Here is a 72,089-nt window from a genome sequence, read left to right as displayed (position 1 = left end):
TGAGAAGAACTTTATTGCTTTTTACTGTTTTATTGAGTCTGTTTTATGCAGTTTCCTTTTTCATGTAGTGGTTATGTTTATTGTAGAGGCTACCATTAATTTGGAGATATGTGATTCCCTCTTTTTTCCCCTGTTGTTTTGAAACTATTCAACTTAGAAACAAATACTGCATCTACCTATTCTTATTCTTATTGGACTAGATGTGGTTTGGTTAGGCTGAATAATTATTGAACATGCTAATCCATTTGAATTGTCTGAATGCTTGCCTTTATTTCCTTGGGAAGGTTTCATTAATGCATTTGGTGCTTGTTTGATTCTGATGTTGATACTTAAATATACCCGGGCTGCTGTGCTTGAAATAGAGTTTGGGCCTCTCCACCTTTTGTAGTAGATATGTATATGCTCAACTTATTTTCATACAGGAATAGTGTTGAGACTTTGCATAGTGCACAAACTGAACATGCTAAGTCAATTCTGAAGCTAATACTTCGATGTACCATGACCTCTTCGACTTCATTTGTTTGGTCTCAATCTCATATGTTTGGTAATTATGTCTACAGGTGAGAAGGTCAGAGGCACCAACGATCCTCACAGAAGATGAAGAATTAAAGACAGAAGCTTCTGATTGTCTCCATCTTGATATTGAAGGTATTGTTTGGATCTGAATACAGCATTGAACTGTGTACATCAGATATTTTAACTCATCATCAAGTTTTAACGAAGTTGGACTATAAGTAAATATAATTGTTTTCTCTTAGTCCTCTCGAGGCTGAGATGCTGTTAGTGATGAAAAGAGCAGGATTATTGGTTTATTATCTTTACACTTCTAGGCACATCAATTTGAAACTACAAAATTTTGTTTCTATCAGAAAGTGGAACTAGAAAATGATAGTGTACACTGTCTTTACAGACTTGCTAGGATAAAATCTAATAAGTTGGACTTTTTTTTCCCACTTTGCTGGCATTTTTTATTGATATATCAGTCATGCAAAATCAGTAATATATGCCGCTGGTTGTGGTCTTGTGGTGAGTTGTGGGTGCATAGGACCTTGATCATTGAACCTCATGGTATAAATTAAATCTTACCTAAGCGTTAGGCGCAATATTTTTCCTGCAATTAGCTGCTGCTGATATTTGATTGAGTAGCCTACTAGCATCTGATATTTTGCGCAAAACATTTGATGAGTGAAAGATGAAACAGATCTGATATGTAAATTGGTCAGAGTGCAAAATGGACCATTTTCTGACTAACGTGAAGGTTTGTTCTGTGGCTTATATCTGCTTGTGGTTGTAGTATAAGCTAGGCCAAAGGTAGGGATTTGCAAGTATTATTAAGGGTTCTGGATCTAATTATATTGATAGACATGTATAGTACATTTGCAGGACATTATGTACAATTGCAAGCTGTAAAAGCTTAAGATAGTGGCTGTGAGCAGATACTGTCAAAAGTGTCTTTTGAGATTTCCAGGGGATGAGGACAGAAATGCCTAAACATGTGCTTGGTAGTGAATAGGCTGAAAGCCTGGGACAATCAAGGGTTGTTATTTTTATCAAAATATTTGGGAGGATTGGACTCACGCCTTGATACTGCTTGTCTGAATTGGCTAAGAAATTGATGCTTGCTTTCTGAAAGTCTATCAAGGCTTCCTTGGTGGGCTTGAGCGGTTTGATGGAGTCTTCCTTGAAGGAAAGAGAAATTAAAGGATCTGGGATGATTTACGTTTGTTCTTTCATGATTTCCTATTCCTTCCTTAAGGAATGACATTCATCTGCCATCCAACCCTTCTCAAAGGCAATATCCATGCATCTCCAACCTAGTATGCAACCAATTTCTACAGATGTATTTTCAATAATTGGTGTGACTAGAGTGTAGGAAAGAGAAGGAAGGAACCACCTGGAATACATTGACCAACTTTTTAATTTGGGTTCCTTTATTAGAGAGAAGTGAGGTCAAATACTTGTGAAGAAAGAAATACTTGTGAAGAAATTCGCAATTGGAATTTCCCTCAAAGTTCATGGCATGATGCGTCTTTTTCATGACATGCAGAAACTTCATTCCACCGGATGTGTTTCATAATTGCTCAGAATTTAAGTCAAATGAGAAGATATTCGATTCAGTTGAAGTTTTCAATATATATATATGGTAGATGAGCAATAAAACAGGATATCAAAAGTTTCAGACAAGATGCAATTTTATGGAGCATGTGAGGGAAGTAACAAACTGAACCTTAAAAGTGAGGGTAGTTAATTTAATGATGGAGAAAACAGTAGAAGTAATCAAATGGGGCTAGTTTGTTTGTACTTCTGCAAGAGAAAATGACGGGCTAGAAAAATGCTTCTGCCGTTCCATTATGATTGCATCAAATAAGGGTGAGGCACAAATTATGAAGTCCATGTGATGAGGAGAGACAAAGAGAGAGATAAAGAGAGCGACTCATGTGAGAATGCATTACCAAATAAGGTATTGTTGCAATTAATATGAAACTTCGTAGAATGGGAAATGATGCAGTTGTAATGGAATGGACGAAGTATTGATTAATGCCTGCCAGTATCATGTATGTGCTTCATTAGTTTGAGGGTAAGGCACTAGCTGAATAAGTTAGTGTTCATTTGTTTTAAATTTCAGAACCCTAAACCACAATCTTTTACTGCTGATTATATAATAGATTTGGTTATCTTGGTATACTTGATCATTTGTGTGGACATTGTGAGGACATGTAGCCATGTGGACATGTAAAATTATTTAATTTAATCACGCAAGGTGAAACCATCTATTTAGCGAGATCAATGCACTTTAGTTTTGGGTGCCTTCTTCTCTTTTTTAAAAATAGAATTATAGGACTTTCATAGAAGCATAAATTCATAATATCAGTAGTTCATAATATTTGCGGCAATTTATGGAAGGCCAATCTTGATACTAGAAATTTTACTAATCACACTTGAATGAGGATGAATTTTAATAGTGCGCTTCCTGACGTTTATTCATTAATTGTGTCATTGTGTGCTAGTGACTAGTGAGTGAGGCCTTGGGCCTTGCCCTTGAGTAGTTGATTGATGGTCTTGAGTTGAGGACAAAGCTCCCCACCCATCCACAATTCCATCTTATTGAGTAGATGTATACTTTTGACGATGATTTACCCAAAGGAATTATGCAGATGTACACTTTTGCAGAGATCTTTAGCTTTTAGGATATAACATGTATTCTCTTACTTGCATGTAATCTCTTGAAACTTAAAAAAGGTTTAATGGCAAACATCATTTTCCAATGCAGATTTCTCCACCTTCCCCCCCCCCCCTCAAATTACTATTGTGAATGCTCTGACTGTACTTTACTTGTCTGTGCCAAGTTATTTTTTACTGTTGCAATCTCTGAGCGTAACCTGTTGGTGTTGCATGTCTTTACACTACAAATACAAAGATTGAGATAGAGAAGTCAACATATGAATTTATTCTTCCCGACTTGATGCTTTTATCTCTGACTTAATGCTCCATATTATATATGTATCTACAGTAAAAGCTAATGTACAATATCCACCGGAGTGGTGGGGTTACAAGCTTGGCTTTGTCTGCGGGGGCTATCTTGGGGCCAAGTCGAAAAAGAGGAAAGCTGCTGTTGATGAGGTTCCAATTGGTAAAAAAAAGATCGGTTTTGCTGAAGAAGATCAAGAGAATCTGTACAATCTCGTCCAAGTGAGTAATTTTGGCCTCTTAACCCTTCTTATGAAGGCATGGCCAGGTTTTATCTGTGAGAATGTAGCCTACTCCCTTTGAACAAAGGAAAGCAAGAAGAGTAAATAATGACAATCAGCTTATTTCTTTTGCAATGCTAAATTTAACCTTGACGGTTCGTTTGGTAGTTGTTAATAAATTGCGGTAATGGGAGGCATTTTTTCTCCATGCGAAAGCAATCTCACCCCTAAACTTGTGTTTTTGTCTCCAAGGGGAAGCAATTTTGATTATCACTCATTACTACCTACAAGGTGGTATTGGATGGGAATGAAAATTCAAGAAGGAAAGTGGACACTTTAGGATAAATTAGCATTACCATGGGAATGGACAATGCTATTCTTCACAAATTTGCACACAAATTTATTCCCATTACCACCATTTATAACCTACTACCAAACGGGCCGTGAAAGTATTCAGTCACTACCTTGAAGAAAGATTATATGTTGTCAATGTTGTTGCTTGTCCTGTTGCTATTACGATTCCATCTAAAGCCGAGTCACTCACATTTTTACAACACTTGCGTATTAGATATTTAGGGACCGTTTGGTTTAGAGTCCCTAAGAAAGGGAAAGAGAATAGGTCTAGCTCCTTATACTTGACCACCTTAATCACCATCATAACTTCATCCCATCTCCCATCCCACCACTTGCACCATTAATTCAAAACACCAGACACATATCTGCTAGCTACCAGTCTCCTGCTGCCTCTTAACACTACATTCTATTTATCATTATCTCCCCCACCCCATGTGCATGTCAACCCACAAACGATAATCACCGGAATGGTGCCTACCCCACCACTGCCATCATACATTTCCCCACACCACATCCAACTTAGACCACCATAACTATCCACCAGATTTAGATGTTAGATGTTAATTCACCCCACATTTTCTATAAATCACCCCTCCTGTTATCCCAACATTCATTGCTGGAAAACTGCTGATTGTAATATTAGAGAAGACACATAATTGTCAGAAGTAATGGCTGAATTATCATATTAAAGTGGAGAAAGGCTACAGCTGGGTGGAGGGGGGTGGTGAGGAGAAACACAACAGTTTAGGTGGGGAGAAACACAACATTTGAGGTGGGTGATGAGAGACAATGAAGCTCCAAAGCTGAGGAAAAAGAAAGAATAAGTTGGAGGGGTTTTGACATTCTGTATATAGCAAACATGGAAAAAGGATTTAAAAACCCTCTCTTGTCTAACCTAGCAAAATGAGGAATTGAGGGGATTCAAATATCTTTTGTATGAAGCCTATCCTTGTTTTTCTTTATTCCATACCTTTCCCATGTTTAGGATTGTGCACAGATTAGGAAATTGGGTATCAAATTGGCAAGAAGTAATGCTTGTAATGACCTCGAATCTTTTGGCTTCTGAGGTACCCGCATTTCAGGTTCTGTAAGCTGTACATTTCTCACCTTCATATACTTGAAGTTTCTTCTTGCTTTCAGCAGAGGAAATAGGAAAGGAAGTTTCTACAACTTGAGCATTATAGAGTATAAACACAACATGATTCTTATTTGGTAACTCGCCACGTCAGTTGTGTTTAGTATCAATTTTTTTGCGGAATCTATTGTGTGAAAGGGGGGGTGGGGTGATATCATTGCATTTCATAGTGTCTATGATTTAGTCTCAGATTTGCAAATTTTTGTTGTGAATCTAATACTTGCTCTTGTACCCATATAGTGGAATAAATACTCAATCCAATGTGAAGATATTGGTTAGATATTGTAATCAGATTGAAGTTAGGAATGGGCTTTCGGGGATGTTGTTATAGAACAATAGGAATGCACTTCCCAAAAGCTAGCTCAAGAGGAGGAGAGCCCATTGTCCTATATAAACCACACACCAACCTCCCATACGAATGTTATGGACAGGATGTCTTTGCACTAGAGAGAAATATATGTAGTCTTCGCACAGGAGAGGTCCCCTTTGGCAGTCCAAATCGATAGGGAGAAAGTAATCCAGAATTTCCTCAAAAAATAAAAAGCCATATATGCATCTTATTGAATTCTAGTGTGATTCTAAAGAGCATAGTCTGGGTGATTTTTTGTATTACTTTCTAGTCAGATCAAGTTACATTGCATCTTGAATTCCTTAGTGTCCTGCGTATGACAGGATCAAGGATGGGTGTTGTTTTGCTTCATGATGTGATAATGTGGCATTTTAGAAGTGTCGAGTCTGAACTAATGAACTGAAATGTTGTGGATTGGTTTTAAGTAAGATGTGTTGTGTCTCCAGGATAAAAAAACAACTGGGAAACAAGGTCTTGGTATCAAAGACAGGCCTTTGAAAGTTGCTGGGTGTCGTTTCGGGGGTAAAAAGACAACTTTTGATGATAGTGATGATGAAGATTCTCTGAGTGCTGGTTCTCCAGAGAGACAAGAAGATGATGAGATGCCTGAAACCGACAGTGATCAAGAGCCGAAATTGAAGTTGAAAAAGCTGTGTCGCCGGTTGCTCCGTCAGGTTGGTTTTCTGATTATTAGAAAGCGAAAGAAATATGTTTGTCTAGAAGCTAATTAGTTGGTTCTTGCAGGTACCTGGTAAAGCTTTAAAGCTCAAGGAGCTGAAAGCTCTGATAGATCAACACTCTGGTACAGTTTTCTCGAGTTTCTCTTCTAAAGCAGACGCTCTGTCTTTTCTAAGACAAAAGGTATATTTTGGAAGTCTATATATGAAGTACTATTAAGTTTTAACTGTGTCTATGGAGAAATGGAATGTAATTAAATTCAGAATAGAACTTAAAACTACAACACTCTTTAAGCTTCCCCCTCTTCTCAAGATAAGAGAAAATCAAGTTCATTTATTTCACAGTTTGTGGGTCTAATATAATCTTGCTGTTTGGCGCAGCTTGAAGGAAGCTCAAAATTTTCTTTCGAGGGAAAGAGAGTGTTCTTATCTTAGAAGAGAAGGTAAATTCTTGAAGATGTGTGATAAATATAATCATACGTACATTGCAGATCATATGCAAAACCCCTACCATCATTCAAATCTCAGAATTCTGAAAGTCTGCAAAGCTGTGGTGGGTTTAAAGTTTTTCTATATATATTTCTTTTCTTTTTTTGTTATTGAGTTTAGGCCTATTGTTTTCTCACGATGAGAATATATATTTTTTTTGGCGGGAAAGTACGAGTAGTGGGTGTAGTCTGTGAGTTGTTAATTCGCCGTTCTCAAATCATAGAATATTTTCACTATGATAAATTAGGATATTTTCATTGTATTCCTGTGGGAGCTGGACATGTTTAGCTGTTTGTTTCACCATGTACTACATTAAAGCATGTCTAATTTACCTATTATATTCACTTTAGTTCTTGCAACTATAAAGAAGCATATACGTGGATGTAATTGTAATAATAGTTTGTGCTAAGAACATTTTGTAATGCCGAACCCTTGTGATGAAGATGATAATTATTTCCAAGCCCGACCTGACTTGATCGATCTGTCATACGATGTAATTGTTGTTCTACATATTTATTATTTACGATGTATTTTGAGAAGATTCTGCGAGTCACGGGAATTGATGGAAAACCAGGACTTGAGAATGGTTAGTTGGGGAATATTTGGTCATCTTATTGTGCAGAATTCTGCCTCAAAAGAGCAGTGGTAGTGTCTAAATCTTGACTAGTTGATAAAGCACAGTTTGTAGCTGAACTTGAACTTAGTATTCTGTGGCTGTGGAGTATTTGACTTGATTGAAGAAGGAATATTTTACCAATCATTGGAAATTGGAATATTGCATGGAGGAGAGAGAGGGGATCAAAGAAAATCAAGGGAAGGTTAAAGGGAATGGGAACAGACGCCATTTTTTCTTTTTAATTTGGTAGGATGACGTGGTTTCTTGTTTGTTTAATAAGGTAAAAAGAACTACGAAAATGGTTGGGGACTTTGGATTGTTTTTGCTTGGAATTGCTTTTATACTGGTTTTAGGTTTGTCAATCATGTTGAACGACATGCTCAGTCAAATGTTTTTTTAAGAAAAAATAATTATGGCAACCAATTGCGACTAAGATATTTTGGCAAGTGATATCAACTCTTTTTTCTCCAATTTTTTTATGGAACCCTTCTCCCACATTTTGATAGTAGTAAGTAGTAACTAGTATTTGATTTCGGACATATTTTTTCAGAACTTGATATGCACTTTTTGTATTTGTATTAAAATATATAAAGAAAATATAACATTTAATGGTATAAAGATAATAATGTAGGCATTTAAAGAATGATTAAAAGTTGGTTAGATGGTAATTGTGCTATGTATAATAGAAATATGTTATGAGTTTAGATCTTGTTGCAAGTCAATGTATTTTCGTTAGTTGACATGATATATGTATGCATCAGACTATTCTAGTAGAGTAAGAGAGGTATCACGTGGAAGGCATACGTTGTCAGACATGCCTTTTAATATATTAATTAGTATCTGGGTTCGGGCATTGTCCCGAGTTGGTATTGTGTTTTCGAATTTGATATACATTTTTTCAATTCTCACTAAATTATGTTAAGGAAAAATTCAACATTCAAAAGATATAAATATAATAATGTGTACTTAAAGCATGATTAAAAGTTGGTTGAGATGGTAATTGTATGATGTTATAATAGCAAGAGGTCACGTGTTCAAATCTTGTTTTTACTTTTGTTAATCGACATAGCTTAAACTATTCACTGTATCAAAAAAAGTGGTATGTTCTCTTCATAATATTGAACTTGAATAGTTGCCTAATTAAGGTTGAGGTGGTGGAGTAGTGGTATCGCTTTCCATCCTGTTATCCCTGAGGTATAGGGATCAAACCTCATAGGACTCATTTGAGTAATTTCCCATATCCCCCTCAAGCGAATCCCCTTCATCTTATAAAAAAAAACCTAATATTAAATTAAAATTCGATGGTCTTTTATAAGACCGACTCTTCATGCACATAGGTCACAATCACTAGTAGAAGTCCGAAAAATTCCTAGAAGTGCCGACGTGACTTGTAACATTGCGCGGGTGCTTAGCACTATTTGCATTGCCTCGTAAAGCCTCTAAACACCCTATTTGTTAATTTCTCGTGAAACCCAAAATTGTCTCGAAATGAACGTAAATGCATCCACATATTCGTTCCAAGCCACATGACTCTTTTCCAATGGCCTCCGAGTTCTCTAGGAGACATCTCGTGGCATTCGAAGCTTAGCCTAGGGTAAATCCGAAAACGTGTAATATAACATTCAATTTTGGCTGTTTTTGGAACATTTTTGGACATTTTGGGTCTGGTCAAATTTCTCCCGAAACATTGCTAGAAGTGCCGACGTGACTTGTAACAATGCGTGGGTGCTTGGCACCATTGGTGTTGCATCAAAAAGCCACTAACACACAATTTGTTCATTTCTCGTGAAACCTAAAATTATGTCGAAATGAACGTAAAGACATCCATATATTGTTTCCAAGCCACATGAATCCTTTCCAATGACCTCCCATGACCCTAGGTGGCATCCCGTGGCGTTCGAAGCTCGGTCCCTGAGAAAGTCTGAAAACGTGTATTATAACATTCAATTTTGGCTGTTTTTGGGACATTTTTGGACTTTTCTGGGCCTGTTCATATTTTCTCCCGAAATGTTCCTAGGAAGGTCGACGTGACTTGTAAAGTTGCGCGGGTGCTTGGCACCATTTGTGTTGCCTCGAAAAACCTCTAAAACCCCCATTTGTTAATTTCTCGTGAAACGTAAAACTGCCTCGAAATGAACATAATGACATCCATATATTCGTTCCAAGCCATATGACTCATTTCCAATGACCTCCCATTTCTCTAGGAGTCATCCCGTGGTGTTCGGAGCTCAGGCCCCGGAAAATTCCGAAATCATGTATTATAACCTTCAATTTTGCCTGTTTTTGGGACAATTTTTGACTTCTCCGGGCATTGTCATATTTTCTCTTCAAAACATCACTGGAAGGCTGACGTGACTTGTAACATTGCGCGGGTGCTTGGAACCAGTTGTCTTGCCTCAAAAAGCCTTTAAACACCGAATTTGTTCATTTCTTGTGAAACCCAAAATTGTCTCGAAATGAACGTAAATGGATCCACATATTCATTCAAAGCGATATGACCCCTTTCCAATGACCTACCATGTCCCTATGAGTAATCCTGTGGCTTTCGAAGCTCGGACCTCGGGAAAGTCCGAAAGCATGTATTATAACCTTCATTTTTAGCTGTTTTTAGGACATTTTTGGACTTTTTCGGGATTGGTCATATTTTCTCCAGAAACGTTCCTAGGAAGGCCGACGTAACTTGCAACGTTGCGCAGGTGCTTGGTGCCATTTGTGTTCTCTCGAAAAGCCTTTAAACACCCCCCCTTTTGTTCATTTCTCGTGAAACGTAAAACTACATTGAAATGAACGTAATTGCATCCACATATTCGTTCCAAGCCACATGACTCCTTCCCAATGACCTCCCATGTCCCTAGGAGTCATCCCATGATGTTCGGAGGTTGGTCCCCGGGAAAGTCCGAGAGCATTTATTATAACCTTCAATTTTGGCTGTTTTTGGGACATTTTTGGACCTTTTCGGGCTTAGTCATATTTTCACCCGAAACATTGCTAGTAAGGCTAACGTAACTTGTTACGTTGCTCGGGTGCTTGGAACCAGTTGTCTTTCCTCGAAAAGCCTCTAAACACTCCATTTGTTTATTTCTCGTGAAACCCAAAATAGCCTCAAAATGAACGTAAAAGCATCCATATATTTGTTCCAAGCCACATGACTCCTTTCCAATGACCTCCCATGTCGCTAGGAGACATCCTGTAGAGTTCGGAGCTCGATCCCCGAGAAAGACCGAAAGCATGTATTAGAACCCTCAATTTTGGCTTTTTTGGGACATTGTTTGATTTCTCCAGCCTGGACATATATATTTTCTCTCGAAACGACCCTAGGAGTACCGACGTGACTTGTAATGTTGCGCGCTTGGCACTATTTGGATTTCCTCGAAAAGCCTAAGAACACCCCATTTGTTCATTTCTTGTGAAACCCGAAATTGCCTCGAAATGAACGTAAATGCATCCACATATTCATTCCAAGCGATATGACTCCTTTCCAATGACCTACCATGTCCCTAGTAATAATCCCATTTGGTTGTTTTTGGGACATTTTAGGACTTTTTCGGGCCTAGTCATATTTTCTCCGTAAACTACCCTAGGAAGGCCGACGTGACTTGTAACATTGCCCGGGTGCTTGGCACCATTTGTGTTCCCTCGAAAAGCCTTTAAACACCCCATTTGTTCATTTCTCGTGAAACGTAAAACTACATTGAAATGAACGCAAAGGCATCAACATATTCGTTCCAAGCCACATGACTCCTTTCCAATGACCTTTCATGTCCTTAGGATTCATCTCGTAGCGTTAGGAGCTCCGGACCCGGGAAAGTCCGAAAGCGTTTATATGACCTTCAATTTTGGTTGTTTTTGGGACATTTTTGGGCCTAGTCATATTTTCTCCTGAAACGTTCCTAGGAAGGTCGACGTGACTTGTTACGCTGCGCGGGTGCTTTGAACCAGTTGTCTTGCGTCGAAAAGTCTCTAAACACCCCATTTGTTCATTTCTCGTGAAATCCAAAATTGCCTCAAAATCAACGTAAAAGCATCCATACATTCGTTCCAAACCACATGACTCTTTTCTAATGACCTCCCATGTCGCTAGGAGGCATCCCGTGGCATTCGGAGCTCGATCTGAGAAATTCCGAAAGCGTGTATTATAACCCTCAATTTTGGTTGTTTTTGGGACATTTTTTGATATCTTCGGCCTGGATAATTTTCTTCCGAAACGTACCTAGGAGTGCCGACGTGACTTTTAATGTTGCGCGGGTCCTTGGCACTATTTGGATTGCCTCAAAAAGCCTAAGAACATCCCATTTGTTCATTTCTTGTGAAATCCAAAATTGCCTCGAAATAAACGTAAATGCATCCACATATTCGTTCCAACCGATATGACTCCTTTCGAATGACCTATCATGTCCTTAGGAGTAATCACGTGGCTCTCGGAGCTCGGACCCCGAAAAAGTCCGAAAGCGTGTATTATAACCTTCATTTTTGGCTGTTTTTGGGACATTTTTGGACTTTTTCGAGCCTAGTCATATTATCTCCGAAAACGTTTCTAGGAAGGCCGACATGACTTGTAACATTGCGCGGGTGCTTGGAACCATTTGTGTTCCCTCGAAAAGTTTTTAAACACCCTATTTCGTTCATTTCTCGTGAAACGTACGTAAAACTACATCGAAATGAATGTAAAGGCATCCAGATATTCGTTCCAAGCCACATGACTCCTTTACAATGACCTCCCATGTCCGCAGGAGTCATCCCATGGCGTTCAGAGTTCGGGCCCCGGGAAAGTTCGAAAGCGTTTATTAACCTTCAATTTTGGCTGTTTTTGGGACATTTTTGGACTTTTTCGGGCCTAGTCATATTTTCTCTCAGAACGTTCCTAGGAAGGATGACGTGACTTGTTATGTTGCGCTGGTGCTTGGAACCAGTTGTCTTGCCTCGAAAAGCCTCTAAACACCCCATTTGTTTATTTCTCTTGAAACCCAAAATTGCCTCAAAATGAACGTAAAAGCATTTATATATTCGTTCCAAGCCACATGACTCCTTTCCAATGATCTCCCATGTCTCTAGGAGGCATCCCGTGGCATTTGGAGCTCGGTCCCCGAGAAAGACCGAAAGCGTGTATTCTAACCCTCAATTTTGGCTGTTTTTGGGTCATTTTTTGACTTCTCCGACCTGGACATATTATCTCCCAAAACGATATCCTAAGAGTGCCGATGGGACTTGTAACGTTGCGCGCTTGACACTATTTGGATTGCCTCGAAAAGCCTCAGAACAACCCATTTGTTCATTTCTTGTGAAACCCAAAATTGCCTCGAAATGAACGTAAATGCATCGAAATATTCATTCCAAGCGATATGACTCCTTTCCAATGACCTACCATGTCCCTAGGAGTAATCCCGTGGCTTTCGGAGTCCAGACCCTGGGAAAGTCCGAAAGCGTGTATTATAACCTTCAATTTTGGCTGTTTTTGGGACCTTTTTTTTACTTCTCAGGGTTTGGGTAATATTTTCTCCCGAAACATTTCTAGGAGTGCCGACGTGATTTTTCACGTTGCGTGGGTGCTTGGCACTATTTGCATTGCCTCGAAAAGCCTCATAACACCCCATTTGTTCATTTATTGTGAAACTCAAAATTTCCTCGAAATGAACGTAAATGCATCCACATATTCGTTCCAAGCGATATGACTCTTTTCAAATGACCTCCCAGGTCTCTAGGAGGCATCCTGTGGCGTTCGGATATCTGGCCCCGGAAGAGTCCGAAAGCGTGTATTATAACCTTCAATTTTGGCTATTTTTGGGACATATTTGGACTTTTCCGGGCATGATCATATTTTCTCCCGAAAAGTTCCTAGGAAAGCCGACGTGATTTGTAATGTTGCACGGGTATTTCGCATCATTTTCATTACCTCGAAATGCCTTTGAACACCACATTTGTTCATTTCTAGTGAAACCCGAAATTGTCTCAAAATGAACGTAAATGCATCCATATATTCGTTCCAAGCCACTTGACTCCTTTCCAATGACATCCCATGTCCCTAGTAGGCTCCCTGTGCCATCCGGATCTCGGGCCACGGGAAAGTACGAAAGCATGTATTATAACCTTCCATTTTGGCTGTTTTTGGGACATTTTTGGACTTCTCCACACCTGGTCATATTTTCTCCCGAAACATTTTTAGGAAAGCTTTTGTGACTAGTAACATTGCACGGGAGCTTGACACATTTGTGTTGCCTCGAAAAAAACCTCTGAACACCCCACTTGTTCATTCTCGTGAAACCCAAAATTTAGTATTAGATAACTATTGTTACACAGAAAGTTGTTGTAGTTTTGTTTATTATCGACAAAAGAAGTATATAATCTGACATAGACTATAGAGTTAGCTAAGAGATTTTTAGTTGGGAAAATATCATAATGTGACTGAAGATCATTAAGGCAGGAAATTCGCTGGTCTTTCAAAGATATTTTGTCCTCTTGAGTTTCTGAAATGGGAAACATGATCTTCATGAGAGTTTCCATACTAAAGAGATTTTTAGATTATTTTTTTTAATATTTATTGATTTACACATCCTTACTTCCACTTCTGTAGTTCTGTAAGTGAGGTTTTCTTTTTTCATAATGCAAAGAGATGGCCTCCGGGTTTATTTTTACCAAGAGGGTTGATTCTCTTGTGGCTTCTTATTGTATTATGTCTTTTCCTAGATGATAATTTAAATTTTTATTATGGACACTTAAAGCATGATTAAAAGTTGGTTGAGGTGGTAATTGTGTCATGTTATAGTGATAAACTAGTTATTAGGCTTAAGAAAAAATTTCATATATTAATAGAATACTTTATGATAATAACACTAAATACAACTTAGCCTAGTGGTTAGAACTTTAATATATGTACTTGAGGTCTCAAGATCAAACCCTATACAATGCAATTTCTTAATATATTTGTATAGATGCTTGGTGAAACTGAAAAATTGCCTGTACATTACAGCAACCAGGAATACATTGTCGACTGTTATTAGATAAATATCATGCTGTAAAAAGTCCAAGTTTGTGAAGTAAGTGAAGTATGCAGGGATTGCTACTTCATTTGGCAAGCAAGGAAATCAAGTTATTGGAATAACAATCTGACCTGTGTGGACCCGGTTCACGTTAACATTAGTGTGCACCAGACAAAGCAACATATCATTACTGAACAATGCACTATATTATGCGAAAACCCACTATATTATGCAGAAATCCATTATATCATTCAGATCCATACTATATCATGCAGAAACACACTATATTATTCAGACACACTTACTATATCATTCAAACACACACACACTATATCATACAAAAACTCACTATATCATTCAGACACACACTATATCATACATAAACTCACTATATCATTCAGAAACACACTATATCATGCAAAAACTCACTATATCATTCAAACGCACACTATATCAAGCAGAAACTCACTATATCATCCAGACACTCATTATATCATGGAGAAACTAAATCATTCCATATGTTAGAACACGTATCATGATATATACTACGCAACTTAGATATTCCTGTTTGTTAAAACATTTTAATTAATTCCTCTATTATATTGCATATAATTTCACATTATGTTTTTCGTTAATAAAATATACTATATTGTATATAAGTTCACTATATCTCTATAGAATTCACTATATGAAGTTAATATCTTATCAACCCGGTGTACACTAAGTTAGTGTGCACCGGGTCTATTTGAGTTTTTTTATTGGAATAAATGTGTTCCCAGTGTAGATCATCTAGTTAAGCAAGCTCAAGCTATTTTTAAATTGAGAATTCGAACTATTATGCCACAAAAATCAGTATAAAAGATCAGACTTGGTTTCATGCTCTGTAGTTGTTTTCTTGATGTAACACATGAATGTACTCTTGGATTAGTTTTGCCTCATTGGAGTTAAAGGGTCCAATCTAGTTGGCTCGTTTGCTCCTTGGTTGGCTTAGGTGTAACTTGACTCAAGAAATGAAAATCTTACTTATTTAGCAAAAAAAAAAACCCATAAAGTCTTACAGAATAGGATTGTTTCTCTGTACGCCTCATTCTATATCATCTTTAACGAAAGCACCTTTAATTTTGTAGTCCAATGTGACCATATTACAACATAAGCATGACGTTTTCATGGACATTATTGTTTGTTATCATTTCAAAAAGAAAAATACGAAATCCAGAAAAAGTAAGTATTTCTTGTTGTCAGTTTTCATAACTGACATGTTTAATATAAATAAGACTAATTTTAACTTCATTATAACCTTTATATCATGACTTTTACATCCACAAAATCAAAATTTCAACACTAAGTAATTTCAAAAGAACCTTATAATTTTAAATCGAGTTCCATTTTCATCAACAACTATGAAAATCATAAATAGGCTACATACAACTTGTATTAGCTAGAAATAACTTGTTCACTTCTAGAAGAGGTAGTGAGTCAATCAGTATTTTCCCATGAATCAGACATTATTAATGATTGAGCATGGTTCAGAACTTCATTATCCAATAGATAGATAATAGGTAGCTAGGCTTTTGATAGGTTATGGAAGTTAAAGATAAAAAAGAGAGATCAATGAACGAGAATAAAGATGTTGTACATGTCAGTCACATAGTCGTGACAATTGGGTTGGTCCTTGATTCCTTTTGAACCTCACTTGTTATTTTTTCGCCTTTCCATTTTTGTCTCGTCTCTAGCATTATTGGTTTATTGGCCAATTTTGGTTTTTGGCATCATTTTTTTCAACACGGTTACCGACTAAACATGTACCACTCTATGTGCAACTTGCACCATCAAGTTCGAGACATCGCCAACATTAGCTGACCCCCTGACTATAGATGAGGGAGAAAATACTGAAAAGCTATTGCGTGATAGCATAAAATAAGCTCCAACTTGTTTGACAAGCAAAAATGAGATATTTACACCAAACTTTACCATTACAATACAATTAAATTGACGAATGAGCAAGGTCACATATTGATTTCGTATCAAGTTTACTAAAAATTTGTTGATTTTGTGTGACACTAATCTGACTTATCTCGAGTTAGAAAATTTCAATTCTGTCAAGACTTGTTTATTAAACTCATTTATCATGATTGAATACACCTACATATATAAAGTAACTTCATTTTTCATATATCCCGATCGATCGAATTTTTCTTCATGAAATTAACTTTTTTGTGAACTAAAATAACAATAAAAGATCAAAACTAAAGTGAAAATGTAATAAAACTAGCTAGCAAATGAGTGATACTAATAATGGTTTGGCAAGTACATGAGCTCTTGTGTAGGATCTTAGTCGGAGTTGGTAGGGACCTGACTTTCGATTTTTTTTGGCATATTAGATATGATAGATATTTAAAAAATTCAACTTTCAATTTAGAGGTTGGGTATTTGAAACTTGTCCCTCTTAATTTTTTGGCCCAAGATCTGTCACTGTATTAAATTAAGTAGACCATGTTGAGTCAAAGCACTTTGCTGAAGTTTGGCCATTCAAGGCAAAGTAAGAATAACAAAAAATAATGGATATAGTAATATTATAATTAAAATATTTTGAGAAAAAATATGCTCCATTTATTATTTTTTAGTAGTTATCCTTCAATTTTTGGTATTATTTACATTTACCACTTTGACCATCATTTGTGTTTTATGCTATAAGAAAACATATAATCATTTGAGAGTTTTTTAATTTTTCTCATTATATATTTTCTGAATATCAACTTATTTTTATTATATATTTTTTACAAATACACAATTGGAGATATTAGTGCTTAAAATTTTACAGCGGAAGCATGAAAAGTCAAAATGTAACTATTAAATGTAATTACTCCCGTCTTACTATAAATTATTGTAAGGCAACCTTAACTGAGATTTTGTACATGTAGACCTAGCTAAACTTGGAAAAACTTAATTGTAACCGATTAAATTTATGTAATAATAAACTGCACTTGATATTTTATTGCCCAAATTAAGATTAGTTGATTTGATCTAACCTAAAAACCAATTATATTATTATTGATGATTTATCAACTTAAACTAATTGACCTAAGCTGGAACATAATTCTTACTAAGATGTTAGGGGTTCAATGCAAGACATCATGCATTCTAGTGCAAGAGGGAGGGTTCTCCATGACACATAAACTTTGACAAACACACCTTTTTTATATAATAGTATTTGTATATATGAATAGCATAATGTCATTTTATTTCCTATTCCTTTTTTTAAGGGTTCCTCTTCATAAATCCTTCATTGATGTAAACATTCTATTTTTCCTCTATTATTGCAAGTTCAATACTAAATATGCAATTACGATTTACGACCTTATCTCTATTATATAAGTGAAGGGGAGGAAGATGGTGTCCCCTTACAAAAAGTCTTATATACCATTAATGAATTTTAAATTGTCATATATATTAAATACTATTTTCTTCATCCTACTTGCAATATATATTGAATAAGTTAACAATGGATTTGAATTTGAAATATCAATTAAATATTAAATTAAGAAAAATGATTTTCTATTCTTACATATATATGTGAAAGCCCCTGATTGAAAATTAAACTATAACTTGATTGACACAATAAGAAAAATAGAAACTTGAATTTCATATTAATAGTTATACTATTAATATTTTAAAATCTAAATGTTGATTATTGTTCAGTAATTAATATTATAAATCAATTTCTTCTACTTTATTAATATTCAACGATTAAACCTGATACACAAATTCTGCCACTTTATTTGAGCACAAGCTTTCTTTTGCTTTATATGTCCTTCTCTCAATACTATCTAGTATATTTAAATAATGATAAATAAATAATAACTAAAAACACCAATAAAACATTAATTTAAGAAAAATATATTTAAAAAATTTATAATAATTGTAAATGTCTATTCGAATAATTTTTTCTAATACTCATAATTTTCATAAGTAATTGAAAAAAAAACATATACACAAAATTTCGAGTCGAAATAAATAAGACGAGAAATAAAGTAACAAAGAAATTATATTTCAATAAATGTATTGAGTACAATCTCTGTAAACAGTTTATAATGAAAAATAAACTAAGTCCTCTGATTCTGTTTCGTAGCTTGAGAGTGACACGTGTTGGTGTCGACGTGGAGTTGAATGTAGACTGACCTGTTGTCAACGTCAATTTGAGTTCGAGTGTGGGATGACGTTTTGTCGACGTCAACCTGAGTTTGAGTTTTGTTTGGGTATATTCGAATGAGGGCTGACAAAGCTTGAATCTCAGTCGAATATGTTTGGGTGTATTTAAATAGTCGGCACAGTTTTGATGTGCTTGTTGACTAATTGCAGAGAGAATTCTAAGAGAATTTTATGAGCTCTTGAGAATAATGATTTTTCCGTCCCCTCAACTGAGAGATGTGAGGTCTATTTATAGGGAATGGAGATCCCTTCATGGACTTGGTAATTTATGGGTTTGGGCCCGTTTATGACTTGGAAGTCTTTTTACCTTTGCCACTTGACCACCTTATTTGGACTAATAATCTGGGCTAGCCCAATACTTTATAACCCAAATTGTATTTGTTTAATCTAATTTGGATATGTAATTTGAGTGGGCTAAATTAATTAAATTGGGCTAATCATATTTATTTTAGCTCAATGATAATTAATTTATTTTCATGTAAAACACTAATAAATTTTTAGTGTCTACAAATTGCCCCCTCGAGACCATGTCATGTTCACGATTTGAAGTGTTTAATTGTGACGGGGTCTCGACAAAGTTGAGTTTGACATGATAATTGTTTGACAATCACCGTGCTGTTTGATAAATTTTTTTCCAATAGAGTGTTGAATTTTTTACAACTCTATCAAGTCGTGAACTTGAGAGTTCCGATCTCATCTCGGTTAGGATTTTTTTTTGTTATCAAGTAAAACAAATCTTATCACATATTGATATAAATTAACCAAACCTCGTCGGCTAACTCCACGAATCCAACGTGGAACTTCCATTGATTGAGGATACCAGTGAGTTATGAGTATCAAGTTGTCAAGCAAATCAAGAATTCAAGACTACATACAGGTGAGTTGATTTTTTTTTTTTTAATTTTGTTTCCAACTAATCTCAACATATATCCATACGTGGCTGTTGGACATAGCCTTCCTTGATATATTATGCTGCAACTTTGATTTTTTTTTTTTTTCTTTCTTTTTGTTTGTCTTATGAATTCTCACGCTTGATGATCATACATGGAATTGCTTTTGTGATTTTTTTTTTTTTTTTGTAATTCATGCCGCACCACAGTTTTGCTTTTTGTTTCTTTTGTGATGATTTTTTTTCCGAGCGACACCCATATATCCTTAGCCTTATGAATTGGGGTGTATAAATCAACCATGCGATCAAAAAGATGGTACAGTATGTAGCCCTTGCATAGAACTTCGTCTTCTTCGCGCTTCTTACGATCGGCCATGATTTGTTCCGAGTCTGTCACTTGGTTCAAGAAATGGTTTCAGATTACTGTCCAGAACATAGAATATCTTTAAAGCAATTAACAGAAATTTCATCTTCTCCTTCTAACGAGTGAAATTCGTCCCATCCAAGCGGTCGAGTTTTCCAATGTCACCAACAAAATTCAGAGTTTTCTCCATTGCGGAAATTAATTATTATACCTTAGGATTGTTAGAAAAATTATAAACAGTATGCTTAAGGACATGTTTACCCCTTTTAAACGTCTTTAAGGTATAATTAGCCCCACTATAAACAGATTGCTATTGGGTTATGGCGTTCCGTAGAAGGAGAGCAAGGCAACATTCTGCTATGTTTCATAAAAGTTTTGGCCCTTTTGTTTTTTTTTTTTTTTTTTTTGAGTTTATGGTAATATATAGCAGTGGAGTGTTGTAGTATGCGTGGGGAGTTGGATTTAGCATCAGGGATGAATGAGTTATGATGATGGGTCAATGAGGATTTTGAGTGATGATTAATTATAGGTGTAGGTGTAGTGTGATGAAGTGGCGGTGGTGGTAGGAGAGAGAAAATTGAGTTTTTTTTTTTTTTTTTTTTTTTTTTTTTTTTTTCTGAGATTTTGTGAGGCTTTATAACTCCATGTATGGAGTTTTGATGACATGCTCACGTTTTTTTTTTTCAACTTTTTTTTGTTTTTTTTTTTTAACAGTTTGGATTTTTGACATATTTTGTTTGACTTGCAGTACATCATATTTTGTGAGATCCTGAACTTCTAGATTTACTTTGAAGTTTTGCAGATGCCCAAAACTAGTGAGGTGATGAGTTTTTTTAAAACCCTTTTAGTCTAAAATATTGTGTTTGCATTGTTTGCACAATATCACTTTTTTTTTGCATGTGTACCCGTGTTTTTTTTTTTTTTTTTTTTTTGTGTATGACAGGTTCACTTGAAGACGAAGACGAAGGCGGGGATTCCGTCGTGATGGGCCACATGTCTTTAGCACTGTGAGCCTGTCAGGGGTGTTATTCATATGTCTTTAGCATTGCAACACTGACACCTCCAGACAGTCCCTTGAAGACGAAGACGAAGGCAGGGATTCCGTCGTGATGGGCCACATGTCTTTAGCACTGTGAGCCTGTCAGGGGTGTTATTCATATGTCTTTAGCACTGCGACACTGACACCTCCAGACAGTCCCTTGAAGACGAAGGCAGGGATTCCGTCGTGATGGGCCACATGTCTTTAGCACTGTGAGCCTGTCAGGGGTGTTATTCATATGTCTTTAGCACTGCGACACTGACACCTCCAGACAGTCCCTTGAAGACGAAGACGAAGGCAGGGATTCCGTCGTGATGGGCCACATGTCTTTAGCACTGTGAGCCTGTCAGGGGTGTTATTCATATGTCTTTAGCACTGCGACACTGACACCTCCAGACAGTCCCTTGAAGACGAAGACGAAGGTAGGGATTCCGTCGTGATGGGCCACATGACTTTAGCACTGTGAGCCTGTCAGGGGTGTTATTCATATGTCTTTAGCACTGCGACACTGACACCTCCAGACAGTCCCTTGAAGACGAAGACGAAGGCAGGGATTCCGTCGTGATGGGCCACATGTCTTTAGCACTGTGAGCCTATCAGGGGTGTTATTCATATGTCTTTAGCACTGCGACACTGACACCTCCAGACAGTCCCTTGAAGACAAGACGAAGGCAGGGATTCCGTCGTGATGGGCCACATGTCTTTAGCACTGTGAGCCTATCAGGGGTGTTATTCATATGTCTTTAGCACTGCGACACTGACACCTCCAGACAGTCCCTTGAAGACGAAGACGAAGGCAGGGATTCCGTCGTGATGGGCCACATGTCTTTAGCACTGTAAGCCTATCAGGGGTGTTATTCATATGTCTTTAGCACTGCGACACTGACACCTCCAGACAGTCCCTTGAAGACAAAGACGAAGGCAGGGATTCCGTCGTGATGGGCCACATGTCTTTAGCACTGTGAGCCTGTCAGGGGTGTTATTCATATGTCTTTAGCACTGCGACACTGACACCTCCAGACAGTCCCTTGAAGACAGTCAATCTCACCCTCGAGGTATGTTGTCTAACCCATGATTTTTTGTTTTGTTAAATGATTGTTCGTTAACCCAAAAATTGCTTTTGTTTTGATGTCGTCCTTCACTGTTTGCATTCTTGTGGGCTAGGAGTTAGAACTTTTTTTTGGTGTGTGTGCAATTTAAACTCTTACTTGGGAGTTCAAATTTTCTTTGTCTTTTGCTTGGATATGCAGTTTACACTCTTGCTTAGGAGTTAGATTTTTTTGGTGTGCAATTTAGACTCTTGCTTGGGAGTTAGAATTTTTTGGTGTGCAGTTTAGACTCTTGTTTGGGAGTTAGAATTTTTTTTTTGGTGTGCCGTTTAGACTCTTGCTTGGGAGTTAGAATTTTTTTTTTCTTTTCTTGGTGTGCAGTTTAGACTCTTGCTTGGGAGTTAGAATTTGTTGGTGTGCAGTTTAGACTCTTGCGGGCCAGGAGTATTACAATTTTTGTTTTTTTTTTTTATTTCGCCGTTCACAGTTTAGACTCTTGCAGGCCAGGAGTATTACAATTTTTTAGTTTTTTTATTTCGTCGTTCACAGTTTATACTCTTGCGGGCCAGGAGTATTACAATTTTTTGAATTTTTTACTCGAGTAATTTTTATGTTACCCTAGCTGCCTACGTACTTGTAAAATATCAACAAATTGCTTTTACAAGCTCAAGCCAACGTAGTTCAAATGCACCTTTATTTCTTTCAACATATGCAGTTTATCCTCTTGCTTAGGAGTTAACGATGTTCTTACTTTTCATGAGTAGTAGCGCTTCAGAAACTTGCCGTTGATAGGCCCCACCCGTAATCCGTCAGCGTCAACAATTTTATAGGCCCCATTAGTGTACACCTCTTTGACAACGTATGGACCATCCCATTTAGAACTGAATTTACTTCCCGTCTTGCGAGAAATAATGATGGGTCTCTTAATTGCTAGGACCATGTCTCCTACTTGAAAGGAGCGAGGTCGAACTTTCTTATTGAAAGCGCGTGACAGGCGAACTTGGTAGCACTCAGATTTTTGTTGTGCTTGGAGTCTTTTTTCGTCAAGCGCCTCCAACTCAGCAAGTCGGAGTTTATCATTTTCATCAGACGTCAAGCCTTCCTGTATGGCAATTCGCAATGATGGAATTTGAAGTTCTAGGGGGAGAACTGCCTCAACGCCATACACCAACGAGTATGGGGTTGATTGTGTTGCTGATTTATATGTCGTTCTATATGCCCATAAAGCTTCCCCTATTCTTTCATGCCAATCACGTTTGGACTTGGCGACCACTTTGCTCAATAAACTACAAAGTGTCTTGTTGAACGCTTCAGCTAAACCATTTGCAGGTGCATTGTACATTGATGATCTATGTTGTGTGAATTTAAACTTCTCACATAAGTTTTTCATCAACTTATTGTAAAATGGTGTTCCATTGTCCGTGACAATTCGTTGGGGTACACCATATCTGTAGATGATGTGAGTACGAATGAAGTCAACAACATTTTCTTTTTTCACTTCACGTAGGGGGATGGCTTCTGCCCACTTAGAAAAATAATCAGTCGCTGCCAAAATATATGCTTGTCCAGCAGATGACTTTGGTGTAATTGGGCCAACTACATCGAGTCCCCATGCTTCAAATGGCCAGGATGCGACTGTGGGGTGCAATGGCTCTGGAGGTTGATGAATGAAGTTAGCGTGAAATTGGCAGGCTTCACATTTCTTTGCATAGTCCATGCTATCTTGTACCATGGTTGGCCAATAGTAACCCATTCTTTTAATACGGTCATGTAGTTTTGGACCAGACTGATGAGCGCCACAGACTCCAGAGTGAGCTTCCTCCATGGTTTGTTTTGCTTCTTCATCTCCAAGACATCTTAACCAAAGACCATGAAAGGATCGTCGATAGAGAGTCCCCTTATAATATATAAATCGTGAGGCTCGACGACGAATCTCTGTCTTATTGTTTTGGATCACTTGGCAATTTTTCATGTTCCAAATAATCGATAATTGGTTGACGCCAATCTTCTTTGTCGATTTGATAGACAGAGATTATGTCGACTTCTTCAGCATATTCGTCAACACCATCGTCATCAGGAGTAACAACCCATTGTTTGCAAACGGGTACATACATTCTTTCTTCTGCCCCCAGTGCCAAAGTGGCTGCAAGCCCAGCTAGCGCGTCAGCCATCTTGTTGGCACTCCTTGGAACATGTTCTAACTTGACGGTATCGAGTTTGTCAAGCAATTGTGATGCTTGCCTTTGACAAGGGATTAAATCATTCTTTTTGACTTCATATTCACCTGATAGTTGTTTTAGGACCAATTGGGAGTCCCCGTGAATGTCTAAATCTCTAAGTCCCATTTCGATTGCCATTTGGAGGCCTATTATGAGTGCTTGGTACTCAGCCATATTATTGGAGCACAGTTGAGTTAGCATAAAAGAGTATGGCAGTATACACTTTTCTGGAGAAATGAAGACAACTCCAGCTCCCGCACCGTCATGACGAGCGGCACCGTCAAAGTACATTTTCCAAGGTGGGAGTATTTCAATGAAAAACACGTCTTCACCTGGCAAATCATCTGATATCTCCCATTCTGCAGGGACTGGGTGGTCCGCGAAAAAATCTGCTATCGCTTGCCCCTTGACAGCCTTTTGCGGAACATACACAATGTCATATTGTTTCAGAAGCATAGCCCACTTTGCAAGTCTGCCAGACAACACGGGCCTTGAGAGAATGTATTTTATTGGGTCAGACCTTGAGATGACATGAACTGTATGTGCTTGCATGTAATGTCTTAATTTTTGGATTGCAAAAATCAAAGCAAGGCAAATTTTTTCAATGGGGGAGTAATTCAATTCAGCACCCACCAAAGTTCGGCTTAAATAATAAAGAGCTGTCTCCTTACGATCTTCTTGCTCTTGAGCACACATTGCCCCCAGGGATCGCTCCTGCGCCGCGATATAAAGGATGAGTGGTTTCCCTTTTATTGGTGCCCCCAAGACGGGGGGAGAAGACAAATACTTCTTGATACTTTCGAAGGCCTTTTTACATGAGTCATCCCATTTGAATGGGGCATCCTTTTTCATGAGATGACTAAAAGGATGACATCTGCCTGCCAAATTGGAAATAAACCTTCGAATGTAAGCGAGACGCCCTTGGAGGCCACGCAACTCCTTGAGGTTCTTAGGTTCAGGCATCTCTTGGATGGCCTTAATCTTTGCTTGATCAATTTCAATGCCCCTGTGCCTGACAATGAAGCCTAGAAACTTTCCTGAGGTGACGCCGAAAGCGCACTTGAGAGGGTTCATCTTTAATTTCCATTTTCGCAATCTTTCGAAGACTTGACGAAGGTCATGTAAATGATTCTCCTTCTTCTTAGACTTTACCACCAAGTCGTCTACGTAGCATTCCACAATTTGATGCATCATATCTTCGAAAATTTTCTGCATTGCACGCTGATACGTAGCTCCGGCATTTTTCAAGCCGAAAGGCATAACTTTGTAACAGAATATCCCTTTAGGGGTACGAAATGCAGTTGCTTCTTGATCTTCAGGAGCCATGTGGATTTGATTGTATCCAGCAGTACAATCCATAAATGACAAAGCCTCATGACCAGTGGTAGCATCAATCATGATTTCCGTTACGGGGAGTGGGAAATCATCCTTTGGACAGCCTCATTAAATCGCGGAAGTCCACACAAACTCGTAACTGTCCATTTTTCTTTCGTACTGGCACAATGTTTGCTATCCAAGTAGGGTACTTGACTTCACGAATAAATCCTGCATCAATGAGCTTGTTTACTTCTGCCTCAATTTCAGGAATTAGTTCTGGCCTGAAACGTCTTTGAGATTGCTTCTTTGGACTGACACCCTTTTTGATGGCTAAACGATGGACAGCGACTTTCGGGTCGAGTCCTGGCATCTCCTTATAGCTCCATGCAAATACGTCTTTATAGTCAGAGAGTAACATGGAATATTTTTGTTCTTCTTGTTGGGTAAGAGAAGCGCTGACGTAGACAGGGCGTGGCTCTTCTTGAGTTCCAAGGTTTAACTCTTTTAACTCATCAACGGTGGCTTGCCCCCCATCTTCAAGAGTTTTAGGAGCCTCATCTGTTTCCATCTCCTCGTCACTTTCAGGAGCCTCATGCCCTGTGATATGGTTTGAAGAAACAAATTCAACATCCTTTTCTTTTTCTTGACTAGGCGAACTCCTTTGATTTGTTAACACTATGACACGACCTTTGGCTTTCAAAGGTGTATGTTCAATGATGTCTACCACCTGTGTACGCCTCATGCGAGATGGAATAACACTTTGAGGTGCGTCCTCGCCTTTGACTTCATCTTTGCTTCTTGTGATGCGACTTAGTACCGACCGTCTTGGTTGTTTATCAATTGAGGTCGATGCGCCAAGACGTTTAAAGACAGATGCCTTCTTCTTAGAGAATCGAGAAGCTTGTAAGGGTGTTCGTGTTTTTGGTTTCACACCTTCATTTAGCTCATGTCCACCAAGTCTGTCAAAAACCGATGTATGGTTCTTTATGACAGGCGACTGTATTCGATCAAAGACCGATATTTTTTGCTGGGTCGCACCTTCTTCACCCTCATTTTCTTCGACTTCCTCCGCAGTAATATATTGTGAAGAAGAGGTTGTCCCTCTACGCCGTGCGGAAATTTTGATGGGTGTTGGAGCTTCAAATCCCAAACCAACTTTAGTCGGACGTACCTCAACGCCATATTCTTGTAATCTCTTTTGTGTGTCATTGATTCCATGAGGCTTAACCTCAATAACATTTCCCATGGACGCTGGATTTTCGAAGTCATAACCAGAGTTCGCCAAGAGCTTATAAGCGTTTGGGTCAAATTTACCCTTGTTAAGCCATTTTCTCCTAGATTGATCAACAGATTCCGATGTCGGAGGCTTAGCAATTTGATTGTGGTTGGCTCTAGGCAAAGGAACAACCACTTCTTGCTTTAAACATTGGAGAGTAGTCTCATCTACTCCTTTTTCTTCCTTTGGATCTACTTTCATGACCTGATGCCCTGCAAAAGGTGATTCCCCTTCCTTACGACGTGATTTAGGAATATATCGCAAAACTGGAGTAGTTACTGAATTCTTCATTGCTTTAAGGGGTTGAGCAACAACTTCTTCTTTTACCTTCTCCCTGTATTTTTGTTGTTGCATCTCAGTGGTGGTTGACTCCCTAGAGCTTGATGACGATGGAATGTCACCATTTTTGTTTGTACCCCTTTTCCCCGTTGAAGGAATTTTAGATGGCAACATTTCACTCGAGGGTTCTTCATCTTCAAAAAACTTAGCATCGGCAAAGTACGAATCTGTCATGCTAAAGGGTTTTACATCTCCATTTATTTTCTTCTCTCCTCCTCGATAAAATTTCAGACATTGATGAAGGGTTGATGCGACCACCCCATTTTCGTGTAACCATGGTCGTCCAAGCAACATTTTATATGACGTCTTTGTATCTATGACATGGAAGAGAGTAGATGATGTTAACTCTCCCATCACAAGGTTAAGACGTATTATGCCTATGGCACGCTGACTGTTCAAATTGAACCCCTGGATCATTAGACGACTATCAGAAAGATCTTCCATAGTGATCCCCAAATCAATCATGGTGGACTTTGGCATGATGTTGACAGCTGAACCTCCATCCACTAAGATACGATTCACTCTCTGGCCAAAAATATAACCAGCAACAAACAAGGGTCGGTTGTGAGGTTTTGAACCCAACAATAAGTCTTCATCAGTGAAGGCTAAGGCAAAATTACATGACGTGCATTTAGCCGAACTTTCTATTGGCTCTCCAGCATCTTTCACTTTGTCAAGGTATAGTTCTGGATGCTGAAGTGCAAGAGCCACCTGTCGACACATTTCTCGAGGCAAATGAAAGATCTGCCTCCATCCCATGCGTGTAGGAAGAGCTTCTAAGATAGATAATATCTTTGGATCTATCTCTGACCCTGAATGTTGAACAGTCACTTTAACAGAGACTTCATTTTCTTTAACCTTCTCTTGATCTCCCTCTTCTTCTTTTTCTTCATTATTCTCAACGAATGAGGTAGCATTAACAGTAACCGTAGTAAAGTAATCTTCAGGAAAGAATTCTTTCAAGATTACAGGAGTAAGTGGGTCTTGTTCAAGTAAGTCAATGGCAATACTTGTTGTTTAGTATGCTTTTTTGACTTTTTCTTTTCTTTCGAGCGTCTTGAGCTTTTCCTTTTTTGGTGCTTCTTCTTACGACAAGCAACCTTTGGTTGAGGCTTCGACTGTCGTCTAGGCCTCCTTCTAGTGACTAACGTCCACCCTTCGTCATCCTCTTCTTGTTGGTTGCTAGTTGGGCTACTGTGCTCAATAAATGGCACCTCATCAACTTGAAGAACTGGTCGCAACACATGTACAATTACTGGCTCCAGACTCCCAAACTGCAAAGTTTGAGCCTCCCAATAAGAATCTAACATTGCAGAGGCATGATTAGCTTCGACAACTTCATCAAAATCCAATACAATCTTCCCATCCTTTGCAAGTTGCATGATTCTCTCCTTGAGTGTTATACACTTTTCTATAGGATGACTAATCAGCCTGTGGTACCGACAGTAGTTAGGATCAGAAGTCCTACCGACCTCCGCAGGACGCTTAGCTTCGGGCAATTCAATGACTTTGTTTTCAAGCAAATCATCTAACATCCCTGATAAATCAGAGTCTGGAAATGGATATTTCTTTGCTTGGAGTTCTTTCAAGGTTGGCCTATTTTTCCTAGGTTCTTTGGAAGGTGAACCCTTATTGTTTTCAGTACCAGCCTTGCTAGAGATCTTGACAGGCGAGGAGGTAGTCGTGATCGACATTGACTCCTTAGTCGAACTTTTGGCAGTCTTGTCAGTTTTCTTAAAATCCTTCTTCTCTTTCTTGTACTCTGAAGAAGTGTTGCTTTTGCCTCTATTGTTGGCAATGGTAAGCTCCATGTCATGAGCTCGCGTAGCCAACTCCTGAAAAGTCCTAGGCTTTATACCTTGCAAAATATAAAGCAAGTCCCAATCCATCCCTTGAATGCACATCTCAACAGCAGAGACTTCAGTCAGGCGATCTTTACACTCTAGACTCAATGCGCGCCAACGATTGATGTAATCGATGACTGGCTCATCCTTCCACTGGTGAGTCTTAGTTAGTTCAGTCATACTGACAATACGTCGAGTGCTATAGAACCTGTTCAGGAATTCCTCCTCCATTTGATCCCAACTGTCGATGGATTGTGAGGGTAAATCAGTGTACCAGTCAAAGGCCATGCCTTTAAGGAACGAACGAATTGTTTGACCAGGAAATCATCTGTGGTACCAGCATTATTGCATGTTTCCACAAAGTGAGCAATGTGTTGCTTAGGATTTCCTTTCCCATCGAAATGCTGGAACTTGGGGGCTGATAGCCAAGTGGCATTGCAGCTTGTCAATTCTTTTGGTATAAGGCTTTACATACCGATGACTCCTTGAGAACTTTCCCCGAGTTGATTTTTGATAGCGTGAGCTACTAATAACTCAAGTTGTCGAGCTGTGGGTGGGCGGCGATCGTCTTCACCACTATCGCCTTCGCTTTCACCCCATCCAGTCTTGATGCTGCGTCGTCTCCCTCAAGTTTCTTGTTGAGGGCAGCGATTTGCTCATTTTGGAGTCGGATTTGAGCATCTTTTTCTTCTCCATCTTTCATTAATTTTTGGAGTAGGCTATTCATTTCAGCAAGTTGTTCCTCAACTGTCTTAGCCGAAGTCACCATAACAGCAGCAGTGTTCGACTGAGAGAGTAAGGGTTCCTCTAAGTTGATAATCTTTAGAGGCGATGAGTCAACAATGTCATCACTTGTCTCATCGTCACTCCCCACATTGAGTGGGTCAAAGAGGGGCTAGTGTGGACAGTCAGTCTGTCTGACTTATCAGATGAGAGTTGCTTCCATATTTGAGAAGCAATCAATGATGGCTCACGTTCAGCCAAAGCGATTGAGCCAAACACAGGGGTTTCACGCTCCTTGTATGAGCCATGCACGACAGATGATTCGGTAGCAATAGGCTTAGAGAGCTTTCTTGGCCTGGTAGGAACGTTCGCAGTTCGGAGCTTTGCAGCGGCGGCAGCAATAGCAGCCTTCTTCATTCCTCTGGTACGAAAACCAAGAGTCATATCATCCATATAATCACCCAACGTTACAGATTTTCGTGGGGTGTCAGCAGATTTTCAGAAGATTGAGAGATGTTCTTGCTTGAGGCCATTTCTCAGATTTGTTGTTGATGACGAAACAGAGATGAGAGGCAGAGATGGTCCCACCGAGCGTGCCAAAATCTGTATACACAAAATTTCGAGTCGAAATAAATAAGACGAGAAATAAAGTAACAAAGAAATTATATTTCAATAAATGTATTGAGTACAATCTCTGTAAACAGTTTATAATGAAAAATAAACTAAGTCCTCTGATTCTGTTTCGTAGCTTGAGAGTGACACGTGTTGGTGTCGACGTGGAGTTGAATGTAGACTGACCTGTTGTCAACGTCAATTTGAGTTTGAGTGTGGGATGACGTTTTGTCGACGTCAACCTGAGTTTGAGTTTTGTTTGGGTATATTCGAATGAGGGCTGACAAAGCTTGAATCTCAGTCGAATATGTTTGGGTGTATTTAAATAGTCGGCACAGTTTTGATGTGCTTGTTGACTAATTGCAGAGAGAATTCTAAGAGAATTTTATGAGCTCTTGAGAATAATGATTTTTCCGTCCCCTCAACTGAGAGATGTGAGGTCTATTTATAGGGAATGGAGATCCCTTCATGGACTTGGTAATTTATGGGTTTGGGCCCGTTTATGACTTGGAAGTCTTTTTACCTTTGCCACTTGACCACCTTATTTGGACTAATAATCTGGGCTAGCCCAATACTTTATAACCCAAATTGTATTTGTTTAATCTAATTTGGATATGTAATTTGAGTGGGCTAAATTAATTAAATTGGGCTAATCATATTTATTTTAGCTCAATGATAATTAATTTATTTTCATGTAAAACACTAATAAATTTTTAGTGTCTACAATATGATATACACATATGCAAAAAAGCTAGTGGCTTATAGAAGGAAGATTAGGACATCGGTGAATTATAAGCACGAATTGCGGGTTTGTACCGATGTATCGTTACATAGTGGCACTTCGCAGTTCGCACACAGCCTAGACACAGCAAACAAAAAGTCAAACATTCAAAAGTTATATTGTCAATATATATATTAAACAAAACAAAAAAACCTAAAATCAAACTCTTTGACAATTTCAACAAGTCAACCTATTCCAATCAAAATCCATAAAAAAAACCAAAAATTTATTTCTTCTCCACCACATTCCTCCTCTTAAAGCCACTATACATTTCCTCAACTCTCCTACATAAATAGCTACTCAATGCAATATTATACCTCATCACCAAACTAGTCCATTTTTTATTTTTGCCTTGATGAAATTAATGAAATAGTTGTTATAAAAGTTACATATACCAAATAAATTCCAAAAAAAATGATGAGTGAGTTCAGTTTTGATAGAACAAGTGACTGGGATTTGCATGCTGTAGTCAAAGGAAGATCAATCACTACTACTACCAACACCATGTACAACATCATGCCTTCTTATGATGCTTGGATTGAATCATTGAGCAATGAAAATGAGGCGGTCGAATTCAACGAGCTTCAACAACTTAGTTGTGAAAGTTCATCAACAATATCTCCACAAAAAATCGTTGATAGTTCTTCTTCAATGATGATGAGCTTTGATTTGTACACTAAAAGTCCAACACATGAACCAAAGGAGAAACCAATCGACAATCATACTCGAGCTATAACTATATCGAAAAGAAGGTTTGTTTAGTTCTTTTTTTAAAGTATGAACTCATTACTATTACCGCCATTTATTTATTACTGCGAAGTGAATAACTATATATTAGTCTCAAACAAGTTAGTTTATTTGATGTTATATGGCTTGATTTTATGCTTAAACAGGAAAAACAAACATAAGATCATTAAGGTGGTTCAACAAGAAGGTGGAGATCGTGTTTTGTGTGATAAATGGAACTGGAGGAAATACGGCGAAAAGGTCATCAAGGGCTCACCTTATCCAAGGTTCTTTCCCCTTTTAAGATCTCTTTCATATGATAGACGTACAGTGCACATGTACCAAACTATGACTTTCAGTGAAACTTAGTTTGAAGGTCAACTTTTTTTTAATTCCAAATTTCAGTGATATGATGTTCAGTTCACACTATAGTTTGTTTTGACCAGATTTGATGTAATCCTACAAGGGTTATCCTTGATACACACAAAGTTCGATGACACTAACTGAATGTGAACTGAAAATGATAAGTCGACTGAAACTGAAAAGTCACTATTCAGCATTTATAAGTATAGCTCATGAAATGAATAAATTCATTGATTATACGAGTAATCCTATAAGGATTTGATGTAATCCTACAAGGGTTATCCTTGAAACACACAAAGTTCGATGACACTAACTGAATGTGAACTGAAAATGATAAGTCGACTGAAACTGAAAAGTCGTCACTATTCAACACTTATAAGTATAGCTCATGAAATGAATAAATTCATTGAATATACGTGTAGGGTTTGGTAAAAGTAGTTGTTTAAGAAGCCGAGGCTGTACTATGTGTGATTTTGATTCACAACTTAATACCTTTCATTTGTGAACATCTTGATATAAAGCAGGAGCTATTATAGATGCAGCTATCCAGGAGGATGTTCGGCTAGAAAACAAGTGGAACAAAGCACTAGTGACCCAGGATTATTCCTAATAACCTACATGGAAGAACATAATCATCCTTATCCGACTCGTCGCCATTCTCAAGCTGGACGTTCTGCTCGAAGGTTTAATAATAACCATGCTACATCCAAAGCTATTACGACGAACGAGTCACAAAACACTTTAAATTTGGTGAGGTCGTCTACAAACTTGGAACCATCACTGAATAATGATGGAGTTTTTGCCCTAAGAGGTGATGATGATGATGGAAGTGCTGGATTTGTAGGAGAAAATGATGATTTTTTTGCAGGTTTAGACTATTTGGAAGGATTACATATGGACTTCTATAATTAATCAAACTTAATGGGATTCTAATGAATCATATTGATCTATCTTTTCACGTTGGATATATGTTTCTTGATGAGCACAAGTCATTAAATCAATATGGTGTTGTAATTAGATAGATATGATTAGTGTTAATTCATTTGAAGGCATGGCATGCTTTTTGTTAGAATTTGGGGGAACTTATATATGTACTGTTAGATGTTGTAAAGATAGCCGCCTCATGAAACTTTCTTCATTTACATGTACACTAGCCTTACATGCACGCAATAGGTGCGATAGCTTGTGATAGCATATGAAGTAGAAAATGGAATTAATTGGGTAGAAAAACTGTCTTTACATTTTGTTTTCTCAAAAACTAATATTTAGTTTAAATGTTCTACTTTCCCCCCTTTTTCATTCAAAATGAAAGTTAGCTATCTCCCTATTTTTTTTTCTTTTATTCCTTTTTCTATTTTTTGGTGTTCCCCATGTGTTGCCTTATATAATAGAGATTATTCATTGATCTATGTGCCGCCGTTTCCGTCTCTTTTTCTTCTCTTTCGTTTCTCATTCTAGACTATAGTCATTTGATATACTTCCTCCGTTTGTTTTTAGTTAGATGTTACACTTTTTATTTTAGAATGTTTTAAATTAGATGTTATACTTTTATTTTGGGTAATAACTTCTCTCTATCTTTCTCCTATCATATGTTCACATGGGACCCTTTTGTTTCTCTTTCTCTCTATCTCTATCTCTCTTCTCTTCAACAATGACCAAGGAGTCCGTGATTTGAAAATTGTAACATCTAAAAACACGGAGGAAGTATATAATTTGCAAATTGCTGGAAGTAAGGTGTGTACATATCGTTATATTAAGAGCATACAAGCCATATATGTTTGCAGTTGATTTCGATTCAATTGAAATTCCATTTTGTTATAATCCAAGTTTTCTTTCTTTTTTAGACTACAAGCTCATCTTCAGAAAGTACTAATTCATCTTTTTCGAATATTTTGTCCATCTTTTCTATATTATGTAGAATCATCTGTTTAAACAGAAGACTCTTTGTAATGAAGGAACTAGTTATTAGGCCGGGCTACGCCTCGGATAAGAAAAACTTTCATTTATTAATATAATACTTTATAATAATAACACAAAATACAACTTATTCTAGTGGTTAAGACTTTAGTAAATGTACTTGAGGTCTTGGGATCAAACCCTATACTATACAATTTCTAAATTTTTTATTGTACATGGATTACACGAACTAAACCTCCCTAGGGAGAGCGCCACGTGGCGCAATTTCTTGTTTATGCATGTCTTTTAATATATTTGTATAGATATGTCCTTAGACATTCCGACAACTACTAAATATAAATAGGAATAATATTATGAAGATAACAAAATTAATTATTCTAGTAATCTTATTTTCTTGTTAGACAATAAATATGATTAATAGAACAATATTGATTGGACCTATAACTAAAATAGATTAATCCTATGAGGTCACACATTGTATCACAAGTTGGACAAAGCAATAGGATTTAGGTGATATAATATCACAAGTTCTCCTAACTAGCCTATGCCTCTTCTATTATATATAGGATATAATATTAGGGTTTAGGTAATCAATTGATTAATCAGTTTCTTTTCACTAGAGAAAGAAACAGAATCCCAAAACTATTCCCTCTAAACCGGCGCCTATACCATCAAAAGCAAGAGAATTTATATTCTTCCGTACTAGCAAACGTTGGTGTTCAACTAGTGCTTGTGGATTGACTAGAGGAGCAACTAACACTTGGGGCTCTCAGATCTTCAAAGCTTGCATACAACAAGAAAATCACGCTACAAAAGTTTGATATTTAATCCCTATTGAATGATTCATGTGTTTGATTATGTTTGTGATCATACGATAGATGTTAAGAAATTATTTCATGAAATTCCGCTATATGCTTTTATATACTCCTACATGTAATACCTCCGATAATTTTAAGAAAATTCGTTTAGAATATGTATGAGTGAGGGTGATATATGCGCCAAGTGCAACGAAGACATTACGATCTTCCAGATGAGGTGTATGTGATACCCCACAATTTAAGCGTGCTTGGTTTACACGTAAGACATAGTACTATATTACAAGATCGCTATAGGACTTAACGTCTAGGAAATGGGTGGTGTCTCCCGCTCTACCAAATGCAATGCGCCAATGCCTAACTGCCTAAGGAGTAAGGAACTAAGGATCACCAAACCAATGTTAACTAGTTTTTAGGCCCGGATTATGTCTCGGATAATCATAATTTTCATTTAATAGTATTTTACATTGAAATTATAACACCAAACATCATTTGGTTTAGTGGTTTATATTTTAGTATATAAGCTTGAGGTCATAGGATCAAATCTTATACCATGCATTTTCTAAATTTTTGTTATTGTATGTGAAGTACATGAAATCAATACTTTAAGTGATAGCACCACGTGACACAGTTATTTATTGATGTACACCTTTTAGTATATTAGTATAGATAGATATAGATTGTATCCGTAGGAAAACTACACTACCATTGCAAAAATCTAATATTGCTATAAAATTAGCGCTAACAAACTATAATCCAGTATAATGGGGTAATTTTGCGTGAAAGAAGTTGTGAAGTTAGAAATATCATGAGTTAGTCTTGTCTAGATCTGGTCCACAATAATATTATTGTAGACCAAAACCACTTATTTAACATAGTGATTTTTTTTGCCATTTAGCCACATTTATAAAACCGTAAGTTATATTATACAGTTGATATCTACCATGCATAATGACTTTTTTTTTTAATACAATCACTCTTTCTCATATTAGTTTATCATAATGAAATTTTCACTTTGTGACATAGTAACCTTTTTTTTTTTCACAAATTCAAACTTCCCAATCAATATTTATTCATCTTTTATAGCTATTTTTTTATATAGTAACCTTTTATTTCATAAATCACATGAATTAACATTAGGTCCACACTAATTTAGTGTGGACCAAGTTCATATAAGTTTTATTGAAAATTAAGACATTACAAAATTGAAAGAAAATTAGTTGGTCTACAAAAAGACCAACTAACCTTACTATTTAGGAAAAATTGACAAAAACAATCCGAACTATGCGCTTTCTTCCGTTAACAGTCCGAACTATTGATTATCCCACAATAATCCCAACTATTAACCCCATCTTCCAAAAATGATCCCTTTAACCTATAAACCTACTACAATAGGTAAACCTTAAACATGTGACTCACACATGATTTTTAATGAATTTTTTTCCCTTTTGTTTTTCTATTTTAATGCCTTTGACTTAATTTTTTTCCTCCCTCTTTACTTCACCCCACGTTTTCTCTCTCCTCCTCCCTCTTTTCTTATTCTCTTTCACACTGATGTTCTTCTCCTTGTATCTTCTTCACGACATTTTGTGGATTTGAAAACAAAGTCGCCATTAACGACTTCAATTTCGCTCCAAAAAATTGAATTTTGTTCCTGATTCTTCAATTTCGTTCAATCTCCATTAATTAGCGGCCATGGCAAGGTAGAACTGCAGCAATTGCACAATGGCCAGTGTCTTCCAATCCTCCATTCAACCTTTTATACCCATTGCATTGAGTAGGCTCAGTATCATACAACCATTGAAAAAATCCAGTCTTCCTCCTGAAATTAACAAAATGACATTCTCCTGAAATTAACAAAATGACATTAAGAACATAATTCACCAAATTACGAACTGAAAAATTAACAATACGAACATAGTTCAGCAAATTAACAAAAATATCAATACTGAAAAAATCCCCAATTTCAACGCTTAATACGAACCCTAATTTACCAAAACTTACCAAAGAACTGTGATTCAACAATTAACAGAAAAATTAAACAAAAATTCACTCGCAGAATATCTCCCACATGCTCTAAACTTCCTTCCATGGTGGCGTGAAGAAAAAAAAATTGCAACTTTTAACCTTTCATCTTAGGTGCTCCTCGTACCTGTGTTGCGAATTTTGTGCCATGGCCGCTAATGGAGATTGAACAAAATGAAGAGTCATGAACGAAATTCAATTTTTTGGAGCAAAATTGAAGTGGCTAATGGTGACTTTGTTTTGAAATCAACAAAGTATCGTGAAGAAGGCAAAGGGAGAAGAACATCAGTGTAGAAAAGAAAAGAGGGAGAAAGAGGAGAGAGAAAATGTGGGGTGAAGTAAAGAGGGAGGAAAAAATTTAGTCAAAGGCATTAAAATAGAAAAACAAAAGGGAAAAAAAAAAATTTCATTAAAAATCATGTGTAAGTCACATGTTTAAGATTTACCTATTGTAGTAGGTTTATAGGTTAAAGGGATCATTTTTAGAAGATGGGGTTAGTAGTTGGGATTATTGTGGGATAATCAATAGTTCGGATTGTTAAAAGAAGAAAGTGCATAGTTCGGATTGTTTTTGTCAATTTTTCCTACTATTTAAGCTAAAGCCTAAAGGGATCACTTTGAAAATAGCTTAAACAAATAAATGACCCTTTAAGATAAATAGTGAAACAATCCTATAATATAAGACAGTTTCCTTTGAAAATTTCTAAAAGAAGATCTATTTTTGTGAACAAATAATTAGAGTTATTATTGGATTTGCAAACGTATATTATACAAACAAGTAAAATGATACTAATCCTTGGCATCAAATATATATAAATATAGTACCTTCTTAGCTTCTTACAAGCCATATGCTAGATGTAAATCTTATATTACACATTACTTCGAACGATTTGCAAATCATATATATTCACTCAGCATACCATTATATAATTATGTAATTAAGCTTGATGCTAATAAGTAATAACGTCCACTAATTTATAATTATGTAGTGACTAGATTGTCTTGGCCAATGCATTGGTGTGATTGGCTAGCTTCTTGAATGTCAAGTACTCCAAAGTGTCCAAACAAATAGGTGCATAATCACTGGAAAGCAAAGGAGCCACTGAACCCACAAAAGCAGCATTCATATAAGTCGTAGGCTCTAAATGGGTGTGGTCTGATCTCACATCTTTGAATTGATCGTTAGCATCCGGACCTCCGACGACGGCTCCGACGTGAACATTGGGGTTCGTATTGTTGCTGTTATACCAACTTGAGTAACCTTGGTTGCATCCTACCTTAGCTGGTTGCGTTTTAATGGATGGGATTGAAGCTCCTCTATGGTGCACTTGTTGTGAGAACTTGCTTCCAAATCCCACCATGTAGGATATTTTCATAGGGTTATCTCCTAGAATATAATCCACCTACAATCATCGAGGTATTAATTTATTTACCTAGAAAAAAAAGGTCTTATGTACATTGGGGGATATAGTATACAACAAGTTTACTTAATCTCTTTATGTCATATAAAACAATCAACCTAATCCATACAAGGTTGGTCTTTAGAAATAAATAAGATTATATCGAATTATCGATAGCTAAATTTTGAAAATTAGCTATTAGTTGTTGTACTATTTGTGAGCTATCAAAATAACTTTCAAAACAATCAAGTATTTGATAAAAGTAGCTATTTTTGGATTAGTAGAAAAACAGGTTATACTTTACCTTAAAAATCACTACCTCTGTTTTACAATAAATGAAACACTTCACTTATTTGGAATAGTTAGAATAAGTGCAACCAAGCTCTAAATGATATAAAAAAAATCACTCTTATTATTAATATGTCACCTAAAAGCAAGAGGAAAACATAATGGGGGTGTTTGGCAATTAGAGTTTTGAAGCAAAAATAGAGTTTTATTTTGACCACATTTAAAGTTTTGACTAGTAAAAAACTCTAAAGGGGTGTTCAGTAAAAGAGAGCTTAAAAGAGAGTTTTGCAATAAATACTCTCAAAATATTCAATGACTTTTCTGCCTCTAATAATAATACTAAACATATGTATTAAAATGTCTATAAATGTCATTTCAAACAAACAAATGGCAACAAGCTTTTAGCAATCAGTTAATTATTACCAAACATATTTATAAAAAAATTGTCAATTCAGCAGTCAAATCTATTGAAAAACAAGTTAAAACTAATAGCAAATTCTAAACTGTAACAACTAAACTCTATTTGCCAAACATGGCCAATATTTTTGTTTCATTACTCTACTTTATCGTGATACCAACTTTTTCTCTTTACATTCCTTAATATGTGTGTACTTTCCATATATTTCACTTATTGTGAAACGGAGGAAGCATTTTTCAGCTTTCCAATAATTACTAAAATCTATCTTAAAGTACCACTTGACCAAACACCACCTTTCACCTTTAGTAGTGTTTTCACCTGATGGACCTTTAAAAGATGCTTGGAAAGATATTTGCAAATAAGCCTTTATTCCTTAGTGCTATGTACAGGATTTTGCATGAAAAGAAAGGGGGGAATTAGTGACTGTAATGACCTGTGATTTTGTGAAGGTTCTAATCTTGGAAAGAGCTACATTTACTGAGCCACATTGGACACCAGATATATGAGCCTTATTAAGAGCTTTAACATAGATAGAGAGTAGCATTATTGCACTGGTTGTATATTGCAAATTTGCTGAATCCCTTGTAAATAGAAGTCCACCTGAAGTCCAAAGAGAATTCAAGAAAAACAAAAAGAAGAAAACAGAATTAATTGAAATTGATCATGTTAATTTAATTTGAAAATTAAGATAATATATTCAGTAGGAAGGAGCCATAATATTTTGGTATACCAGGAGTTGTTTGAATCTGAGCGGTACCACTTCCAGGTATAATTGAGCATACAAAAGAGTCTGCTTTGCTTTTATATTCACTCAGCATCTTCTTGCCTGTTAAGTATTCCTAAAAGAACAACTTTTTTTTAAGTGAGATGCGCCTACAATAATTTTATTATATATAATATGATGAATGTAACACCCGAGTAAATATAAATATGATACATGAAATTATAACATAACTCCAATTTTACAATAATAAATAATTTTATAATAGAATGATGAGCTAGACATAGTTTAACTTTTTTCATTATTATTATTATTGCTTTAATTATACTTTGATTTTAAAGTGGTTCAGCATAGGGCAAATTTTTTTCTTATAGAAATTATAGGTAAAAAATTATGGGTTAGAGTTGGAAATGAGATGTTGCCGTTTGTTGGGACTTGGGGCAAAAGGTTTGTTCAAAAGATTTTTTATCATCTTCTGGGGTAAAGAAGAATTATATTGTTTCACAGGATCATCTGAGAAATTAGTTGGATAAAGTTAAAAGTTAGAGTTAAGCAGTTGAACCATCTAATATTTTAGGAATTAAAAATAGTCATTTATCGTATAAAGCATGCCTACTTTGTCCCTTGTTGTGTTCTATTTAGAAGTATATGTCACTTATTTCATTTTTATAATGTTTTGTAACATTTAAATATGGAACTTGTGGATCATAAAGTTATCATAGTGTTAATATGAACTAAGAATAATAAACGTGACATGAATAATAAACATAAAGTGGGATAGATGAATTCATTCATCATATATTATGGTGTATCATGTATATGATATATTCAAGACTAATTTTACTCATTTACTCATTTGAAATTCTCCTTTCTTGTACATTTTACTCATTTGATAATTTAATAAGAAAAGAGCAAAAAAAAAAAAATTAGGATAAAATTTTTAGAGATAGATGAACTCAAATTTAAATTTGAAACAAATATGCCAAATGATAGAATATAGATCTGTTATCAATTTTGATGTACTATGATGAATAATACTCTATTTGTTTCATCATCATATAAGGCTAATTTCTTAGTATTTAAAGTAAATATTTGACATAAAACATTTCCATCATTTATTACATAATATTAAAAATTTACTCCGTATTATTATTGTTATTATTATTATTATTGCTATTGCTATGACTATTACCATTACTATTACTGTTATGATTACGATTATTATTAACAATATTGTTATTATTATAATTAGTATACATATGTATACGACGGGATATGTAATTTTTCTAATTCTTTATCAATTAGGAAAAATTGACAATAGAGGTCTGAACTTTGGGCGATGATTTTTAAAAGGTTTGAACTATTGATTAACCTGTGTAGGTCCCAACTTTAGGGGGTCTTAACTTTTAGCGGGCCTCGATGACTTAAAACTGACGATTTTTTTTAAAATCTCACCTAGTTCCTACTTTCCTCCCTCAATTAACCTTTCTGGTGTGACCTAAGTTTTACAAGTTATGACCTATTAAGCCAGTTTCAAGTCACTAAGGCCTGCTAAAAGTTAATACCCCTATAGTTGGGACCTACATAGGTTAATCAATAGTTCAAACCTTTTAAAAATTATCACTCAAAGTTGAGACCTCTATCGTCAATTTTTCCAATTAATTATTAATAATAAAATTGTGTAATAGAAAACACAAAAAAATATATATTACATTATAGGATGGTGTGTCATGTGTGTGTGTTGGGGGAGGGTGTGGGGAAGTTGTACCTTGGCTAGCAAAATTTGAACCCCAGCATACTTGTTATCCCAACTAAATTCTGAAACTGCCTGACTCCACCCTTTATTGCTAGAAACATACTTCAAGTATTTACTTCTTCCGCTAGCCTTATAGAGCCATGCCGCAGCCCATAGAAGTTCATCCTTGAGAATTTAATAAAGAAAATACAAATACATTAAACAATTAACACTGATTTAGCTTATCATAAAGATAACAAAAATTATTAAAAGAAACGGTCTATTTTTAATATAAAATTAAACCTAGTTAATTACTAAATGTATTAAACTAGTCAGCGAAAGAAATTAACCTAGTTATTTTTGGACTAATTCTCTTTTTAATATTGACCTTACCATTGTCTAATTTTAATTTAATAATAGACGTTCTCTTACAAGACAAACTCTAAAGATAAACATTGTAATTTGTTTGTCCTGAGGAGTTTACCTGATAACCTGAAAAAGAGCAATAAAAGGGGCAAGAAGCTGAATAAGATCCTCTATACTTGTCTGCAAAGTCAAAGAGCTAAAATCCAACAAATAATTAAAGCACATACTATTTAGTTACTAGAAATTTTAATGGAGTGACTAATATAAAATGGACTTTTGTTTATGTTATGTCATTTAATTCTTACAGATTGGGCATGTTTAAGAAGCTTAGAAGAATAGCTTGGATTAACCCCTGTAAACACCATGGATGCAGCTGCTAAGGCAGCGGAGGCGTCCGCCGCGGCTTCTGTTCCGGGGGATGATGAAGTAATCTTGTAGAGTGTCCTTGGGGTGTCCATGTCTTCTGGACGTTCCCAGCACTCATGATCCTGGTTTCCATCTCCCACCTGTTCTACATTCAAAACAAAATATTATAATTTTAATCCATCTCCCACCTTTTATAGCATATTTTTAACATTCGTATTTATCTTATGCTCAAGGCCGTCTTGAAAATTATGGGGTCTTTGTGTTAATTATAAAGTTGAGCCCTAAATATAAAGACATTATGCATAAATTGTAAAAATATTATCACTATATATCATAAAATAAGCATTTTTATCATACTTTTGTCCAAAAAAAAGCTCGATTTTGAATAATATCATAATATGACCACACCCAACATTTAATTTGAGACTTTTGGGCCCTCTAAAAGGCGGGATACTGTGTTGTTGGTCGCTTTACACGTCCTATTAGACGGCCTTGCTTAGGCTTCTAAATTGTAGTTTTGTTTTTCATTCCAACATACAAATAAACATGCATATGTAATGAAACAATATGCAACTCGAAGTATGATGTATATTCTCAGGTTTAGAATTCAACTTTATTTCTCATGTTCATGATACTATACAAATTAATTTGTTACATCAAGAAGTAGTTAATCAAAATACTAATAAACATGCCTGCGTGTAGAGAGTGGTGGAAGAGGTGTGACACTTTATGATAAAATCGGACCCCCAGTGTATGGCTTGGCGAAGGTAATCAAGCTGTTTGGCTGAAGAGATTTCTGATTTATGCTCGATTGCTGCCCAACTCAATAACGTTGTTGTAAATGCCATAGGCCACCCAAACTTAACATTGTCTCCTGCATCATAGTAACCTCCAGCCAAGTTCACCTGCCGATTATTTTTCCAAAAGGAGGGAACAAATACATCTATATTTATCTCCGATCAAAAAACTACATCTATATCAAACTTTGGAAGCTAAGTAAATTAAACACTTCTTACTAGTAAACTAATAAGTATAAAAAAGCATCAAAGTGTGCATGTTGTAAGAGCATATTGATGAGGTGGTTGCCCATAGTAAGGAAAAGGTTACTTTTTCTTTTTTCAATCGTGGATCCAGGGACGGACCTATTAAGAGTTCTGGGTGGCACGGCCCTACCAAATAAATTATCAGTTTTCCTTTGTTTTTACATTAGGCGAATCCTAGAATAGAATAAAGTTGATATCCGCGGAATAAGCTCACTTGATGCAACTTGCTCCAGTGGTAAATTGACTGAAAACTTCTTGCATGCGTTATACAACGCGGCCACACGGGTTTGAATCTATTGAATACAAATTCCAACACTTTTTTTTTCTTTTTCTTTCTTATTTCCTTGATGGCTTGTTTTTTCTTTTTTCTTTTTCTTTCTTATTTCCTTGATGGCTTGTTTTTTCTTTTTTCTTTTTCTTTCTTATTTTCTTGATGGCTTGTTTTTTCTTTTTTCTTTTTCTTTCTTATTTCCTTGATGGCTTGTTTTTTTTATTTTCTTTTTCTTTTTTACTTCCTGCTCGTTCTCTTTCCTCTTTTTCCATTTTTTCTTTTCTAATTTGGATTTTCATTTTATAATTTTGAATAGTATCCATCTATCTTAATTTAGCTCTATTTTTAACCAATTTTTTTTGAAATACCGATATAATGAAGGTATATCAAATAAATAACTCAAATAATATAAAATTTAGTTTTCTTATTGCTAAAAAACAAAACTTTCCATTTGTGTATTGAGATTATTTGTCTATATGCTTGGTTTAGGATCCCCCAAATTCAAAATCCTAGATCCGTCCCTGCGTGCATCATATTGTAAAATTATCAACTGGAGTTTAATTCCATGATCTTTTAGATACACTATGATATTCTTGCGGTTAAAAAAATAGATGCTTAATTTTAACAATACTTTATATTTTAACATTGGTTCTTATACATCTATAGAAAAAAATAATTAAAGTTTTTGAAACTTTTTGGACCTAATTTACATTGGTTCTTATACATCTATAAACCTAGATAATTGGAACTTTTTGGACCTAATTTGGAACTTGTTAAACCTAATTAAAATTTATAAGACGTGATTGGAACTTTTAGCTGGTTTTGGAAGAGTCTAGCCAATAAAAAACGTATAAATACCTATGAAGAGATTATTAATAGTAGCTATAAATTTTAACTTAAATGGTTTAATTTTATTGATAATTATGAATTAACTAAATAGAAGTAATATCTTTCACTATCTATACAATATTGAAAGGCGTTCCTTAGACGTGACACTCTTTCAAGTTTCTAATACTCCATCCGTTTCCTAAAGATCTTCCCTCTTTCCGTTTAAGGGTGTTTCCAAAAGATCTTCCCTCTTTTGCTTTATTCCTTCTTTGGCAAAATAAATTTTCCTATTTACCCTCTCATGTCACTATCATATGGTCCACCATTACATTATTAATTCAATTTTACTCCCTTTCTCTCTCCTACTTTAACTCCTTTTTATTTGTTTATTTATCTTAACCCCTTTATCTCTCCTACTTTACTCACACCATGCCCCACACAACTTGATTTTCCTTGGTATCTGTAGGAACAGTAAGTGAGAAGATCTTTAGGAAACGGAGGGAGTACACATGTTTATAATCTCATTTAAACTTTGTAAAAATATGTAGTTACTACTTACTAGGATTCGAACATATGACTTTTGAAATTAAATGTGAGAGTTTAATCACTAATCCAGTATAATTTCCATGCTTAATGTTTCAAAGTAAAACATAACAAAGTCTAATCAAAGATGTCTTGGCCTAATGGTTAAAACCGAGATGCTGTGAACGATAGGTCACGGGTTCGAATCTCCCTTCCCCTTCTTTGTATATTGTACTACCTTCGTAGCTCATATGGATCAAGAGCATAATAGAGTCTTATAATTATATGTAATTATAAAGACATAGACAAACTTTTTAATGACGTACATTTGAACTCTTTCAAAATAGAAATATATGTCTTTAAATGATTTTCCCCCAAAAAAGATCAATATGAGCATTGTAGTGTAGTTGGTTAGTGTATTAGCATATCAATTTAGAGGTCATGTGTCTGAATCTTGAAACACACATTTTTATGATTTAATGTCTCATTTGATTTTGTGGAGGAGGGGAGAGTACATGTGGCAACATGACATTTGTTTGTCTTGGGTTATATATATATATGTGTGTGTGTGTGTGTGTGTGTGTGTGTGTGTGTGTGTGTGTGTGTGTGTGTGTGTGTGTGTGTGTGTGTGTGTGTGTACATACATATATTTACATATGTGTATGTATATATATATATATATATTATATAATATATATATATATATATATATATATATATATATACATATACATACATATATAAATATATATACATACATATACATATACATATACATATACATATATTCACTGATTGCTTATTAAGGGATGATTTGTAAAACACTAACATTATAATTAGTATTAATGTTAGTCTTATTTGACCAAAATTATACTATTGTAGTAATAACATACTTATTACTTTTCTAATAATAATAAACCACTAACTATACATTTTAATATAAAGTTATTTGTTATTAATTTTTTGAAATTTATTGAATATTATTGGAACTTCCTAGACCTGATTGGAATTTATTATAATTTATTGGACCTGGTTGAAACTTTTCAAACGTATTAGATCTAAAACTTATTTTTTTAAGGTGAAGATAACGGACCCATGCTTGGACCACCTATATAAGAGCATTGACCTATTGATCTTGGAGATTTTTAACTATTCAGGTATCAAGTGACATTTTCATAGTAAACTCATTACTATATTTTTTTTTTTAAAGGCGAAACATTATTTTTAAATAGTATATTTATCAGTGCAATTATTAATTTTGAGTTATTACAAAAATGCTACTTAACAGGTAAAGAGTAACTTATCAATTAAGTGTAACTTACATTATCAGGCTTTCCATCTCTTAGGGCGGAATCTCCTCTCCATTTTACTCTCTGGCTCGCTGGCAATTTACCTGAGCGTTGTCCTTCAAAAAATAAGATGGCTTTGCCTAATGCATCTTTGTAGTCAAAACTAGCTTTGTTGCACAACGTATCATTTTCCCCATTAATAACTAGCTCAGTAAAACAATATAAAGCGCAAAAAAGAATAATAAGCATCATGAACTTAGCCATAATATGACTCTCTTAATTGATAAGTGAGTTTATTATTCTGCTTCTTACAAGTACGTATTACACCGGTATTCAGTTGGCAACATTTATATAGAACTAGCACAACACCATGCATGCATGATTATAACACCACATGCATGTGAACTCTATTTCTTATAGATTTGTCTTGTCAAATTGAAGTTTCTCAAATATGTGAGGTAAATAATTTTGCTTTTGGCCCGAAGTCATACATATTATGAAGTGATGAGGTCACATTATGGGTGGACATAGCGTGAAGATCTGGAAAATAGGATCTAATGTCACACTGAGACTCATATACTCTAATGCAGTCCTCCTTTCTTTATTAATATCGCTATATTCAGCATTAATTATTTGATTTTAGGTATGCATATTGTAGTCTTGTGGGTTATTACAGTATTTATATAAAAACTAGTTATTAGGTCCAGCCTATGTCTCGGGTAAGAAAAAAATTTCATTCATTAATATAATACTTTATGATAATAAAACTAAATACAACTTAGCCTAGTGGTTAGAACTTTAGTATATGTACTTGAGGTCTCGGGATCAAACCCTATATATATTATGCAATTTCTTAATTTTTTTTATTGTACATGGATTACATGAACTAAAACTCCCTAGGGAGAGTGCCACGCACGTGGCAGAGTTTCTTGTTTTCGCACGCTATAATATATATGAATAGATTATCATGTTAAATTATTTACCTTCAGCTTTTTTTTTATACAGCGTATGGCCATTAAAATGAATCTGCATTTTATTTGTATTGAAGGTAAACCTTGTCCATAATAAACGAATTAGTTATCCAAATACATGTATATAACCAATCTATTTGAATATGTAGTAAATGTTACGTAGTATGAAACGATTTTTAGGCTACAACAGTAAGGTTTGAACTCAATTACATTGAAGGGTGTGGAGTATAGTATTTACTTTTGAAAAAGTTGCTTTTTTTTGGGCCCCTTTCAAAAATCCTTGGTAAGATGAAATTTTTCTGGAATGCTCTCACACAGGGCTCCCCAACTAGTTATCTTTGATGTCAGTATGTCAGGTTTTTTCTTAAAATGCGTGTTAAATCTCCAAATGAAAGGAGTGCGTTGTTTTTCTCGAGTTGCTATAGATGTTGTATGTGGTTGGTTAATGCCATCGACAAGTATTTGTCAGTTGGGCCAAGATTGGTGGTTCAAGGTTGTAACAATAAAATATGTTGGTTTTAGGGAATTTGTGCTGAGGGACAAGGTGATTCAAGAAGTTCGTGAGCATGGACGAGCAATGATAGTTTTTCATGGTTGGGACGTATGTTTCCAGTTTTGCAAGCTGGAGGTGTGTTCGAGAGGTCAACTTGCTTGACTCTCTTTTTAGCTCGACATTGATCTTAATGATGCTTGCCTTGACAACTTCAAATCTGAAGGCGGCACCTTAGTTGCATCTGAACACACCCACTCATCAGCGTTTCTCCTACCTCCTGGAGAAACCTGAAATACTCTCGAGCGAGAATAGTGAGTCATAATAGAACTTGACTCTTCAAAAGATCATGAGCCCAGAATCCCAAGCAACAACAACTTGTTGGGATCGCTCATGTGGGGAGACAGGACGCTCGTCGTTAGTTGTTTGTTGTCTGAATCGTGAACGTCATTTACTTCTTCTATCACTTCCATCAGCCATCCGAGGTTTGAATCTGCCACCATCACAAGCACTGACAAGCGACGACTCCTTTACTAAGCGATTTTGTATTGGTTTCAGATGGAATGTACAAACTCATAAAGCTCCTATAGGTTTGTTTGTTTGGTTTAGGTTTGGTTGTAGTAGCATTAGGTTGTACTTCCTCTTTTGATTAATATACGAGCTCATAAAGCTCCTGTAGGTCTGTTTGTTTGGTTTAGGTTTGGTTGTATTAGCATTTTGTACTTCCTCTTTTGATTAATGCACAATTTCTCGTTGTAAAAGAAAAACAACCGGAGCAATTCGCAAATTCAGGTTGTTAAAAATGTTCTTTCAGAAAACTCATTTCTTTTTTTTACATATTATTGCATACATCTAACATGTTGCATTTGATTTTATACTAGGGAGTATCAGTTAAGATTGATAAAACACGTAAAAGAAAGGCTTTTAGTACGTAAAAAGTTTCTCATATTAGTAAAATAAAAGGATTTCTCAAACCATCTAATAAGACGTAAAGTAAAGTGGCAATTAACTCTTGTCAAAGTAAGATTCGATAGCCAACAACTATAGTATAGCAGACGTATCTACATGCTATCATGATCATTGAAGTTATTAGCTTATCCTTTTGTTTGCTCATCCACTTCTTTTTTTCATCATGAATAATCTCCACTACATTATTCTGCACTATTTATGTATGGTTGAGTTGATCAGTAGAGGACTTTTATTTCTATAATCTCCTATAATACATCATTCCTTAAATAATTGAAGCTACGGGGACAATGATGCATGTGGTTCTATGCTGCTGCATGCATGGCCAACTCCCGATTCGATCTGCTGCTTCCGTGAGGATATGGATTTATGACGTAGTGAAAGTTGTACTTAATATACCTACCTATTCTAATTTCTAATTATCATTAGTTATATTATATTTAAAAGGAAAAAAATCATTTAGACTTCCTTAAGCACTTTTTCAATGATATACACTTATTCTTTTAGACAATTATATGATCAAAGAGTACAGAGAAACTAAACTCGAACTTCAAATTATCTCGAGTTTTTGTAAATAAAATAAAAAGCATAAGTTTTTGTTAAGTTTTTATCAATAAAAGATCTTTAGATAATCTTCTAATCTTATCTTTTATTTTTCATCAAGTAAAACTACTTAACTTTCCTAAAATCACTCTTTTACTTACCCCGTACTTCTACTTGCTTACCACGTTTTATTAAGCTAATAAGCTCGTTTGTTCCTAAAATTAAGGGGAACTATAATAGTTAGTGTCGTTGGTGGTAGGAATGGAGGAATACTTAGCTAGCCTGTAGAAGGAGACCAGTTCTTTCAATTTCAAGTACGACTAACAAGAGCAAGAATATTTCTAAGTAATTTCTAAAGTTAGTCAAGTGTGTTCCTATGTTCCTAAATTGTCTAATTTCTCTTAAATTAGATTCATGTAATTATTTGTGTACTCCATGTCATTTTTGGAGTAGTATGTGTCATTATATGTCATTTTGTACGTGTGAGTATTGATAGACAATAACTTAAGGGGGTGTAACATGTTACCCCCAAGACGTACTCTATTATTTAAATTCGTTTGAAATTATGAGTCATGAACTGTAAAGTTAATTTATTTATACTTGTTCTTAGAACTTGTTGTTGGAACTTCACTGAAGTTACTATAGTTGTGAATCAAACTTTCATGATCACGTAGCTCCTATTAGTCCTAAACATATCTTATTTTAACTTCACCATTACTTTATTACCTAGTCGGTTGCACTGATTTGAAAAATTATGTTGACAACCCGCACTCCCGAGTTGCTAATTAATTAATCACACTTAACTTTTATAAATCTCAATTAACATTAAATAAACCTCTTATTAAATTTTCTTGCAGCAAAAACTCAACTCATATCTCGATCCTGGACCTGTGGGTCAAAGCCCACGCACGATACAATAATCCAAAGTATATATATATATACAAGGAATTGATCTAAAACAATTCTTTAAGACAATACAATAATAGGCCATAAGAATTCACTGAGCTAAACTATATAACATCCACCATTGCTTCTACGAAGATCATTTCATATAACACATATGATCAACTGTCCACTCTCGAGCTTTATAATATCTGCAAAGTCACTAACAATGAACATTGCCCCCATCAAGACAAGTTCCAAGAACAAAGGTATGAAGCAAAATCTGTCTTGGTGGACAAAGTTTATTATTAGTGATATTGGAGGTATAAAGATTTGACAAGTATAATCCAAGGATCAAAAGCATATAAGAGTATAGTTGCAAGTGAGATGTTCGGGAGAATGTGATGATTACTAAAGAATGATTCTTACGTTTTCTTATCCAATACTCCAGAGATTTGATATAAGATAAATTATATTAATTAAGAATATTTAGAGAATTTTTTTCTTGTTGAGAGGATTGTATTTGAGTTTATGTTTTCGCTGTAAGTGAATGTCTAATTGTGGTTTATTAATTGATAATTGAGATTTGTGAATGTTAAGTGTGATTAGATAGCAGCTCACAAGTACGAGTTGTTACACCATGTGTAAGGTCTATGGGACAGCAACGTAACTAGTAACCATAAAGTTTACGTGATTGTGATTCCAATTTACTACACCATCAGGCATAATGATGGTGGGTCATCGAAACTCAATTATGGGTGGAATATTACCATATCAAAAAGTGGTTCTGAAGCGTTTATATTAGTAAATTGGATGAAAAATTAGCTTGATGTTTTATATCATCTTTTATGTATGGACTTTTATTGTTGTCGATGTCGTATGTCAGTTTATTAATACTAATTTCCATATTCCCTTTCAAAAAAATGTTTACGCGATGTTATGTACGTCTAATTCTCCCATTCTATTTGCTTATAGGGCATGCAAATTCTCTCTCTATCCTAATTCTTACATGATTAACGACGTGTTTGGTTCGTTTTTATTAAAGGAAATGAAGAGAAGAAAAATGAACGAAAGAGAAAAGAAGAAGAGAAGAAGAAGATAAAATATAAAAAAAATAAAAAGAGCCTTAATTTTTCATGATTGGTCTAATTTTTTTTTTTCTTTTCGTTCCAATTTCCTTCTACCAAACAAGTTGTAAGTCTATATTGAATTTTAGTGGTACTAACTTATAAGTTTAATTAATAACTTTCTAAAAGTTATATTAAGCGAAAGCCATAATTTTGACAATAACAAGCTACTCCCTTCGGTTCCTTTTGTTGTTCCTATTTGAAATCGGGGAAGAAACTAATGCAACTAAAGATATATGCAAGAGTCAACTATTTTAGATAAAATTAAATTAACTGAAAATAAAGATTACCACCCTTTGAGTTATTCTAGGTGTCACAGAAATTTTTTTGAATACCCCTTTTTCGCACTAAGAGATTCATGTGATGGCGCCTAGACCACGTCTAGACCAACCTACGACAGTCACGCACTTTATAGTAGAATCACGTAAGTAAGGAACACACAAGAGAACATGAGAGAGAGAGAACTTTTATTTGTTGAGAGAGTAACTTTCATACAATGTTAAAGTGTCTACTGATTTCTCTACAAAATGCGTATATTTATAATACAACAAAGTGGCTATAGTCCAACCACATAAACAGGTAACCGCCCACTCTCTCTGACAACTACCCACTACATCCTCCATTATGCTGGCACACTCCCCCCCCCCCCCCAAAACGTGGGAGATCCCCCACTAACTTGCTAAATGGACTCCTTAAATTAAGGAGAGTGGTGAGGAACGTGGATGGTTACCCAACCGCACACTTTCTTCACACACTAACTAACCGGCGCGGGTAACCGCTCGCTCAATAGCGTACACGTGTCCGTTCAACTTGTCATAACCGCCCACCAAGCCGAGAGTAACCGGTCATGACTATTGACGCAACTGCTACTAAGCCACGTGCAACCGCCCGTGGCCTTAGACGATACTAATCATTAGTCAAGCTTAACCGCTCGCAATGTCAGCGTAACTGAATGCTCCTGAATTGTAGGAGTGTGCCCTCTCACATTCCTAATAATTGTTGTTCCTCTTTTTAAGGAAACATGGGGCAGCGTAGGTGGTTAATGTAACCACCCACTACTCTTGATAACTTCCATAATTACCCCTTAGAATAAGGAATAACCGCTGCTTATTTTAAGAGACTAATCACCAACATTAGGCGCACGTTGGGTAACTGCCGCAAAGTCACACAACCGCTTAGTTTGTAACCGTTGGGCAGTTACCAACGCATGGTAATTGCATCTCATTATCCTTTTGCCTTCGTAGCCTTGGTAAATGTCGTCAAGTCACCAGGCCACGCCCTTTTATTGCCCTTTAAGTTACTCTATGTTAGGCAACCAATGAGATAAAAATTTGGGCGTAAAAAGCAAAATATGACTACTCAATTGTATGAACACATTTATTCTGAGGGAGAGCTAGTAGCCTAGTAGGAGTCAGTTTTCGTACCAAATTTTTTTTCTAATAATAAAAAAATTGAATGCATTTATTTCAACTTAAAACCAATGGGAAATTTAAGTCATAAATTACACTATGTATGAAAATATTCAAAATAAAAATAATATATTGAGATTTCCTAATGGTATTCAGCCAGTCAGGAACAACAAAACTACAAAAGAAAACGTAGGGAGTACATATTTTCAAGGTAATGATTTTGGAGATTTTATGTTCGTGAAATAATAGTTATTGATTTTTTAGTATAAAAACTAGCTAGATTTGATACTCCATTTGAACACAAAAATAAGATGAGATCTACTATAATGTAGTTTCCTTTATTAATAATCTGACATTAAACTCCATAACATTCCCCTCAAAAAAAAAAAAAACTCCATAACATTAAAAATTGATTGATTGGAACAAACCATACAATCATTACACTTTCTTTAGGATGTGCAAAGTTTCCACTAATTGATAACATTATACTACTTAACATATAGTCTTAAACTTAAGAATAATAAGGTGTTGGAATAAGCACGAGAGGCACTCTCCTATGAACTGTGATACCTACACTCTCATCCATGTCTAATACTCCATTTTCAGGCATTTTCCAGTCAAATTCATAGACGAGATTCGCAAGCATAAGTTCAGCATTAACCATTGCAAACGATATACCAGGACAACTTCTTCTTCCAGCTCCAAATGGAATATAATTGAAATCTTGTCCTTTGAAGTTAAGTGAACTATCATTTAAAAATCTTTCAGGTCGAAATTCTTCAGGTTCTTCCCAAAATGTTGGATCTCTATGAATTTCCCATGCGTTTATAAACACATGTGTCCCGGCTTTGATGTCGAAACCATCGATTTTTACATCCTTCAACGACTCCCGAAACACCAACAATGGAGCTGGAGGGTGCAGCCTAAGTGTTTCCTTAAGCACAGCTTTTAGATATGTCAGTTTATCTAAATCATCCTCACTTACCTTTAACACCGAGTTGCCTTTGCATGCAATAATTTTTCGAACTTCTTCTTGCAATTCTTTCATAACTCTGGGATGCCTAATCAACTCGGTCATTGTCCATTCTAGTAGTGTGTAAGTTGTGTCAGCCCCAGCGGCAAACACATCCTGCATTTAACCAACACCTTATAGCTTGTTACATGAGATTTTACATAAATACAAATTCTTATATGTGGTGTGCCATACAATTAATTGATGGCGTGACACAAATTATTAATTAGTTTTGAACTATGTATTGAATTATTTATCTAGTGCTAAATTAATCAAGCAGGGGGTTTCGCTGCCTGGTTAGCGAGTTGGGATCCAAGGTGAAATGCCTTGACAAGGATTAGGGAGCAACGCCCTCGAACTTTTAGGAATATGTTGCTGAATATATCAAGTCTGTTTTTAATTTTGGATTTAGGCCCATCTGTTTAGGTTAATTAGTAGGGTATTATATAAATCCTATAATCAATTTCTGCCTCCATATTCTGTAGAGAAGGTATCGGGTCAGACGCGCTCGACCATAACATTTGGTCGGACGACTTTCAGTTGGTTTCAAAAAAAAATAGTTGGTTTCAAATTTTTTTCAGTTGGTTTCAAAAAAATTTCAGCTGGTTTCAATTTATGTTCAGAAGACCAAATGAAAGAAAAACAACACAAGCTGAAAGAATTTACACACCAACTGAAAGAACACAGAAGACCAAATGAAATAAAAACAACACAAGTTGAAAGAATTTACGCATCAACTGAAAAAACACAGAAGACCAAATGAAAGAATAACAAAACAAGTTGAAAGAATTTACACACCAACTGAAAGAATACAATAATCAACTGAAAACATCAAAAAAAAAAAAAAAAAAACAAACCTGTAAAGCTCCTCAAAGCTAAGACCACTAGCATTATGATTTTAAAATTTTTAAATTATCATTTTCGTTTGAGTTTTTTCGCCTCCTAATTTTCTGCATAAATTCATTTGTGTAATATTTTAGGCAATTTGAGCGGATTAGTTAGACTTTTTTCCACTAGTACTATTAGATATAGCTATTAGTACTTGAGTACATCACTAATTAGTTAAACCTACTCCCTCATTTTGATACTTATGTCTGTCCATGCATGCAAATATATGAACATAAATATCATTGACTATAATATATATATATATAATTAATATATATATATATATATATAATATAATATATATAATATATATATAATATATATATATATATATATATATATATAGGTAGGTAGATAAAAATATAGTAAAAATAAAATATACTTCTACCGTTTCTTATAATATTAACTTTGACCATTTTTAAGTACTAATATGCATGTAAAAATAAATGGCATAATTTTAATTGTGGATCAGTTAATCACAATGTATATATTCAAAATATTTTTTGTTATTTTTAGTAACGTAATTGAAGATGTTAATAGTCAAATATGTGCATCAGCAATGTTCGTCAATGTAATGCATCCATTAAAAAAACCAAAGAAATATATATTACTCCCTTCGTTTTCTTTTGTTGTTCATCTACTCCTCATTGGAAAATTTCAATATGTTAATCAATTTTCCATTAGTTTTATGTTTTAATAAATACGTTTACACTATTTAGTAGTCATTCTTTTTACCTTTTAACCCCCAAACTTTTGTCTAACATAGAGTAACTCAAAAAACAATAAATTTAATTCACACTAGCTAGTTTATATTATTTTACTCTTTTACCCCTCAAACTTTTCTTATCATTGATTGTCTATAGGGATGGCAATTGCGCGGGGTAGGTGCGGAGGATGGTACCTCCACATCCGCACCCGCATAAAATTCCAATCCCCATCCTCGCCCCACGACCCATTGCGGGGGATAATTCCTAACCTATCCTCGCTCCACCACCCGCATGGGTACCCGCACCCGCTTCATACCCGTGTCATATCCCACTTCATCCCCACCCCCACCACCCGCATGGGTATCCGAGCCCACTTCGTACCTGCATCATACCCACATATTTATCTTTTGCAAGATAAAATTATTAATAATATAAGAAAATCAGTAGAATTTTAATCATATATATGTGGGGTGGGCGGGGGTCGGGCGGGGCGGGGGTCGTAGGGGTGTTCAATGTCGGATATCAGATCCGGTTCGATCTAAAAAATTCGGATCGGAGGAATCGCGATCCGAATTCGATCTGAAATTTTCGGATATCCGAACTTTTCGGATCTGATCATCGGGTTTTCAGGTCAGATCACCGTGTTTTCAGATCGGATTGCCGGATTTTCGGATCGGGTCGTTGACATTTTTGAAAAATTACGATCCGTATCCGATCGAAAACCCGAATTTTTTCCGGATATCCGATCCAAAATATCCAAAATATCAAAAATATCTAAAATCTTAAAATCGGATCAGATATCCGAAATCTCGGATCGGATTAGCGGATTCTCGGATCGGATATTTTTAACACCCCGGCGAGCGGGTATAGCATAAAATCCATACCCTCTCGACAACCCATGGCGGGTAGGATTTTATTCCCCATCCCCCCATCCTCGCCAAACCTAGACCCATCCCCGGCCCACTTGGGCACGGATGGGGTGGGTCTCCTACTTGACCTTCCCCACTTCCATCCCTAATTGTCTAACATTGAATAACTCAGAAGGGCAAGAATCTTTGTTTTTAGTTAATTTAATATTTGAGTCACATAGATTTTTTCTCCAATTCTAAATAGGAATAACAAAAAAAACGGAGGGAATAATAGCATGAGTAGACTAACAAAAAATACTACTTAAATAGCATGAGTAGAACAACAACAAATAAATATATACTACTTACTCACCAATATAACGGCTTTGATATCATCCATCGGAAGAGAAACCTCGTTCTCCCACTTTGATTCAAGCAAAATTTCTACAAAGTTTTTCGCACTTTTTCCTTCATCATCGAACTCAACATCATTCATGCTTTTCTTGTTTTTTAAACGATTCTTATTTTCTTGTATTACTTTATCAAGTAACTGATCCAATTCTTTTGCAACCCTTTCAACTCGACCCGTTAAACCCTTGATCCGATCCATCCAACTAAGCCAAGGAATAAAATCCCCAAAACTAAAAACTCCAAGTAACTCCATTGTTTCTAACAAAAGCTCCTTAAAATCTATACCATCCTCATCTTTTCCACTATACTTCCTACCAAAAGTTGCTCTACATATCAAATCATATGTTTGTGTCATTATAATCTCACTCAAATCCACCACTGAAAACTTTGACTTCTTTATCATTTCCATAATTAAACCTACTTCTTCTTCTCTTATCTTTCTATAAGATTGAACTTTTTTGTTACTCAACAACTGCATAACACATATGCTCTTCATCATCCTCCAATGTTCACCGTAAGGTGAAAATCCCATATCTTTACAACCATAGAAGATTTTGTTGGTAACAAGAGATCTCGGCCTACTGCAAAACAACAAGTCATGAGTTTTCATAATTTCTTTGGCAACATCTGCAGATGATATTACTAATGTGGGCTTGCTGCCGAAGTGAAGCAGCATAACATGTCCATATTGATGAGACAATGAGCTAAAGGATTGCCGCGGTAACGGCCCTATCTGGTGGAGGTTGCCTATGATTGGTAGCTTTGGTGGCGATGGTGGCTGGTTTTTGGTGGTGGAAGTACTTGAGGATAGAGTATTGTAGTATAAAAATAGTAGTGCAAAGAGTAAGAAAGGGAGGAGAAAAGGGTAGAAAATTAGGGTTTGTAAGAATTGTAGAAATGAAGTAAACATTGTTTCAAAATTCAAGGTATTGAGTTTATGTTTTGATTTCAGGTATTGAGTTTATGTTGGAGTTGGGAGTTTTGTAGTAATTACTCTTGTCCAGGAGAGTGAGCTAGTATATATAGCCATTATATACACTGAGTACTCTTTATTTTGCTTTTGTTGACCAAATAATAATAATAATTTAACATAGATAATTGTTGTAAATAAAAACTTCAGTTACATGCATCACCTTAGAAAAAAAAAATCAAAACTTCAGTTACAAATTAAAAACACCTTTTTTAAAGTAAGATGATCTCTAGTGATTAGTTAGCTATTCAGAGTCTCTCATTTCACATTACAATATACAACTCTGATACTCTTCCTTATTGCCACAATTTCTTTCCTTTTCAGTAGCAAAGTACTTTTCCAATTTAGGCTCCGTCTGGTAGGGCGTAAAATATTTTCAGTGTAAAATGATTTTCATGGAAAACAATTTACAATGGAAAACAAAATTCCAAAATTAGTTTTCCGTTGTTTGGTTTGATGTAAGAAAAATGATGAAATGAAAATAAAATAAAAGGGAAAGTAAGGAGGTGGTGCGAGGAGTGTACAAGAGAGATAAGGAAAATAATTGTTCCTTCATTTTGAAAGGAAAATGGTTTTTCATCATTGGGAGAGTAATTTTACCCCAAGGAAAAATGGTTTTACACTCTTTTGCCAACCAAACAATATAAAACTGAAAATAGAGGAAACAATTTTCCGGAAAAATGTTTACACCCTACCAGACGGAGCTTTAAAAACTGGCTTCTATATTTTTCACCTATTTTTCAGTAGCAAAGTAATTTACCGATTCCTTTTTATGCATGTTGGATACAAGTAAGCTTCTGGATGTTAGTTATTTTATGAAAAATTTCCATGATTTTGACTCAAAACAAAATGTGAAAGTATCTACCATCGTTTCGACATCGAGGATTCTACACGTTTATATTAGCTAAAATTATCAAGTAAAATGAAGAATTAGAGTAACATAGTTTTTTTTATAACATGTATAAAATCTCATGAGATACTCTTGGTTGGATTATGTGAATCTCCCTCATTTGGAGTGTTCCCATTATCTCATATATATATATATATATATATATATATATATATATATATATATATATATATATATATATATATATATATATATATATATATATATATATAATATATATATATATATATATATATCCTCTGTTTCTTTTTACTTGCAACAGTTTAACTTTCACGCTTGCCAATGCATAATTTCAACCATCAATAAGTTTAATTACCGATAAGTAAAAATTAAAAAAAGTATATTTTCGGAAAATATCCATTCAGACGAATCTAACAAGATCGATCCCACATGAATATGTTTTTCCTTAACTATAAATCACCAAACATAAACTAAGTAGAGTTGGTGAATAGAGTAAAAGTCAAACCATTGCAAGTAAAAAGAAACGCAGGAAGTATATAGGCAAGATCACATGAGAATGTTCCTTACATGAGAAATGAGTTAGAATGAATCTCAACCACACGATTGGATTAGAGTTACAAAACTTGTTCATTAGAGTTATACCCCATCTAAAAAAATTTGAGGCCAAAACAAATATATTTTTTTGAATTTTTTTTCTTCTAATATTATGTTTTCGGAGTTACATCACTTTTTCATTAGAGTTATAGCGCGTAAAGTTCATTTTCATTTCTCATGTAAGTATGCATTCTCATATGAACTCACTCCTATATATATATATGACCGACCAAGGACCCTTGGGTCCAATGGTATGGCTTCCTATCTCCCACATGGGAGACCAAGGTTCGAATCTTGGTGGAAGCAAAACTTTCAATATTATCGGGGAAAGGGGGGGTTTGGGCTTGTCGGGCCACTAGGTGAGTGACCTTGTACGAGGGCAGCCCAGAGGTATTCATCTTACCACGGGTTCCCGAAAGGGGGACCAAATATATATACATGACCGAGCTCGGAGGAGCCCTAAAACGGTCAAAATTGAAGCTTATAAGTCACGGTTTTAGACGTGCTCGGGACCCGTGCACCTAATTATGTGGAATGCCTCGAGGGGAGATGGGATGGTATATTAAAGACTTCCACGACTTTGAACAAGTATAAGAACAAGTTTTACGACCGTTTCGGAGTCATTCTCTCGCTGTACCCCAAAATCATAAATGGGTGGTTTGATGGCATTCTCGGGCAATTCAGATGTTGTAAAGTACACGGCATGCATTATAAGTCCTGCCGCATCCCATAGGAATGTTTTCAGCGAAAATTATGATCGGGACCAAAGGAGCTCTAAAACGTTCAAAATTGAAAGCTATAAGTCACGGTTTTAGACGTCTCGGGGACTCGTGCACCAAATGCCATGGGATGCCTAGAGGGGACATGGGATTGTATATTAAGGACTTCCGCAACTCTTAACGGGTATAAGAACAATTTTTGCGACCGTTTCGGGGACATTCCGTGTGTGAACAACAAAATCATAAATGGGTTGTTTGATAACATTATAGGCAATTTAGATGGTGCCAGGCACCCAGGTGCATTATAAGTCCTGTCGTACCCCATAGGAAGGTTTTCAGCGAAAAATATGACCAGGCCCGGAGGAGCCCTAAAACTGTCAAAATTGAAGGCTATAAGTCACGGTTTTAGACGTCCTCGACACCCATGCACTAAATGTCGTGGGATACCTCAAGGGAACATGGGATTGTATATTAAGAACTTCCACGACTTTGAACGGGAATAAGAACAACTTTATCGACCGTTTCGGGGACATTCCATGGCTACACCCCAAAATCATAAATGGGTGGTTTGATGGCATTCTGAGGCAATTCAGATGCTGAAAAGAAACCGAGATGCATTATAAGTCGTGTCGCGCCCCATAAAAAGATCTTTGGCGAAAAATATGACAGGGTCCAGAGAAGACCTAATAGGGTCAAAATTGAAGGTTATAAGTCATGGTTTTTGACGTCCCCGGGACCCGTGCATCGAATGCCGTGGGATGCCTCGTGGGGACATAGGATGGTATATTAAGGACATCCACGACTTTGAACGGGCATAAGAACAACTTTTACGACCGTTTGGGGGTCATTCCGTGGCTGCACCCAAAAATCATAAATGGGTGGTTTGATGGCATTCTGGGGAGATTCAGATGCTGCAAAGTACACCGGATGCATTATAGGTGCTTCAGCACCCCATATGAAGGTTTTCGGCGAAAAAAATGAACAGCCCCGAAAGAACCCTAAAACAGTGAAAATTGAAGGTTATAAGTCACGATTTTAGACGTCCTTGGGACCCGTGCAGCCAATGCCATGGGCTAGAGGGGAAATAGGATAGTATATGAAGGACTTCCACGACTTTGATCGGAAATAAGAACAACTTTTACGACCGTTTCGGGGAATTCCGTAGGTGCATCACAAAATCATAAATGGGTGGTTTCATAGCATTCTGCGGCAATATAGATGGCGCCAAGCACCCGGGATGCATTATAAGTCGTGTCGTACCCCATTGGAAGGTTTTCAGTGAAAAATATCACCAGGCCCAAAAAAGCTCTAAAACGGTCAAAATTGAAGGCTAAGTCACGGTTTTATACGTCTTCAGGTTCCGTGTTATGAATGCCATGGGATGCCTCGAGGGGACATGGGATGGTATATTTAGGACTTCCACGACTTTGAACGGATATAAGAACAACTTTTACAACCGTTTCGGGGCCATTCCGTCGCTGCACCCCAAAATCATAGAGGGGTAATACTAAACTTGCGGGCTGTGCACATTAGGAAAAGTACCTAGGCAAGGAAAAAAGATTTTATCAAGGTCATATACTTTATATTATACAAGTATTATCAAGTATCTAGAAAGGTTTTTCGAAATTAAATATTTCAAATGTTAAATTAAATAAATTGTTTTTCGCGTATACATGTACTTAGTATTTTTACTGACAATTTTATTTTGTTTTATGGCTTTGTCCCTGTAATGACCCTATTTTGACGAGCAGAATTTACAAGTTGATATGATGCATACTTCATGTGGGGGAGCTAGTGAGGAATCATAATTAGTCAAGGAGTTGTTATTTTATTTTCTTTATTTCCGTTGTTATATAGTTGTACATTAAACTTATCTCTATCATATAAGCCAAAGGGGAATGTGTGATGTCCTCTTTTGAAGTGACTAAAATACCCTCTAATAATGTAAACCAATATTTTTCTTTTTATAAAAAATTGAAAATTGAGAATCAATGAAAATTTGCCATATGAGTAGGTCAAAAATGGAATATGCAATACCATTAATATCTTGAAAAACTAGATTGACACAATCAATTCACGAAATCAATTAGAATCTTCAACCAAATAAAAGTTTAGCAATATATCGTGCATAATATTTCATAGTTACAAAGTTCAAACAATATGGTTTATTACATTTATAATTGTTAAAGAACTATACTAGAGTCTCTGAAAAGAAAATTATTAAATCATCGACCAAATTTTACTGAGACGGTATTGAACAGTTAAAAATAATTCACCTTTAACTTTAAAAGATAATAACATCTACAAAAGAACCTTAAGAATTTACATCACTATCAAAATAATTTTAGATTAAAAAAAACATGTCCATTTGTATAAAACTACATAAGATTGTCGACGCACGCATCGTGTGCATATGCAACTAGTATTAATAAAGAGAAGTTATTTAAGTTATTTCCGCTACATTAGTTAAAGTTAAGTTAGTAGTTAGTATTAAAGCCTTTAACGTTATCACGTGGTGGTAATACTCTCAAGTCTCTCAAGCGTTTTATATTAAAATGTATTTTTCTAAAAGAGAGAAATTTGGGGGTGTTATTAACATTATATATAAGTCGTGTCGCACACCATCGTAAGGTTTTTTGCGAAAAATTTGACCGGGCCAGGAGGAGTCCTAAAACGGCCAAAATGAACGCTATAAGTCACGGTTTTTGACGTCCCCGAGACCCGTGCATCGAATGTCATGGGATGCCAAGAACGGACATGGGATTGTATAGTAAGGACTTCCACGACTTTGAACGGGAATAAGAACAGCTTTTACGACCGTTTCGGGGTCATTATGTGGGTGCAGCACAAAATCATAAATGGGTGGTTTAATAGCATTCTGAGACAATTCAAATAGTGCCAAGCACCAGGGATGCATTATAAATCGTATCGCACCCCATCGGAAGGTTTTCAGAGAAAAAATTGACCGAGCCAAGAGGAGCCCTAAAACGGTCAAAATTAAAGGCTATTAGTCACGGTTTTAGACGTCCTCGTGACCCGTGCACCGAATACCGTGGGATGCCTCGATGAGACATGGGATGGTAAATTACAGACATCCACTACTTTGAACGGCTATAAGAACACCTTTTACGACTGTTTCGGGGACATATTGTGGCAGCACCCCAAAATCATAAATTGGTGGTTTGATGGCATTCTGGGGCAATTTAGATTCTGCAAGGTACCCGTGATGCATTATAAGTCGTGCCCCACCCCATAGGAAGGTTTTTGGCGAAATATATGATCGGGCCCTAAAACGGTCAAAATTGAAGGTTATAAGTCACGGTTTAAGATGTCCCCGGGACACGTGCACCGAATGTCATGGGATGCCTAGAGGGGACACAGGTTGGTATATTAAGGACTTCCACGACTTTGAACGAAAATAAAAACAACTTTTACGACCATTTCAGTGTCATTCCGTGGGTGCACAACAAATTAATGAACGGGTGGTTTGATAGTATTCTGCAGCAATTCAGATGGTGCCAAGAACCCGAGATGCATTATAAGTCGTGTCATACCCCATAGGAAGGTTTTCAATGAAAAATATGATCGGGCCAGGAGGATCCTTAAAACGGTCAAAACATAAGGCTATAAGTCACGGTTTTAGACGTCCTCAGGACTCGTGCACTGAAGGCAGTGGGATGCCTCAAGGGGACTTGGATGGCATATTAAGGACTTTATGACTTTGAACGGGAATAAGAACAACTTTTACGATCGTGTCGGGGCCATTCCGTGGCTGCACCCGAAAATCATAAATGTGTGGTTTGATGGCATTCTGGAATAATCCAGATTATGCAAAGAAACTGGGATGTATTATAAGTTGTGTTGCACCCCATAGAAAAATGTTCGGCGAAAAATATGACCGAGCCTAGAGGAGACCTAATACGGTCAAAATTGAAGTCTATATGTCATGGTTTTAGACGTCCCCGGGACCCCTTGCACCAAATGTCGTGGGATTCCTCGAGAGGATATGTGATGGTATATTAAGGACATCCATGACTTTGAACGGGCCTAAGAACAACTTTTACGGCCGTTTCAGGGACATTACGTGGCTGCACTCCAAAATCGTAAATGGGTGGTTTGATGGCATCCTAGCGCAATTCTGATGCCGCAAAGCACCCGAGATGCATTATAATTCGTTCCGCACCCCATAGGATGGTTTTCGGAGAAAAATATGACCGGGCCCGGAAGAGCCCTAAAACAGTCAAAATTGAAGGTTATAAGACACGGTTTTAGACGTCATTGGGACCCGTTCACCGAATGCCATTGGATGCCTCGAGGGGACATGAGATGGTATATTAAGGACTTCACGACTTTGAACGGGTATAAGAAAAACTCTTACTACACGTTTCGGGGAAATTTTGTGGGTGCACCACAAAATCATAAATGGGTGATTTGATAGCTTCTTGGGCAATTTAGATAGTCCAAGCACCTGGGATGCATTATAAGTCATGTCGCACCCCTTCGAAAGGTTTTCAGCAAAAAATTTGACCGGGCCAGGAGGAGCCCTTAAACGGTCAAAATTGTAGGTTATAAGTCACAGTTTTAGACGTCCCTGGGACCCGTGCACCGAATGTTGTGGGATGTCTCGAGGGGATATGTGATGGTATATTAAGGACTTCCACGATTTTGCACGAGTCAGTTACATGCATCACCTTAAAAAACAAAATCAAAATTTCAGTTACAAATTAAAAACACCTTTTTTAAAGTAAGATGATCTCTAGTGATTAGTTAGCTATTCAGGGTCTCTCATTTCACATTACAATATACAACTCTGATACTCTTCCTTATTGCCACAATTTCTTTCCTTTTCAGTAGCAAAGTACTTTTTCAATTTAAAAACTGGCTTCTATATTTTTCACCTATTTTTCGGTAGCAAAGTACTTTACCGATTCCTTTTTATGCATGTTGGATACAAGTAAGTTTCTGGATGTTAGTTATTTTATGAAAAATTTTCATGATTTTGACTCAAAACAAAATGTGAAAGTATCTACCATCGTTTCGACATCGAGGATTCTACACGTTTATATTAACTAAAATTATCAAGTAAAATGAAGAATTAGAGTAACATAGTTTTTTTTTATAACATGTATAAAATCTCATGAGATACTCTTGGTTGGATTATGTGAATCTCCCTCATTTGGAGTGTTCCCATTATCTCATATATATATATATATATATAGGGGTAGGATCCGCTGAAAACAGCTCTTAATCTGAAAACTGAAAACAAGGTAACTTTTAAGCCCTTTGGGGTAACTTTTAACACTTTAGGGTAACTTTTGTCAGTTTTAGGGTAACTTTATTATATTTGCAGTTCTATATATTTCAAGGGTAACTTTATTTATTATAAGAGTAACTATTACCACTTTTAGGGTAACTTTTACCATTTTTAGGACAACTTTTTAGATTTTAAGGGTAACTTATTTTAACTTTGATTATAGTTAAACCTATGAAGGATTCGAACCTACATCGTTGTGTCTTACACAATGTTTTTGCCAATTGAGCTAATAGGTTGTATGAATTTCGCCAAATATATGTTAGTGAGAGGGGGTAACAAAGAGCTTTAATACAGCAACTAATAACAATTTTGGAAACTAATAAAAACAGAGTATGCTACACCATAATGAACAAGATAAAAATAACAGAGAGAACACCAAAAGTAAAAAGTAGACAATACCACATGAAACGAAAGATTAGGAAAATTAAAATTATCAGTTTTACATCAGAGAAAGCAACAACATCCAAGTAATGTAACCATAAGATTTCATAAACACGCAATATAAAGTTACCCTAAAAGTGATAAAGTTACCCTTGAAATATATATGAAATTACCCTAAAATTGCTAAAAGTTAGCCTAAAAAGGTAAAAATTATCCTAAAAGTGGTAATATTTAGTCTTATAATAAATAAAGTTATCCTTCAAATATATACAACTACCCTTAATATAATAAAGTTACCCCAAAACTGGCAAAAGTTATCCTAAAAGTGTTAAAAGTTATCCTAAAGGGGTTAAAAGTTACCCTTGTTTTCTTTTCAGCCTAAAGATAGTTTTCACGAGATCTCACTCCTATATATATATATATATATATATATATATATATATATATATATATATATATATATATATATACTTCCTCTATTTCTTTTTACTTGCAACAGTTTGACTTTCACGCTTGTCAATGCATAATTTCAACCATCAATAAGTTTAATTACCGATAAGTAAAAATTATAAAAAGTATATTTTCGGAAAATATACATTCAGACGAATCTAACAAGATCGATCCCCACATGAATATGTTTTTCCTTAACTATAAATCACCAAACATAAATTAAGTAGAGTTGGTGAATAGTGTAAATTTCAAACCGTTGCAAGTAAAAAGAAACGGAGGAAGTATATAGGCAAGATCACATGAGAATGCTCCTTACATGAGAAATGAGAATGAATCTCAACCACACGATTGGATTAGAGTTTCAAAACTTGTTCATTAGAGTTATACCCCATCTAAAAAAAATTGAGGCCAAAACAAATATATTTTTTTGAATTTTTTTTCTTCTAATATTATGTTTTTGGAGTTACATTACTTTTTCATTAGAGTTATAGCGCATAAAGTTCATTTTCATTTCTCATGTAAGTATGCATTATCATATGAACTCACTTCTATATATATATATATATATATATATGACCGACCAAGGACCCTTGGGTCCAATAGTATGGCTTCCTATTTCCCACATGGGAGACCAAGGTTCGAATCTTGGTGGAAGCAAAAATTTCAATATTGTCGGGGAACGGGGGGGCTTAGGTTTGTTGGGCCTCTGGGTAAGTGGCCATGTACGAGGGAAGCCCAGAGGTATTCATCTTACCACGGGTTCCCGAAAGGGGGACCAAATATATATATATGACCGGGCTCGGAGGAGCCCTAAAACGGTCAGAATTTGAAGTCTATAAGTCATGGTTTTAGACGTCCTCGGGACCCATGCACCTAATTTTATGGAATGCTTCGAGGGGAGATGGGATGGTGTATTAAAGACTTCCACAACTTTGAACAAGTATAAGAACAACTTTTAAGACCGTTTCGGAGTCATTCTCTTGCTGCACCCCAAAATCATAAATGGGTGGTTTGATGGCATTCTCGGGCAATTCAGATGTTGTAAAGTACCCGGCATGCATTATAAGTCCTGCCGCATCACATAGGTTTTCATCGAAAAATATGACCGGGACCAAAGGAGCTCTAAAACGTTCAAAATTGAAAGCTATAAGTCACGTTTTTAAACGTCCCCGGGACCCATGCACCGAATGCCATGGGATGCCTAGAGGGGACATGGGATTGTATATTAAAGACTTCCACAACTTTGAACTGGTATAAGAACAACTTTTACGACCGTTTCGAGGTGATTTCGTGTGTGAACAACAAAATCATAAACAGGTTGTTTGATAGCATTATGGGCAATTTAGATGGTGCCAGGCACCCATGTGCATTATAAGTCATGTCGTACCCCATAGGAATGTTATCAGCGAAAAACCTGACCAGGCCCGAAGGAGCCCTAAAACTGTCAAAATTGAAGCCTATAAGTCACGGTTTTAGACGTCCCCGCGACCCGTGCACCGAATGTTGTGGGATGCCTAGAGGGGACATGGGATAGTATATTAAGGACTTCCACAACTTTGAACGAAAAAAGATCAACTTTTGCGACCGTTTCAGGGGCATTCCGTGGGTGCACCACAAAATTATAAATGGGTGGTTTGATAGCCTTCTGCGGCAATTCAGATGGTGCCAAGCACCCGGGATGCATTATAAGTCGTGTCGTACCCCATAGGAAGGTTTTCAGCTAAAAATATAACTAGGTCCAAAAGAGCCCCAAGACGGTCAAAATTGAAGGCTATAAGTCACGGTTTTAGACGTCCTCGACACCCATGCACTAAATGCTGTGGGATGCCTCAAGGGGACATGGGATGGTATATTAAGAACTTCCACAACTTTGAACGGAAATAAGAACAACTTTATCGACCGTTTCGGGGACATTCCATGGCTGCACCCCAAAATCATAAATGGGTGGTTTGATAGCATTCTGGGGCAATTCAGTTGCTGAAAAGAAACCGGGATGCATTATAAGTGATGTCGCACCCCATAAAAGATATTTGGCGAAAAATATGACAGGGTCCAGAGGAGACCTAATAGGGTCAAAATTGAAGGTTATAAGTCATGGTTTTTGACGTCCCCGGGACCCATGCACCGAATGTCATGGGATGCCTCGTGGGGACATATGATGGTATATTAAGGATATCCACGACTTTGAACGGGTATAAGAACAACTTTTACGACCGTTTGGGGGTCATTCCGTGGAAGTACCCAAAAATCATAAATGGGTGGTTTGATGGCATTCTGGGGCGATTCAGATGCTGCAAAGTACACCGGATGCATTATAAGTCCTTCAGCACCCCATATGAAGGTTTTCGGCGAAAAAAATGACCAGGCCCGAAAGAACCCTAAAACGGTGAAAATTGAAGGTTGTAAGTCATGGTTTTAGACGTCCCCGGGACTCGTGCAGCCAATGCCATGGAATGCCTAGAGGGGACATGGGATAGTATATAAAGGACTTCCACGACTTTGATCGGAAATAAGAACAACTTTTACGATCGTTTCGGGGCATTCCGTAGGTGCATCACAAAATCATAAATGGGTGGTTTCATAGCATTCTGCGGCAATACAGATGCCGCAAAGCACCCGAGATGCATTATAAGTCGTTCGGCACCCCATAGGAAGGTTTTTGGCGAAAAATATGACCGGGCCCGGAGGAACCCTAAAACAGTCAAAATTGAAGGTTATAAGTCACGGTTTTAGACGTCATCGGGACCCGTTCACCGAATGCCATGGGATGCCTCGAGGGGACATGAGATGGTATATTAAGGACTTCCACGACATTGAACGGGCATAAGAACAACTTTTACTACCGTTTCGGGGAAATTTTGTGGGTGCACCACAAAATCATAAATGGGTGATTTGATAGCTTTCTTGGGCAATTTAGATGGTGCTAAGCACCTGGGATGCATTAGAAGTCGTGCCGCATCCCTTCGGAAGGTTTTCAGCAAAAAATTTGACCGGGCCAGGAGGAGCCCTAAAACGGTCAAAATTGTAGGCTATAAGTCACGGTTTTAGACGTCTCCGGGACCCGTGCACCGAATGTTGCGGGATGTCTCGGGGGGATATGTGATGGTATATTAAGGACTTCCACGATTTTGTACGGGTATAAAAACAACTTTTACGACCTTTTCGGGCCATTCGGTGGCTGCACCCAAAAATCATAAATGGGTAGTTTGATGGCAATATGGGGCAATTCAGATGCTATAAAACACCCGGGATGCATTATAAGTCGTGATGTACCCCATAGGAAGGTTTTTGGCGAAAAACATGATCGGACCCGAAGGAGCCCTAAAATGGTCAAAATTGAAGGTTATAAGTCACGGTTTTAGACGTTCCCGTGACCCGTGCACCGAATGTCATGGGATGCCTAGAGGGGACATGGTATGGTATATTAAGGACTTTCACAACTTTGAACGAAAAAAAGAACAACTTTTATAACCGTTTCGGGGGCATACGGTGGGTGCACCACAAAATCATAAATGGGTGGTTTGATAGCATTATGCGGCAATTCAGATGATACCAAGCACCCGGAATGCATTATAAGTCGTGTCGTACCCTATAGGAAGGTTTTCAGCGAAAAATTTGACCGGGATCCAGAGGGGCCTTAAAATGGTCAAAATTGAAGGTTGCAAGTCACGATTTTAGACGTCCTCGAGACCCGTGCACTGAATGTCGTGGGATGTCTCGAGGAGACATGGGACAGTATATTAAGGACTTCTACGACTTTGAACGGGGATAAGAACAACTTTTACGACCGTTTTGGGGCCATTTCGTGGTTGCACCCCAAAATTATAAATGGGTGGTTTGATGGCATTCGAGGACAATAATTCAGATGTTGCAAAGCACCTGCGATGCATTATAAGTCGTGCCACACCCCATAGAATAACTCAATTGGACTAGCCTCAATCCAAATACAATAAACCAACCAGATAGACTCCATCATTGGATGGCATGTTATTGAAATGTGAGGTTGTGCCATCAATATACATGAGATAAACAAAGTCCAAAGTTTCTCAACATCAAATATTTTTCTTATTACTAAAGTAAGGTAAACTTAATTAGAGGAGTCTAAAGCTTTTTGCAAGATTGTGCGCCTTTGATTTGAACTAACTAATAACTAAGAAAATAACTGTAGTTGAAGACAACAAGTGTTGCGAAATAACTAGTCTTCAAACTCATCAACCTAAGATCATTTTGATGCAACATATTTTGGTGGATATTTGACAAATAAGGTCAACATTTATACGGTGTGAACTTGTCAAGACCCGCCGCAACCAAATGCGTGAAGTCCATGACTTAGTATCCTTTAGTAGAAGAACAATGTTTCCTTTCTTTACTTTCTAGTTTTTAGGTTTTAGTTTCCCGTCTTTTCTTATTGTTTTCTTAATGTACGTGTTTTCAATGTGAAAAAAAAAATAACTAGTCTTTTTTTTTAATGGAAATGGAAGAATTATCATTAAAAAAATGCCATACGACATTATTTCTTTTTTTTAATGGGAATGGGGAAATTATCATTAATAAAACGTCACACGGCATCTACCATCATAATAACCCTTACATAAAAGATAATCTAAAATATCAATCTGAAACTTGTCATCCACGCTACTGATGTAATCGCGTCGGAATCGCTGCCGTGATATGGTATCATTTCAACCATAATCGATTTTAGATGACTCAACATCGTTAAAGCCTGATGTAATAGTAACCTGAAATCTGGCCTTCATCTCGATATTCTTGATTTTCAGTACTTTAAAATCTATATCCCTGGATCCATGCATAAGAAATATAAAAAAAAAGACTAATTGACCCATCACGAAGGGGGTGACTCTAAATTTCATAAAGGGAACAAAAGCCATCACACATATGAGACTTATTAAAACTATAAACCATGAAATAAAAAACAAAGAAAGAAAAAAAGAAAGGGAAGGGGAACAGGGCTCGACGGCCACCAGCGGGGCAGTAGCTGTCGAACCCCCACCGCTTAGGGTTTTCGGTGGAGATGGGTTTTTTCGAAAAAGGGTGTTGAGAGAGAAAAAAAAAGAAAAGTGGCTATTGCAGTGCTAATTCTAGTTGCAAGAATAGAATGCATAAAGAAATAACTAGTCTTGGCACAAACATTACATCACCCATCATCTAGTCCAATAAAGTGATAATTTTCTGTTGTTGAACAATCATCTAATCCATTATAAAGTGATAATTGCATTATGAAAAGGGAAATATTTTCACAAAAATTAACGAAATAGATCCTTGTAGTTGAAGTCTGAGATAGGGATCTGAGCATGGTATTTTTCTTATTCATCTTCTTTTGGGTGACTTGCGTGATAGGATATATTATGTAAATATGCTACTACTTTAGCGATTTCTTGTCCCTATGAACAAGTCCTTGCTCAAATGTAATTAGCAATTGCGAACCTTTTTCTAAACTACCTGATCAAATTGGATAGGTCTAAATCTCCAACAATAACTAGACAACGTGTTCCTCAATTAACCATCAAATAAGCTTAGCTAACTTAATTCTCCCTTTCCCCTTGGTCGCCAAACTTGATAAAACATTCTCTTGAGTCAAATCACACGCATTCCTCCAATCAACTTCTTCAACAAGCTCATTAAGATTTTATCAACTAGCAATTGCAACAGATCATCCAATATTGTTCATTTTTGGTAATTGCAAACTTCTCCTCTCCTATCCTATTTTACTTCTTAATAATAATAAAAAGTTGCAAGCATAAAATGGATATGGTGAAAGTCGACAATAATAAGGCAAAAACCTGATAACACACCTGTGGCTTTTTCAATTTAGTTGTATAATATTGACTTATTGTGACACTATTCATATACTCAACGTTGATATTCTTGTGTGATTACATAACAAACGACAGTCATGGAGTCTTCTTAGATTAATCTCGCTATATATTTTCAAAATATAAATATTTTATAATTAATGGGTTTTTCTACATTAACCCTTGTATTTTTTTTAATTTCTACGTTGTATCCCAAGCTTTTCAAAATTCCACACAATACCCTTAAACTTACCTTTTTCAACGGACAATGCACCTACCGCTGATTATACATCATTAATTTCGTCTATTTTTTATAATCCGGTGGAACGAATCTAATTAACGAATAACCTTCTAAGGGTTAAACTATGTATAAGTCAAATTAGTTCCAATAATTTTAAAAAAATAATGAAATTGATGACATATAATCAGCAATTTGGGCATCGTGCATTAAAAAAGGTAAACTTGAGGGAACCGTGTGGAATTTTTAAAAAGTTGGGGTAAAAATGTAGAAATTGAAATAACACAAGTGTATAACATAAAAAAAACCCTAATTTAATTTAATGTAGTTAAAATTATAAATGATGTGTGATGGCAAACGTGTCAAAACCTTTGAGTACAACTACAAAAAATTACTGATGAAGTATTTAATAAAAACAATAGATTAAATGCATGAGTCAAGATAAATG

General features: G+C 36.1%; 4 protein-coding genes, 1 long non-coding RNA gene and 1 pseudogene across 10 annotated transcripts in view; 2 read left to right on the top strand and 4 right to left on the bottom strand.

Moving 5' to 3' along the window:
- Positions 1-7,153, top strand: part of LOC104892240 (hypothetical protein) — an 8,969-nt gene extending 1,816 nt beyond the window's left edge. Inside the window, exons 7-11 of the mRNA XM_010678111.4 lie at positions 561-648; positions 3,512-3,690; positions 5,974-6,201; positions 6,272-6,388; positions 6,586-7,153. Coding sequence (XP_010676413.1) covers positions 561-648; positions 3,512-3,690; positions 5,974-6,201; positions 6,272-6,388; positions 6,586-6,639 — 666 coding nt within the window. The 3' untranslated portion in view covers positions 6,640-7,153. The remainder of the gene's footprint in view (positions 1-560; positions 649-3,511; positions 3,691-5,973; positions 6,202-6,271; positions 6,389-6,585) is intronic.
- An 11,976-nt stretch (positions 7,154-19,129) lies between these two features.
- LOC104892239 (WRKY transcription factor 22) lies at positions 19,130-33,198 on the top strand. Of its 6 annotated transcripts, none has more exons than XM_048645181.2 (5): positions 19,130-19,369; positions 20,494-20,565; positions 31,414-31,696; positions 31,838-31,957; positions 32,558-33,198. In XM_048645181.2, the coding sequence occupies exons 3-5, from the start codon at positions 31,449-31,451 to the stop codon at positions 32,943-32,945; spliced, it is 756 nt and encodes a 251-aa protein (XP_048501138.1). In that variant the 5' UTR covers positions 19,130-19,369; positions 20,494-20,565; positions 31,414-31,448; the 3' UTR covers positions 32,946-33,198. The 6 variants fall into 6 exon arrangements, with proteins under 6 accessions (XP_048501138.1, XP_048501135.1, XP_048501140.1 ...); XM_048645178.2 differs by having other exon boundaries at positions 31,376-31,696; XM_048645183.2 differs by lacking the exon at positions 20,494-20,565.
- Positions 22,234-29,116, bottom strand: LOC109134872 (uncharacterized; annotated as a pseudogene).
- A 2,697-nt stretch (positions 33,199-35,895) lies between the features above and the next one.
- On the bottom strand, positions 35,896-37,338 carry LOC104887410 (uncharacterized). The gene is made up of 2 exons (XR_002039379.3): positions 36,918-37,338; positions 35,896-36,612 (listed from the first exon to the last, which is right to left on the bottom strand). It is a non-coding gene; the product is annotated as an uncharacterized LOC104887410 (long non-coding RNA).
- Positions 37,339-37,675: 337 nt separating this feature from the next.
- On the bottom strand, positions 37,676-46,330 carry LOC104892238 (endoglucanase). The gene is made up of 8 exons (XM_010678108.3): positions 46,071-46,330; positions 42,777-42,989; positions 42,024-42,224; positions 41,837-41,914; positions 41,386-41,538; positions 39,627-39,735; positions 39,330-39,496; positions 37,676-38,193 (listed from the first exon to the last, which is right to left on the bottom strand). Exons 1-8 carry the CDS (start codon positions 46,299-46,301, stop codon positions 37,783-37,785), a joined length of 1,563 nt encoding a protein of 520 aa, XP_010676410.2. The 5' UTR covers positions 46,302-46,330; the 3' UTR covers positions 37,676-37,782.
- A 6,067-nt stretch (positions 46,331-52,397) lies between these two features.
- Positions 52,398-57,201, bottom strand: LOC104892237 (cytochrome P450 736A117). The gene is made up of 2 exons (XM_010678107.4): positions 56,254-57,201; positions 52,398-53,554 (listed from the first exon to the last, which is right to left on the bottom strand). The coding sequence occupies exons 1-2, from the start codon at positions 57,199-57,201 to the stop codon at positions 52,937-52,939; spliced, it is 1,566 nt and encodes a 521-aa protein (XP_010676409.3). The 3' UTR covers positions 52,398-52,936.
- Positions 57,202-72,089: the final 14,888 nt, after the last annotated feature.

This window comes from Beta vulgaris, chromosome 5 (assembly GCF_026745355.1).
Source record: "Beta vulgaris subsp. vulgaris cultivar EL10 chromosome 5, EL10.2, whole genome shotgun sequence".
Lineage (NCBI taxonomy): Eukaryota > Viridiplantae > Streptophyta > Magnoliopsida > Caryophyllales > Amaranthaceae > Beta > Beta vulgaris.
Note: the sequence above shows the minus strand (reverse complement) of the source record. Positions and strands in the feature narration are given on the sequence as shown.

Coding starts and splice junctions, on each gene's coding strand:
- LOC104892239 (XM_010678110.4), top strand. CDS start 31,359: ATGATGAGTGAGTTCAGTTTTGATAGAACAAGTGACTGGGATTTGCAT. Junction 31,697..31,837: donor ATAACTATATCGAAAAGAAG/GTTTGTTTAGTT, acceptor ATGCTTAAACAG/GAAAAACAAACATAAGATCA. Junction 31,958..32,557: donor AAGGGCTCACCTTATCCAAG/GTTCTTTCCCCT, acceptor GATATAAAGCAG/GAGCTATTATAGATGCAGCT.
- LOC104892238 (XM_010678108.3), bottom strand. CDS start 46,301: ATGGCTAAGTTCATGATGCTTATTATTCTTTTTTGCGCTTTATATTGT. Junction 41,539..41,836: donor GCTCTTTTTCAGGTTATCAG/GTAAACTCCTCA, acceptor TAAATTCTCAAG/GATGAACTTCTATGGGCTGC. Junction 39,497..39,626: donor TCAGATTCAAACAACTCCTG/GTATACCAAAAT, acceptor TTTGGACTTCAG/GTGGACTTCTATTTACAAGG.
- LOC104892237 (XM_010678107.4), bottom strand. CDS start 57,201: ATGTTTACTTCATTTCTACAATTCTTACAAACCCTAATTTTCTACCCT. Junction 53,555..56,253: donor ATATCAAAGCCGTTATATTG/GTGAGTAAGTAG, acceptor GGTTAAATGCAG/GATGTGTTTGCCGCTGGGGC.